At 52.2% G+C, this 71,423-nt stretch overlaps 1 pseudogene; it reads left to right on the top strand.

The window, feature by feature from the left end:
• Positions 1–12,734: 12,734 nt before the first annotated feature.
• LOC132083488 (Fc receptor-like protein 3) lies at positions 12,735–56,189 on the top strand (annotated as a pseudogene).
• Positions 56,190–71,423: the final 15,234 nt, after the last annotated feature.

The raw sequence follows: 71,423 nt of genomic DNA, 5'->3' as shown, positions 1-71,423 counted from the left end.
GACTTTGGAGACCCAGGGGCCCCCATCCACCCTTGGCAGTGCTGAACCACCACAAGGCACACAATTCTCCCCAGGCTCCCTGCAGTATCCCTGATGCCCCGCCAGTATCCCTGACCCACCCCACTTGCACCACCCTGAGCCCCTAGAGCCCCGAGCCTGGCATGGAGGGGGACCCCTGATAGAACCCAAAACATCCCTGCAGGACCCTCCAACAGCTCCCACGGCTCTGAGCAATGGTCACTGGGGGCTGAGCCCTGCCCAAGGGGCAGGGTGCTGTGGGTGCTGCCCTATGGCCCCTCCATCTCTGGGGTCCTTCCAACCTCTCTCCATGACCCCTGTCCCCCCATTGTCACCCACCCACACAGTGCCACATGTGCCAGGCCACAATGACAGCCATGGGCAGGAGCAGGAACAAAAGGGCCCCACTGACCACTGCGGCCACTGCAACAAACAGAGTGGGGCACATCAGGATCACCCATCACTCCAAGGGTCCTGCACTCCCTGGTGACCACATATTATCTCACCTGTGACACAGGGTATGTGTGCTGTCACCTCCAGGGCCAGCTCTCGGCTGAGTGCCTGGAACACGCTGTGTCCATTCAGCTGATTGGTGACCATGCACTGGTAGGGGCCCGAATCTCCCACATCGACAGCCCTGAGCTCCAGAAGGGGACATTGGGCCACCTCCTGCCCATTGTGCAGCCAGGTGAAGGTGACAGGGGCTGAGCCCACCTGCATCAAGCAGTGCAGGGTCACAGGGTCACCAGCACGCACTTGATATGACAGGGGACTGAGGGTGATGGTGGCATTTGCCACGGGCACTGTGGGTACACAGACAGGGCTGGCGCCTTGGCGAGGTGGATGGGGGTGCATGGGTGGGGTCACTCCCAGTCTAAGGGTCCTGCTCACAAAAGACACTGACATTCAGAGGGACACTCTCAGCCGTGCTGTCCCCGCACTGGCAGTGGCTGCTGCCATTGTCCCCAGTGTGGTGCAGCTCCAGGCAGGGCCAGTGCCAAGCTGCGCGCCTGAGCCCTCCCGGGTACCAGGAAATGGACAGGTGACCTGTCCCTGTGGCCACCGTGCAGCTCAGCACAAGGCTGCGCTGACAGAGACACCCACAAGGGCAGAACCCCTGAGGGAGGGGGTGACACCAGGGGACATTGAGGGACTTGGGGGAAGGTCAGGGAGGGGCAGGGAGATCCCGGTGAGGGAGAGGAGAGGAGGTGCAGAGCTGCGGGGGGGGGGGGGGGGGGGGGGGCTTGGATAGGTACCGCAAGGAAGGATGGGGGGTATAGTGAAGGGACTCATGGAGACTCATGGAGATGGGAGGACCCCGGTGCAGGTATGGAGACCCAGAGAGGGTATGGTGGGACTTGGGGACTGTGGGAAAACAGCAGAGAGAGGTGGGGTTGACTCAGAGATGGGTGAAGGGACCCAGTGAGGGATGGGGGGACGGGGGCAGTAATGGAGGTACCCAGGCAGGGCACCCGAGGATGCTGTGAGGGCTCCCCGTGCCCATCCCTGCACTCACTGCACACTGTGACACGGAGCCGGGTGCTGCTCTTCTGCACGGTCCCCCCCTTGGAGTGCACCTGGCAGCTGTAATTCCCTGAGTGGGAGACCCCCACAGTGGGCACCAGCAGCTGCGGGGACCCCTGCAGGCCCCCCACCACCTGCCCGTCCCAGTAAAACAGGTGCAGGAGGGGGGTTTGGGGCCGCAGGGGGCTGGGAGTGCTGAGGCAGCTGAGAGTCAGGGGGGCCCCATTGGTGGTCAAAGAGTGAACTTCCAGCACCGGCGCCGTAAAAAGCTCTGGAAAGGAGAGGGGAGGGAGATTTGTGAGCCTGAGTCACTAGGGAGGGGCTGTGGGGGGGTTAGAGTGACAGCTGTGGAGTGCTCACCATGCACTGTCACTGTCACTGATTCCAACTTCTCCCATCCTCGTGATACCGTGGATTTCACCCAGCCCCTGCAGCTGTAGCAGCCACTGTGCTGCAGCTGCAGAGGGGACAGGGACAGCTCGGTCCCATCGTGGAGCTCCTGCAGTTTCTTCTCCTCATGGTAGAAGGACACTGAGCTGACCGGGTTGTCCTGCGAGCGCCGGCAGTGCAGTGTCACCGTGTCCCCCTCCAGCAGCGCCTGTGCCGGCACCTGCAGCACCAATGGGGCTGCGGGACACGGGGGTCCTGTAACACCTGGTGGGTCCCCAGAGTAGGGGACAGGCTCTGGTCACACAGGAGGTGACTCATGGAGCGGAGCCCACCCAGAACCCCAGGTCACTGCTTCCTTCCCCTTCATCCCCTTCCCCTTCATCGTCTCTCTCCTGCAGCAGAAGGAAGAGGCCGTTTGTGCTGAGTGTCACATGGGAGGAGGGCTCTGCCCTGGGGGGAGGCAAATACAGGGGGCTCCTGTCCTGGAGGGATCCTGTCCCAGGGGGACACATGCTGGACAAGGGGCTTCTGTCCTGGGGGATGGCAGCTCTTGGTGTTTCCAAACTGCTCCATTCTTGCTCCTCCCCTGCTGGATCTGAGCCAACAAGAGCAGCTGGGAAATGGAGCCCTGGGCAGGAAGGAGCTCCCAAACTCCTGCTCCTTGAAGCCAGTGGCCATCCAAAGGTGGGGCCCAGCCATGGCCCAGCCCCACTGCACAGGGATGGCCATTGCCCAGCCCTGCTCTGGCCAGCCCCAAGGGGCAGCCAGCACCTGAGGGTCCCTCCCTGCCTCCTTGGCTTTGATTCTGGCAGCTTTAGAGCTGCTGCAGAGGTGAGAATTCTGTGGGGACAAAGGCCTGACTGTGGTTAGCCCAGCTCTGCAAGAAGCACAAAGCCCAAAGGGAGCCCAAGCAGTGGCTCTGTGAGGGCCTTTGATGGTTTTCAGAGCAGGGCTGACTGGAAACCCCCCTGCAGAGGCATTGAGGGGGAGCCAGTCCAGAAATGCAGCAATTGATCACTTTGTCCCTCTCACCAAGTATTGTAAATACATATTATATTACTGGATTTTCACAAATATTAAAATGGAACTTATCTATGTAATGTTAAAGTAACTTTGTTACAAAGATACACTTTTTATGTCTGTTGTTAATTAAGCTTTGTGAAATAGCTGAATAAGTATGCTTGTGTTAAAATGCCTGCTTGGATGGGATAACATCCAATGAACACAGGATGAGGACAGCTGCTACAGATATACCAACTATAAGCACTCACCACCTGTAGTCAGTGTGGACCCAGGCCCAGAAATGAAGATGATGATAAGAAAGGACTAAAAGCACAACCAAAAAATAATGCTCTAAAAAGGCAGATCCAAGGAGGAGCCATGCTAAACAATTATTGGAATGTAATTTAGTTTGGGGAAAAAGTTTTCGATGTATAAATGTATATGAATATGCAAGAGGCTGATTTAAGGTAAAAGATATTTAAGAGGTATCCCCAAAGAGAACAGTGTGCTCTTGGTTGCATGCCAAGATGCACCCACCCATAACAACCTTTGCCCTATGGTCCTTGTCCTCAATTGTCCTTTTTTAAATTTCCAAAATTTTCACAGGAGAGAGAACGTGTTTTACCCATACGCCCAAGATGAGAATTCTGTGGGTGGAAAAAGGCCTGCCTGTGGTTTGCTCAGCCCTGCAAGAAGCACAAAACGCAAAAGGAGCCCAAGCAGTGTCACTGAGAGGGCCTTTGGTGGTTTTCAGAGCAGGACTGACTGGAAACTCCCCCTAAAAAGGCAGCTGTGGGGGAACCAATCCAGAAATGCAGACACTGATCATTTTGTCCTTCTAGGCAAGGGACTGGGAGAGACCCGAAAATCCTGCAAAGACAACAACCATCTGTTCAACAATCTGACCAGGACCCTCCTCCTCCTTCCTGTCTCAAACCTGCAGCCCTTTAGAACATCCCAGAAAGTATTTTTGGGTTCTGGCTCAGTTGTGAGACAAGAGAGAAAAGGATGGAAATGTCAAGAAGGGGGTTAACCCCACAGCCGTGGTGGGGCTGTGGGCAGGGACCCTGTCTGGATCCCAGGGGTCCCCAAAGCTGCTCCATCCCTGCCCTCCTCACCTGCACAGGGCACAGGGAATAGACAGGGCTCTGCCCTGCCCCTGCCCCGCCCTTTCCAGGGTATCTCTCCACTTCCCAGACCTGTGAGGGCCTTACACTGACAACGCTCAGTCCCGACACATCGCGACAGTGGCTTCACACACGCTGCCACAGTCGATTCAGACACCCCGTTACCGTCCCGGCACTCGCAGCGCGATGGCAGCTGGGCTCCTTCTTGGTGCTCCAGGACCACCATTGTTGTCCCCCCTTTCCACAGACTCTACCGCAGGGTCTCTGCTCCCCCCTGTTCCGGGGTCTCCCCTCCGCTGTTTCGCTCCCTCCATGCTCGGGGCTCCCCAGTGGGGTCCCGGTTCCTCCATCCCAGCCCCTCCCACCCGCTGCCCCCGGCCCCTATGGCCGCCCCCCGAGAGCCCCGGGGCCGGCACCGGCAGAGGCTGCCGAGCCCCTGCAGGATGAGACGTTCCTGGGGCAGCGCCGGCTGAGCGGGGCCCGGCTCCCTCACGCCGTCCTTGCCCGCAGCACTCGGGCTCAGGCACAGCCGGGCTGCTCTTTCGGGATGTGCCGACAGCTCCTGGAGTGCTGCCCTTTGTCTGGAACGAGCCCAGGAGCACCCGAATCACCCCAGGACCTCCTGTGAGGCTGTGCCCGAGCCCTGAGGGGTTTGGGAGCCGATGGGTGTCACTGCTCTGTCCCAAAATGTCTGGGGAGCAGGAATGGCAAGTGGTGCCCCAACATGGGCCCTGCGGAATTCCCTGCGCCTCGGGCCCTACCTGAATGTCCAGGTGCTGTTCCCATGGACCTCCTGCTCCAGCCACTCCCGCCTCAGCTGCTGCTCCAGCTCGGCATTCCTGGCCGACCAGTGGGAAGCAGCGGCCACATGGCACAGGCACAGAATAATCCCCAGCACCAGCAAAAACCTTTGGGCAGCCTAAAAGCTCCTTGTGGGCAGAGCTGGCAGCATCTGACCCCCTAATTGTATCCAGTGCTGCCTTGTGTAGCCCAAAATCCCCAGGAGAGCCCAAAATCCCCCAGGAGCTGTGTGTTTGTGAACAGAGTTGCTTTAAGAGCACGGCTGAACTCTAGGACTCCAGCCTTAATTACAACACCTCCTTAAGGGTCTGCAGCACCCAGAGCAGAACAGGGGCATTGACCCAATCAGCTCCAGTTGTGCCCCATTTTGCTGTCCCAAGGCACTGCTTCCATCCCAGGCTGTCCCTGTGCTCCAGCTACTGCTGCAGAGCCCTCGAGGCTCTGGCTCTTCTCTCTTCTTCCTCCTCCTCGTTCCCCTGTGGCTTCCATCTTGGGACCAGGAGTGGACAGGAAGAGCAGGAACTCCAAACATGCTCTGCAGTCCCCTGAGCTCCTCAACATCCCAGAGGAATTCAACATTCCCAGAGCTGCTGTGCCCAGGCTGAAAGAGGAAAAGGGAGTGAAAGGCTGAGGGTTTGCAGGAATTCTGACATAAAGCCACCAGAGGTGCTGCTGTGGACTCGAGACCTGCCTGGGGATAGGCGCTGCCTTCGTTCCCTTCTGGATCATGGAGAGCGGTCATGGTGTTGTGCAGGGCACGTGTCTTGCCACGGGACACTGCTAAGCTGCCAGTGGGCACTGGGATCCAACCTGCTGCCTTGGCGGCTTCTGCCCGCTGCCGGTGGTGGTGCCGTGACCGATTGGTGCCCGTGAGTTTGCAAAAGGAGCGATTTCCCCTCCTCCCTCCCGGCTGAGGCCGCCATGGCCCCTGAGGGGATGGAGCTGGACCGGGGCGCCCCCTGCTGGCCGGGAGTGCTCCCTGCAGCGCCCCCTGCTGGCCACAGTTTTAACTGCACCAATGATGAACAAAGAGCACTGAGAAGAAGTCAATATTCTGCTTTTGTATTGTTTGTTCTGTTCTTTTTTATAAATTTCCTCATAAAGAATGTTTATTCCTTTTCCTACACTTTTGCATGGATGCCACATCATTTTTGAAATAAAAATGCTTTTAGAGATTGGTCTTCTTATTCCAGAAAGGTGTCCACTTTCCTTGGCAGATATTTCTCCCGTAGACCAAGATGCTTAAGAACTCCTGGGTTTCAGCATGGATAGGACAGATACTCCCAGAGGACACATGGTCAGGGACTTGCCCACTTCATGCTCTGCCTTTTAAGCCAGTTGGGTCACCAAAAGCGCTCTCCCCAGCTGGCATTTCTGGTTACCCAGCCACTCAGGAGCTGGCTTTAGAAGAGCATCACACTGTCTGTCCCCAGTGTACAATGGCTGAGAGACTGATGGACAGACGGGGTCCTGTCTCAGCAAAAGCAAGGCCTGACCCACCCCTACCACACACAGCTGTTTCAAAATGTCTCCAGATATCAAACTTTTCTTGTTGCTGACACCCCCACCCCATGCCATGGCCTGACCCTGACTGCCCTGGAAAAGGGGAAGGCTCTGGAATCCCCACAGGGCCTTTGTGACATCCTCGTGTGGGGAACACGGCGGAGGAGGGGTTTGGGACAGGGACACGAGAATCCAGAGCCTCCTGAAGGCCACTTTGGCCATCAGAGCAAGGAAGGTCCAAGGCCCTGTCCTCGACAAACAAACCCTGGAAACTCTCCCCAGAAGGTTTCCTCCTTCCTACCCTTGGGACCCTGAACCTTGTTGCTGTTGCTGTTGGTTTTATTCTCTCTTGTTGCTGTTTCAGGAAATTGTTCTTCTCTCAGCCCTTTGGGATCTTTGTGCCTTCACAGGGAGGGAGAGGGGCAGTTTTTAGTGGCAGCACACACACGAGTGGGTGCCCATGCATGGGGGACCCTCAGTGCCCCCCAGTTCCCCCCAGTGTCACAGCACATTCCTGTAGATCTCACCGGGTTCCCATGGTTGTCCCTGGGATCCCCACAGCTCCACGTAGGTCTCCTGGGGATCCTGGGGGACAGTGACATTGGCGGACCCTGTAAAAGACAGCAGTTTTAGGAACCAAGGTGGGTGTTGACACAAGTGGGTGACGTGTCACTGGCCCCCTCATCGCTGTACTCACACTGTGCCTGTTTGTTGCTCACAACGTGGGTGTACAGAACCTTCCCCTCTTCTAGGGGGGGGGGAGGGGGGCGTTGGATCTGGGGGAGCTCTGTGGGGATAAACACAATGTGTGGAAGGGGCTGGAGAGTTGTGGAGTGGGGTAATAGGGGACTCATGGCTTTAGAGCCCCACTCACCTTTCTTGTTGCTTCCTGGCAGCTGCAAAAAAAAGAGGGGAGGGGTGACTGTGAGGTCCCAGGGCCCTGATCCCTCTCAGGAACCCTGTACCCCCCTGGGACCCTCATTTTCTCTCAGGATCCCCAAGCATCCCTGAAGCCCCTCAGAACTCATGAACCTCCCCAGTGCTCCAGGGCGACTTAGCCTCAAAAACCCAAAGCCCAGCAAGAACAGAGACCCTCCAAAAGCTCCCAGGGCCCCTGAAAGAAACCCCAACATCCCTGCAGGACACTCCAGCATTTTCCCAAACCCTACAGGACCCCCAGGCAAGGTCGCAATTCTGGGGCTGTGGGTGCTGCCCTATTGCTCCCCAACTCTGAGGTCCTCTAAAGCTCCCTGGGACCCCCATCCCCCATTGTCACCCACCCACACTGTGCCACCACTGCCAGGCCACAACGACAGCCATGAACAGGAGCAGGAATAGAAGGGCCTCACCAACCCCTGTGGCCACTGCAAGAAACAGAGAGGGACACATCAGGGTCACCCATCACCCCAGGGGGCCTGCACTCCTTGGTGACCCTGTGGGACCCCACCTGTGACCCAGGTGAGCCTGGTGTCACCTCCAGGGCCAGCTCTGGGCTGAGTGCCCAGAACACGCAGTGCCCGTCCTGTCCCAGCTGGTTGGTGGCCATGCACTGGTAGGTGCCTGAATGTCCCACATCGATGTCCCTGAGCTCCAGCAGGGGACCCCGGGCCACTTCCTGTCCATTGTGCAGCCAGGTGAAGGTGACAGGGGCTGAGCCCACCTGCACTGAGCAGCGCAGGGTCACGGTGTCACCTGCACACACCTGGTGTGACAGGGGACCAGGGGTGATGGTGGCATTGGCCACAGGCATTGCAGGGACAGAGACAGGGCTGAGGCCACAGGGAGGGGCTGGCAGCCTCTGTGACGGGATAGGGATGGGAGGGGATGAGTATGATGGGGGATATTGGGGACAGAGTTAGGCCATGGATGTGTGAGGAGACAAGGGGAGGGGTGGAAGGACCCAAGAAAGGTGTCTTGGGGACATGGAGGTGCCCAGGCAAGGGACACGAGGGGGATGTGGGGGCTCCCTGTGCCCATGCCTGCACTCACTGCGCACCGTGACGCAGAGCTTGGCGCTGCTCTTCTGCACGGCCCCACCCTCAGAGCACACCTGGCAGCTGTAATTCCCTGAGTGGGAGACCCCCACGGGGGGCACCAGTACCTGCAGGGACCCCTGCGGACCCCCCACCACCTGCCTGTCCCGGTGGAACACGTGCAGGCTCAGGGGGACCCTCCAGCACCTGCACAGGGAGGAGCTCAGGGCAGGAGATTGAAGGCAGTGGGGACAGTGACCCCAAGTCCCTGGGGAGGGGCTGTGGGGGTGTTGGGGTGGAAGCTGTGGGGTTCTCACCATGCACTGTCACTGTCACCGGTGCAGACACCACCCACTCCCTGTCTTTCAGTCAGCCTCTGCAGCGGCAGCGCCCACTGTGGTGCAGCTGCAGAGGGAACAGGGTCAGCTCTGTCCCGTTTCAGAGCTCCACCAGCTGCTTCATCTCACAGTAGAAGGACACCCAGGTGACCAGGTTGTTCCACCCGTCCCAGCAGCGCAGTGTCACCCTGTCCCCCTCCCGCAGTGGCCGTGCTGGCACCTGCAGCACCAGCCAGTCTGGGGAACAAGTGGGTCCTGTCACATCAGGAGGGCTTGGAGGGTCCTGAAGGCACCACCCAATAGCGATCCTCCTAGTGGGTAACAGCCAGCACACTAAGGGTCCCCAGTTCCAATACAGGGGCCCCTCCACACTGGCATGCTTTGGCATGTCCCCATATGCAGGGGATGTGCTCTTGTCACACAGGAGGTGACCCATGGAGCGGAGCCCACCCAGAGCCCTTGGGGTTCCCGCAGGTGCCAGGCTGGGGACACTCAACCTCCCTTACCATCTAAGACTCTCACGGGGAGGCTGAGCCCACTGCCAGTTCTGTCACACGTGTAGGTGCCATTCTCAGTGACAGTGAAGAGGTCACATCCCTGCTGCCACCAGCGCTGCCCATCCTTGTACCAGGTGGTGGCACTGGCGGTCCTCGAGCTCTGGCAGGTCAGTGTCACCAGGTCCCACAGCACCGCCGGCATCCAGGGGGGCTCCACGACGACCCAGGTGGTCTGAGTGCCTGCAGGTGACAGAGGACACCAGCCTGCCAGGGCCAGCGTGGGACTGGGGACAGTGGGGTGGGGCCAGGGCATCCCCTGAGGACTCACTAGTGAAGCCGAGGGTCTGGGCTGGAAGGGAGAAGGGACAGGGCTCAGTGGGGGTGGCTCTATAGGTACAGCGGCATCCAGAGCTCGGGTTTTGGCATCATCCCCAGATTTCTCCTGTGGGGACACCAGAGTGGCACGGACCTCTCAGGAACTGGGGCTCCAAGGCAACCTCAGGCTGAGGCAGGACACAGGGACACCATGGACAGCATGGGAATGGCGATGCCAGGACCATCCCGTGCCAGCAGAGGTCACCCCCACCAGTCCCACGGTCTCTGTACCCAGGGCCCATCTGCATGGTGCTTTTCCCCCAGTTCCTGTCCTCGCCCCCCTGGCACCCTGTCCATGTCCCCACACCTTCACCAGTCCCATGATGCCTCCCCAAATCCCTGTCCCCCCTTTATTGTCCCCATGTTCCTTAACCCTCTCTCCTGTCCCCACAGCCTCCCCACGACCCTGGTCACCTCATGCATTGACTCTCCTGGCACTGGGGACTTCAGGGGACCCAACAGCCGCCCTGTGCTCCCTCCCGACCACTCTCTGCCTCACCAGGGCTCACCCCGGGGTGACAGTCCTGTTCCTGGGGCACTCACCCCACAGGAGCAGCACCACCTTCCTGGCCATCCCGGTGTCCCCAGCCATGTGCACTGGCTGTCACTCGCTGCTGTGGCCACCACTCCCCTGGCTGGCGGCTCTTTGGATGAAGGGGAAGGAAGCGAGGTCACGTCTGTCCCCATGTGTAGGTGGCACCTGGTGGGGGCAGGCTGGGGACAGGATGGGGGCAGGGTGGGGACCTTGTGAGACATGGGGGGGATTGTGGGACATGGTGGGGACATGGTGTTCCCAGAATTTGAGGCTGAGGTGGTGTAGGGAGCCAGGGATGGGTGTCCAGGGAAATGGGGTGCCCAGGGATGGCGTCCCATGGGAATGGGGGTGTCAAGGGTTAGGTAGACTCAGATCTGGGGATGAAGGTCCATGAACAACTTGGCCTCCAGGGATTTCTGATCATGGTGTGGTGGCAAAGGATGGGGGTGCTTTGGGTGAGGGGGGGCCCTGTGAGAATGGGGCCCTGGGGAAATCGAGGTCCCCAAGGGAGTGGGGGGTCCACGGCTCTGGAATTACCGGGATGGGATACCTTGGGAATGAAGGTTCTGAGAAATTGCAGTGAAAGGTAGGGAGTCCCAGGGAAGGGGGGACAGAAGGAAATAGGGTCCCATGGTTGGAGTCCCATGGGAATGGAAAAGCCAGGGATGGGCAGCGGCTGGGGGGCCCAGGGGTCACAGCTCCTTCCCTGGATGCCTCAGATTTTGGGGGGACCCAGGGCCCAGCACTGCCCGCCTGGGTTGCTCATTTCCTGGGTAGGCATCACATGGAGGTCCTGGGTAGCTCTGCTTCTGTGCCCTCCCCTGCCCTGGACTTTTTCCTCTCTTTATTTCTCTTTTTTCCTTATTTTCTTCAATTTTGTGCCATGTAGCCCCAATACCAGTTCCTGGCTCAGCAATCCTGGGGAGCACTTGAGCAGGGAAGGGGTTGGGGGCACCCAGGGGAGGAGGAAAATCGGGATTGGGGGGTGCAGGGAATGGTGGGGAGGCTGTGGGAGATGGAGGTGTTCAGCTTCGCCAAATCAACCATTTCACTTTCTTTTTCCTGGACAAGAAGGAAGAGGTTGTTTGTGCTGAGTGGCAAAGGTTGCAAAGGGGGGGGTTCAGTCCTGGAGTGGCACATCCAGGGGCTCCTGTCGTAGGGGTATCCCGTCCCAGGGGGTGACACATCCTGGCATGGGGGAGCCTGTCCCTGGGGGTGACATTTCTGGAAATGTCCCTGCACATTCCTGGCTGGGTGCCTGTCCCAGGGGTGGCACATCCTGAGGACCCCTGTCAGTGCAAGGCTGGGGCCCAGCCATGGCCTAGCCCCACTGCACAGGGATGGCCATTGCCCAGCCCTGCTCTGCCCAGCCCCAGGGGGCAGCCAGCACCTGAGGGTCCCCCCCGACCCCTTGGCTTTGATTCTGGCAGCTTTTGAGCTGCTGCAGAGGTGAGATTTCAGTGGGTGGAAAAAGGCCTGGCTGTGGTTTGTGCTCAGCCCTGCAAGAAGCACAAACCACAAAGGGAGCCCAAGCAGTGGCTCTGTGAGGGCCTTTGGTTTTCAGAGCAGGGCTGGCTGGAAACTGCCCCTGCAGGGGCAGCTGAGAGGGAACCAGTCCAGAAATGCAGCAATTGATCCTTTTTTTCTGTCCCCAAGAGACTGAGAGAGCCCAAGAACTACTGCAAAGACAGAAACGATTCGGCTCCCTTTGAGTGAAATTGTTGAAGGGGCGAAGCCCAACATCTCTATCCCCCACAGCCTCCTCACCCTTCCCTGCACCTTCTGCTCCCCATTTTTCCTCTTCCCTCAGTCTCCCCAATCCAGTCCCAGCTCAGGTGCTCCCAGGGATTGCTGAGCCAGAAACTGGAGGTGAGGGCACCTGGCAAAAAAGTGAGGAAAATAAGGAATAAAGAGAAATAAAAAGACGAAAATCCAGAGCAGGAGAGGGCACAGAAGCAGAGCTACGCAGGACCCTCATGTGATGCCTGCTAAGGAAATGAGCACCCCAAGTGGGGCAGCTCTGGGCCCTGGGTCACCCCAAAATCTGAGGCACCCAGGGAGGGAGCTGAGACCCCTGTTCCCATCCAGCCACTGCCCATCCCTGACACCCCCATTCCCCAGGGAACCTAACCATGGGGCCCCCATTCCTAATGTCCCCTCATCCCTGAGACCCCCATCTCAGTACTGCCATTCCCTAGGATCTCCATTGCCTAGCACCCCATTCTCAAGGAACCCTCTCCTGTTAATTCTATCCCCTGAAATCCCCCTTCCACCAGGACCTTGATTCTCCCAGAACCCCCATTCCCATGAGAACCCCTCATTCCCCCAGCATCCCCAGACCATGACCCCAAATCCCTGGAGCTGACGCTCCCCTTGGACTCCCAACCCTGAGTCCCCCCCACCCTTGGCACCCCCAGACCCATGACTCCACCTCCTCAGGAACCCCATTCCCCTGCATACGCATCCCTGGCTCCCCAAACCCACCGAGCCCTCCCTTCCTGTGAACCCCATGTCCCACTTTGTCCCACCTACTCTCATCTCCTTCCTGTGCCCAGCTTGTGGCCACCCTGCCCCCACCAAAGGCCACCTACACGTGGGGACGGATGTGACCTCGCTTCCTTCCCCTTCATCCAAAGAGCCGCCAGCCAGGGGAGCGGTGGCCACAGCAGCGAGTGACAGCCAGTGCACATGGCTGGGGACACCGGGATGGCCAGGAAGGTGGTGCTGCTCCTGTGGGGTGAGTGCCCCGGGCACGGGCCTGACACCCTGGGGATAGGGAGGGGAGGGGGCGCAGGGGGCTGCAGGATCCCCTGAGGTCCCCAATGCCAGCAGTGCCAGTCCATGTTACCCACAGTGGACCTGGGTGGGACTGGGGATGTAGGGTGGCTTTGAGGACAGGAAGAGGGGTCAGGAATTTGGGGATGGGGATGTGAGGACAGGAATGTAGGGACTGGCACCTTTGGGCTCAGGTAGCTCTGGGGAGAGTGACAAGGCAATTGGGTTACACGGACAGAAGGGGACAAGAATGGTGAGAATATGGCCATGGGGATGGGATCATGGGGATGGGATCATGAGCTCGTGGGGGTGACCTGGGCCAGCATGGGCTGTGTCCATGGTGTCCTCATGCCCAGGGTGTCCACAGAGTCCCCAAGTTCTCCCTCATTCCAGGGTGACCTTGTTGTCCCTGTTCCCAAGGTGTCTGTGCCACATAGATGTGGTGCACAGGTGGCTGTGACAGATCTGTCTCTGTGCCTCTCCAAATCTTTTGGGGACCACCCAGACACACTTTCTCAAAAGAACTGCTGTCCATATGGAGACAGTTTGTTGACAGCCACCACACCCCTTGCTCCTGTGCTGCTGTCCCTGCAGTGCCACCCCCACTGAGCCCTGTTCCTTCTCCCTTCCAGCCCAGACCCTCGGCCTTGCTGGTGAGTCCTCAGGGGATGCCATGACCCCACCCCGCTGTCCCCAGCCCCACACTGGCCCTGGCAGGCTGGTGTCCCCTGTCACCCACAGGTGCCCAGACCACCCAGCTCTTGGTGGAGCCCCCCTGGAGGCCGGCGGTGCTGTGGGACCAGGTGACACTGACCTGCCAGGGCTCGGGGACTGCTGGTGACACCACCTGGTACAAGGATGGGCAGCACTGGTGGCAGGAGGGACATGACCGCTTCAGTGTCACCGAGAGCGGCACCTACACATGTGACAGACCTGGCACGGGCCGCAGCCCCCCTGTGACAGTCTCAGATGGTGAGGGGGTATCTTTAATAATTCACGTGGCCCCTGACAAGTCTGGGTCGGCTCCACTCAGTGGGTGGCCTCACACCCCATGATTCTGAGGAAAAGAGCCTGTCCCCAGGACACCTGGACATCCCAGTGCATCCCAGTTCATCCCAGTGCACCCAGATGTCCCTGGTGCCAGGGGCACCCACCTCGGAGCAGTCTTGAGCCTCTCAGTGAGATGGGACCCTCCTGTCCCACAGATGATCTGGTGCTGCAGGTGCCAGCACAGCCACTGCTGGAGGGGGACACGGTGACGCTGCGCTGCCGGGGCTGGTTTAACAACACGGTCACCGAGGTGCGATTTTACCAGGACGAGAAGGATCTGAGGGGACCCGTCAATGTGACTGAACTATCCCTGTCCCCCCTGCAGCTGAACCACAGCGGCAGCTACAGCTGCAAGGGCTTGGTGAGGTCCTTTATATCTCAGTCAGCAGCAGTGACAGTGACAGTGACAGTGCATGGTGAGCACCCTCACATGTGGAACTCCAATCTCCTCACATCCCAAAACCCCTTCCCAGTGCACTCAGAGTCACAGTCCTCACCTCTCCTCTCCTTCCCTGAGCTCTTCTCAGTGCCGGGGCTGGAGGGTCCCCCCGAGCCCACCGTGGGGTCCCCCCTGAATCTCCGCTGCCTCAGCACCCTCAGCCCCCTGCAGCCCCAAGCCCCCCTCCTGCACGTGTTCTACCAGGACGGGCAGGTGGTGGGGGGTCCACAGGGGTCCCTGCAGCTGCTGGTGCCCACCGTGGGGGTCTCCCGCTCGGGGAATTACAGCTGCCAGGTGCACTCTGAGGGTAGGGCCGTGTGGAACAGCAGCGCCTGGGTCCACGTCACAGTGTGCAGTGAGTGCAGGGATGGGCACAGGGAGCACCCACAGCCTGCTTGGGTCCCCTGGTTGAGCATCTCCATGTCCCGCTGACACCTTTCTTGGGTACTTCCATCACTCCCCTTGTCCCTTCGCCCCTCCGTCTTGTGATCCCATCCCCAAAATCCCTCACCACACCCACACCCCTGTCTTTATACCCCCACACCGGCTGCCAGCCCCTCCCTATGGCTTCATCCCAGTCTCTGCCCTTGCAGTGCCCGTGGCCAATGCCACCATCACACCCGGTCCCCTGTCACACCAGGTGCGTGCAGGTGACAATGTGACCCTGCGCTGTTCAGTGCAGGTGGGCTCAGCCCCTGTCACCTTCACCTGGCTGCACAATGGGCAGGAGGTAGCCTGGGGTCCCCTCCTGGAGCTCAGGGACATCGATGTGGGACATTCGGGCACCTACCAGTGCATGGCCACCAACCAGCTGGGACAGGATGGGCACCGCGTGTTCTGGGCACTCAGCCCTGAGCTGGCCCTGGAGGTGACACCGTGGGACAAAGGAACACACAGGGACACAGGTGGGGTCCCACAGGGTCATCAAGGAGTGCAGGCCCCCTGGGGTGATGGGTGACCCTGATGTGTCCCCCTCTGTTTCTTGCAGTGGCTGCAGGGGTCGGTGGGGCCCTTCTGTTCCTGCTCCTGCTCGTGGGTGTCATTGTGGCCTGGCACCAGGGGCACCGTTTGTGTGGGTGACAATGGGGGTACAGGGGTCCCAGGGAGCTGTAGAGGTTCCTAGAGTCGGGTAGCAATAGGGCAGTACCCACAGCCCCAGAACTGTGTCCTTGTCTGGGTGTCCTGAAGGGTTTGGAGACGTGCTGGATTGTCCTGCAGGGATGTTGTGGGTTCTTTCAGGGGCCTTCTGAGTGTTTGGTGGTCTCTGTCCCTGCTGGGCTTTGGGTTCCTGAGGCTGAGTTTGTAAGAGGCACTCGGGAGGTTCATGAGTTCTGGGGGGCTTCAGAGCTTCATGAGTTCTTGGGGGTCCCGAGGGGTTTCAAGAATTCTGTGAGGGCTCAGGGCCCTGGGACCCCACAGCCATTCCTCCCCTCTTTCCTCTGCAGCCGCCAGGAAGCAGCAGGAAAGGTGAGTGGGAGGCTCAAGCCAAACTCTCCCTTTTCAGCCCAACTCCCAAAACCTCCCATCCCCTCCCCCACATCCCCTTTATTCCCTCAGGGCCCCCCCGGATCCACCGGCAACCCCAGAGGAGGGGGAGGTGCTGTACACCCACGTCGTGGTCACCAAGAGGGCAGGGGGTGAGTAGAGGGGGGACACACACAGAGGGACACGTCACCCACGAGTGTCACCCCACCCAGATCCCACAGCCCGTGTCTCTCGCAGCGTCCCCCCATGCCACCACCCTCCAGGATCCCCAGGTGACCTACGCGGAGCTGCGGGGACCCCAGGTGCCACCATGGGAACCCGATGACATCTACGGGAATGTGCTGTGACACTGGGGGGGAACTGGGGGCACTGGGGATCCCCACCCATGGGCACCCACTCGTGTGTGTGCTGCCACTAAAAACTGCCCCTCTGCCTCCCTGTAATGGCATGAAGATCTCAAAGGGCTGAGAGAAGAACAATTTCCTGAAACAGCAGCAAGAGAGAATAAAAGCAACAGCAACAGCAACAAGATTCAGAGTCTGAATTGTCACAGAAGGAACAATTTCCATGGAAAGCCACCAAAAAGGAACAAACCCTAGACATTTCCCTCAGCACGTTTCCTCCACCAGAGGAACCTGGCAGGGCCCTGGACCTTCCTTGCTCTGATGGCCAAAGCAGCCTTCAGGAGGCTCTGGATTCTCTTTTCCCCGGTCCCAAACCCCTCCTCAGCCGTGTTCCCCGCACAATGATGTCACAAAGGCCCTTTAGGGGTTCCAGAGCCTTCCCCTTTTCCAGGGCAGTCATGTTCAGGCCATGGCACAGGGTGGGATGTCAGAGACAGGACAAGTTTGATGTCTGGAGACATTTTGGAACAGCTGCGTGTGGCAGGGGTGGGTCAGGCCTTGCTTTTGGTGAGGTAGGGCCCCAGCTGTCCATCAGTCTGTCAGCCTGACGTTCTGCCAAAGCCAGCTCCTGAGTGGCCATGTGACCAGAAGTGCCACCTGGGGAGAGGGCCCTTGTTGGGCCAACTGGCTTAAAAGAAAGAGCATGAGCTGGCCAAGTCCCTGACCTTGTCTCCTCTTGGGGTGTCTGTCCCATCCACACTGGAACCCAGGAGTTGGCAACTCATTTAAATGAGAAATATCTGTCAAAGAAAGTGGGAACGTTGCTGGAAGAAAAGAAGACCTATGTCTAAATTGTTTTTTAATTTCAAAAATAAAGATGTTTCCAGACAAAAGTGTAGGAAAAGGAATAACAGCTCTTTACTAGGAAACTTAGAAAGCAGAACAGAACAAAGAACACAAACCCAGAACTTTCCCTCCTGCTCAGTGCTGTTGGTTTTTGTGGCAGTTATAACCGCGGCCAGCAGGGGGCGCTGCAGGGAGCACTCCCGGCCAGCAGGGGGCGCCCCGGTCCAGCTCCATCTCCTCAGGGGCCATGGCGGCCTCGGCCGGGAGGCAGGAGGGGAAATCGCTCCTTTTGCAAACTCACGGCCACCAATCGCTCCCGGCACCACCACCAGCAGCGGGCAGAAGCCGTCAAGGCAGCAGGTTGGATCCCAGTGCCCACTGGCAGTGTAGCAGTGTCCTGGGGCCGGGCACACGCCCTGTGCAACACCCGCAACTGCTCTCCATGATTCCGAATGGAAGGAAGGCAGTGGCTTAATCCAGACAGGTCTCAGGTCCACAGCAGCACCTCTGATGGCTTTACACCACAATTCCAGCAAACCCTCAGCTTTTCATTCCCTTTTCCTCCTTCAGCTCTGGCACAGCAGATCTGGGATTGTTAAATTGCCCAAGCGTGTTGAGGAAAACTGGTGCTCTGTGCTGACTCTGCCAGGACTCCTCCAGGGGCTCCAGAGCACGTTTGGAATTCCTGCTCTCCCTTGGACACCCCTGGTCAGGACACAAGCCTCAGGGGGAGGAGGAGGAAAGCAGAGCCACAGCCCTGAGGGCACTGCAGCAGCAGCTGGAGCACAGGGACAGCCCTGACTGGGAGTAGTGCCTTGGGAGGGAAAAATGGGGAAAAACTGGAGCTGTTTGGGGCTGTTTGGGCCAATGTCCCTGTGCTGCTCTGCGAGCTGCAGAACCTTAAGGAGGCGTTGTAATTAGGGCCGGGGTTGCTAAAGTTCAGCCGTGCACCTAAAGCATCCCTGTTCACAAACACAAGGCTCTGCTGCCTCTCCTGGGGATTTTGGACTACACAAGGCAGCACTGGACACAATTTGGGGGTCAGAGGCTGCCAGCTCTGCCCACAAGAAGCTTTTTTGGCTGCCCGGAAGGTTTTTGCTGGTGCTGGAGATTATTCTGTGCCTGTGCCATGTCGCCGCTGCTTCCTACTGGCCGGCCAGGAAGACCAAACTGGAGCAGCAGCTGAGGCGGGAGCGGCTGGAGCAGGGGGCCCATGGGAACAGCACCTGGACATTCAGGTGGAGCAGGAGTGCCGGGAATTCTGCAGGGTGTTTAGGAGAGGGCCACGGGGCTGGACCATGTTGGGGCACCGCTTGTCGTTCCTGCTCCACTCAGAATTTGGGACAGAGCAGTGACACCCATCGGCTCCCAAACCCCTCAGGGCTCGGGCACAGCCTCACAGGAGGTCCTGGGGTGATTCGGGTGCTCCTGGGCTCGTTCCAGACAAAGGGCAACACTCCAGGAGCTGTCGGCACATCCCGAAAGAGCAGCCCGGCTGTGCCTGAGCCCGAGTGCTGCGGGCAAGGACGGCGTGAGGGAGCCGGGCCCCGCTCAGCCGGCGCTGCCCCAGGAACGTCTCATCCTGCAGGGGCTCGGCAGCCTCTGCCGGTGCCGGCCCCGGGGCTCTCGGGGGGCGGCCATAGGGGCCGGGGGCAGCGGGTGGGAGGGGCTGGGATGGAGGAACCGGGACCCCACTGGGGAGCCCCGAGCATGGAGGGAGCGAAACAGCGGAGGGGAGACCCCGGGACAGGGGGGAGCAGAGACCCTGCGGTGGGGTCTGCAGAAAGGAGGGACCGCAATGGTGGTCCTGGAGCACTGGAAGGGGCCCAGCTGCCATCGCGCTGCGAGTGCTGGGACGGTCACGGGGTGTCCGAACCGACTGTGGCAGCGTGTCCAAAGCCACTGTTGTGATGTGTCGGGACCGAACGTTGCCAGGGTAAGGCCCCCACAGCTCTGGGAAGTGGAGGGGTACCCTGGAAGGGGTGCAGCAGGTGTGGAGCCGTCCTGTCTATTCCCTGTGCCCTGTGCAGGTGAGGAGGGCAGGGATGGAGCAGCTTTGGGGACACCTGGAATCCAGACAGGCTCACTCCCCATAGCCCCAGCACAGCCACAGGGCAGAGTCATTGCTCAGTATTTCCACACTTTTCCCTCTTGTCTGGCAGCCGAGCCAGAACCCAAACATTGTTTCCATGAGGTTCCAGAAGTTGCAGGTTTTGTTCCAGAAGTTGCAGGTATTGTTCCAGAAGGAGGACCCAGTCAGGTTTTTGAGCAGGAAGTGTTGTGACACTTGCAGTAGGGCAGGGGCTCTCTCGGTCCCTTTGAGACAGGGACTAAATTGCTGCATTTCCGGACTTATTCCCACACAGCTGCCCCTACAGGGAGGAGTTTCCAGCCAGCCCTGCTCTGAAAACCACCAAAGGCCCTCACAGAGCCACTGCTTGGGCTCCCCATGGGGTTTGTGCTTCTTGCAGGGCTGAGCAAACCACAGGCAGGCCTTTTTCCACCCACAGAATTCTCACCTCTGCAGCAGCTCTAAAGCTGCCAGAATCAAAGCCAAGGAGGTGAGGGGGACCCTCAGGTGCTGGCTGCCCCCTGGGGCTGGGCAGAGCAGGGCTGGGCAATGGCCATCCCTGTGCAGTGGGGCTGGGCCATGGCTGGGTCCCATCCTTGGATGGCCACTGGCTTCAAGGAGCAGGAGTTTGGGATCCCTTTCCTGCCTGGTTCTCCATTCCCAAACTGCACTTGTCGGGTCAGATCCTGCAGAGGATGAGCAAGAATGGAGAAGTCTGGAACAGAATTTCTCCCAAAACCCAAGAAATCCAAATCATCCCAAGCCCCAGGACAGAAATCCTATGGGGGGGATTATGGGGAACAGGAAAGGCAGGGATGTCAGGATCCGTCCTTGTGAACAGATGACCTGACGGTTCATAGAAGTGATCTCAGGGTGCAAAAACCAATATGGTACAAGGGGGTTTGCAGTGATACTCAAAACAAATGCAGTTTTATTGAAATAACCACATTAACAATGCGATAGACAGATTAAGGGAGAGAAAAAGATAGTGAAAGAGACAGGAGAGAGAAAAAAAGGGGGGATATAGCTACCAACGCATAGATGAGGTCCTTTCGTCTAGTCCAGTTGAGGGTCCGCCTGTTACGCTGGGGAGATCTCAAAGGCACAGCTGAATTGCACCCCAATTATACTCTTTTTTGTTGGGGGAAGGGAGAATAAATTTCGCAACTGAAACAAAGGCCGTGGGGGGGAAGAATAGAAAGGGGGGTACACAGAGTCCAAGCTAGGCACCAGGCAAGAACCATTGTGTTAGTGGTCCAGTGGTCACAATCTGCAGGCAAACATCTTGCTTTGGTCAGCTTGCCTCCCCCACACTCCTCCCCCTGGGTTGAGGGTTTCAGTCCCAGTTCTTGGAAGGAGCAGAGGGGCGTTTTAGGAGTTTCATGTCTCAGTCCTTGATGGAGAGGCTTCTTACATCTCAGTCTGTCTGTCACGGTGGTTGTAAAACAGGTGAAGGTCTTCTGTGAGAGACCATCTGAAACTCAGGAGAAGTCCAGCCAGGCCGAGAGCTGGGACAGCTTCCAGAACTGCTATTGTTGCAAACGGGGCATGGTGCCCCCTTCTTAGCACACAGCAAACACACCTGTGAAAACAACAGCTTAACACTGAGCTTTCAGGTCTCAGGGCCTTTGGCGTGTGACTTTTCTCCTTCAGAGCCAGATATTCTAGATGGGGGGGGTCTTCTCTTCAGTGGTCGCCCCAATGACGATTGTGAGGCAGATGAGGGAAAATTCAGACAGACTCTCACAAGGGGGTAGGCACAAATAGCTCCAGACTTCGGCAGTATCTCAGCCCTGTAGCAGCAATCTTGGGGCCAAGTCAGCCACTTTTCCAGGGGGAAAAAATCTGCAGTTTTGCATCCCAGTGCTGAGCAGGGGAGGGGAGGATGGTCCTTGGGGTTGTGGACCAAGTGGGACACATTCAGTGGGCTCATGAGTGTTTCATCTGGCTCCCAGTGCTGAGACCCTGACGGATGGGGTGGCTGCTGGGGGGTCTCAGGAAGTCTGTGCCCTCCCCAGCTGACACCCCCCCACTGTCACCACTGTGGGGGCTTCTCACACATGGAAAGGTTTGGAGGGCTGCGTGTTGCACCTAAAAATCTAAAAGGCGGATTGAGGGCTCCCAAACTGGGTGGGGCCCTTAAGGGTGTTTGTAGAGGGGGCAGGCCACATCCCAAGTTGCAGCACCCCAGAGGTCACTATGTCCCAGCGAGGAGTGGGGGTGGGCAGAGCCCCACCCCAGGAAAAGGGTTCACAGGATGTCCCACCCCTGGGACAGTGACACACCCTGCTAGAATGTGTCACTCCTGGGACAGGTTCCCCTGAGAACATGTCACCCCAGAACAGAACAACAACAAGAAAGGAACTTCCTGGATGTGCCCCCCCAGAACAGAAGCACCCTGCTCCTCTGACCCTAAGCACAAACGGCCTCTTCCTTCTGTTGCAGAAAAGATGAAGTGAAAGGATTGTGGGGGGCACAGCTGGGCACCTGCATCACCCACAGCAGAGAGCTGGAATCTTCTGGAACCTTCTGGAAGCCTCTTGTGGTGCACATCACCCCCAGCCACAAGCACCCCATGGGCCTGTGCTGGACCCTGGGTGTCCCCCAAATCTGAGGCACCCCGTGAAGGAGCTGTGACCCCCATGCCCACCTAGCCACTGCTCATCTCTGGCACCCCCATTCCACTGAGAACCCAACCATGGGACCCCAATTCTTTAGGGTCCTCCTCCCCTGGGAGCCCCATCCCATGACTGCCATTCCTCAGCGTCTCCATGGCCCAGGATCCACCTTCCCTTCATCCCATCCCATGGGTCCCCATTCCATTCCCCCAGGACCACAACTCCCACAGGCCCCACCCCAACTGTCACCCCCATCCCTAGGACCTAGATCCTGTGACTCAAAGTCCCTGGGAACGCCATTCCTGGGCCTGCCACCCATGGAGACCCCCATTCCTAGGCACCCCAATCTCCTCGGTCCCCCTCCTCAGGATCCCCATTCTCTGAACCCTCATTCCCTCAGGACATCCCTCCCAGGACCCCATTCCTGGGTTAACCCTTTCCCTGGTACACCCATCCTTTACTCCCTACATTCCCTGATTGCCCCAGTCCTGGGAACACCCTGTGCCCACCCTGCCCCCACAACGTGCCACCAACACATGGGGGTGAGATCTGACCTCGCTTCCTTCTCCCTTAGCCAAAGAGCCACCACCCAGGGGACAGGTGGCCCTGGCAGTGAATGACAGCCAGCCTGGATGGCTGGGGATACTGGGATGGCTGGGAAGGTGGTGCTGCTCCTGTGGATGAGTGCCCTGGGCATGGGCTTGATGCCCCAGAGATGGGCCCTGGTGAGGCAGAGACTGGTGGGGAGGGGGCACAGGGGGCTGCAGGGTCCCCTGAGGTCCCCAAGGCCAGCAGTACCAGTGCATGGGCATGGAGCCCAGTGTGACCAGAGTTGTGGAGTGGCTGTGGGGACAGGAACAGGGGACCGGAATATGGCAGCTGGTCTGTGGGAATGGGATGTAGGGAGAGGAATGGAGAGAAGGGGATGTGGTGACAAGGATATGGCCACAGGCACCTTGGAGCTGGGGCGCCTGTTGGGACAGGGACAGATGGACCTGCGCCATTCAGGTGGGCCATGTAGACTGCTACCATCAGAATGGAATCATTGATAGTGGAACCCTGGAAAAAGTTAAAGATAGAATCTAAAATGTTAGGCTTTGTTCTTTCCCAGATCAACTGCACCTGCGTAAGCAGTATGATAAATTATATAATTGTTAGATGTGATGATTGTTTAGTAATTAAATGTAATTATTATATATCCATAAGAAGAATAGTGAGAAACTATGTTGGAAATTCAGAGAGGAGCTAAATTTATGTATACAATAGAACAAAATAAGTTTAATAATTAACATGAAAGTTATGTAACGATAGAGTATAAAACATGATCATTTCGTATGTATGGTCGGAGTCATATTTGGGTTGAATATACCCCGATTCCCAGAGCTCTTAATAAAAAGCACAGCATATAATCCCCCGTGATTATGTGTTTTTGAACGCTAACATCATGGCCACAGGGCCATGGGCACATGGCCATGGGGACAGGTGTCATGAGGCTGGTGGGGATGACCCATGCTATCACCAGGTGTCTGTGGTGTCACCGCTGTTGGAATTCAGGACATTCCTCTGGCTGTCCTGGATGGCCAGGACTACAGCCAGGGGGCTCAGAGACCTTGGCACAGAGCCCCAGATGCTGGTGGTTTTGATTATGACCCATGGCAAAAGTTACCAACCTTATATGAAGATCTGCAAGTCACAAAAGTGTAAGTAGAATATTAATGAGTTGGTCACGGGTGGAAAAATAAATTTTTTAGGGTTTTTAGAATGGGGGTTCAGAAGGCAAGATGGAGGGATCTGGGTGTGTCCAGCCTTTCTCCTTCTTCTTCTTGGCCTCCATCTTCTGCTGTGATGGTGGCACTTTTAGATTGGTTTAGAGTAGAAGCTCACTGCATGACATAGGTGATAGGTATTGGAAAGTAATTGTAAATATTGTACATGTAGTTTTTAATATAAAAAGATAACACCACCCTGGGGGCAGGCAGAATGCCTCAGTCTGTCTTGCTCAGCAGATCTCAGCTGGACAGGAGAAAGAATTTTATAGATAAGGAACAATAAACAACTTTGAGACCGAGAACTGAAGAGCTCTGACTCCTTCTTTGAGCACTGGGCTGGGAAAAGAGACTTTCTAACATTTCTCAGGGTCACTCTGACCAGCTAAAGCCCCGAGAACCACTTCCTTCCTCCACCCAGAGTGGCCACACTGTCCCCATCCCCAGGGAAACCATTCCCAACAGATGTGGCTGTGGGCAGCTGGGGCACAGACATGTCCCCGGCCTCATCACACCTGTTGGGGACCATTCCTGAGCACTTTCTCATGAGAACCAGTGTCCCAAAGGGGACAGTTTGGGGACAGCAACCACACCTTGTCCCCCATGTGGTCCTCTTCCTGCAGTGCCACCCCCACCCAGCCCTGTCCCTTCTCCCTTCCAGCCCAGACCCTTGGCCTCGCTGGTGAGTACTCGGGAGATGCCATGGCCCCACCCCACTGTCCCTGGCCCTGCAATGGCCCTGGCAGGCTGGTGTCCCCTGTCACCCACAGGTGTCCAGACCACCCAGATCCTCATGCAGCCCCCCTGGAGGTTGGCGGTGCTGTGGGACAGGGTGACACTGACCTGCCAGGGCTTGGGGCCACCTGGTGGCACCACCTGGCACAGGAATGGGCAGCTCTCGTGGCCAGAAGGACACGAGCCCTGTCTCATCAGCTAGAGTGGCACCTACATGTGTGACACACCTGGCAGTGGGCTCAGCCCCTCCATGCACATTGTAAATGGTGAGAGCTCTTTGTGCCCATACCCTGACAACAGCAGGAACCCTGAGAGCTCTGGGTGAGCTCAGCTTCATGGCTCACACCCCTTGTGTGACCAGAGCCTATTCCCTGCACACAGGGACATCCCAGAGCATCACTGGAGCATCCCCTGCACACACCAGTGCATCCCAATGTGACAAGAGCACTCTATTGCAATGGGGGACCCCTGGTTCCTTCTGTTGCCATCGAGACCCTCCTGTCCCACAGCCACCCCAGTGCTGCAGGTGCCGGTGTTAGAAGAGACAGACGCTAACTGGCTCACAGAATTGACATGGCTCCTTGTTCACCTACTGAGAACTTTGTTTCTTTCTTATGACCAACGGGCAGTGAACGTGTCTCTTAACTAAATGTAAATATATTGAATAACTATAAAAGCAACATGTTGTTATAATAAATCTCTCTTTTACACCCTTCTGATGGAGTTGTGGTGTTTTGCGCCGTGTCGCACTCTATAGCGACATCTGCTGCCCGTCCGCTGTGATTGCAACTGGACTGTAAAAAACAGAAAGAACAAAGCAAGAAAAAAGTTGAAGGGTAAAAATGAGTGAAGGCAGCAAGGATGCTGCGGAGGTCCACACCTAATTCAGACATCTGATTCGAGGTGTGTGATTATATACAAAAAATAATGGGACATAATTTATCAAAGGAGGAAAAGACTGTTTCGTCCATGGGGAAAACTTTATTCAAGAGGAAAAATGTTCAAGCTTCTGATTATGCTCTTCTTAGCTGACTGATATGGTGTAAATCACAGGACTTTGGAGCTGATGCCGACAATGCCTTCAGTGTCAGGGCATGGAAAAAGGTTTGGAAGAGACTATGGGAAGTGATATCTAAGGGGGAGAAGACGGTTGTCGATTTGGCTATTTCCTGGAGACTGTTGTATGAGGCATTGAAGGAATGGAAAGCAGAACAAGATAGAGGGGAGGAACTGGAGGAGCAGGAATTGGAGCAAGAAACTGAAGTAGAGGAGGAGGATGAGGCTGAACCTGTTGATGAATCTCCCCCTAAGGAGGCTGCTGCAGCTGCTGTGGAGGGTTCCCCAGGGTTTGCTATGGTGACAATCAAATGGCAGGCTAAGAGTGTTTCTTGGTATTTATCTCCAAAAGACGACGTTAAACCTGTGTATAGTTCACCTGCTCAGCAGTTAGTTGAACTGAGTACTAAACCGAAGTATCTTACACTTGCACAGCAGTTAGCAAAAATGAAGCTACAGAAGAAGTGAAGTGAAAAACAGACTGGGTTATTGGCCCTTTTGTCTCTCCCTGGGCCATCTGCTCCCCCCTCCCCCTCCTGTGCATCAGCTGCTCCCTCCCCCTCCTCACTTTCCCCTGAGCCATCCACCCCTTCTCTGCCCTCCTTCAAGTTGTCTGCCTCTGCTCAATCCCCTGTTGATCCATCTTCTCCCCTCCTCCCTCCTGAACTGGTTGAACAAATGCAATCCTTAACATTGTGTCCTTCTTCATCTAGTGATAGTTCTGATGAAGAACTGCCAGTTATAAGTACACCTAAAAAGATGCAAGAATCTGTTAGACCTCGTAGCAGATTCAGGCCAGCTGTTTCTTGGACTCTGCCTCCCTGCAGGGGGGCTGTGACTCCTTGACACCCTTTGCAATTTTGGGAGATTGTGAGAATGAAAGCAGCTGAAGTGGGAGATTGGAATTTGTTAGAGAAAAAAGGTCCACCTAAAAGGATGGAGATGGCTGCTGCTGCTGCTTCTGGTGGGCTTGTGGCTTTTCCTCTTTTCAAAGCTGCTCCTAACTAAGGACAACAAGATAGTGATCAGGTTTTTGCATGGAGGGTTGTACAGGACTTTCAGTCAAAAGTAGATCAGTATGGTGTTAACTCTTCGCAGGTGATGCAAGTGATTCATGTTCTAAATGCTGATGTACTCGCATCTTATGATATTGTTCACCTTGCTAGGATTCTGTTTCAGCCAGTGCAGTATGGTGTGTTTCAATGTCTCAAGCTACCTGGAAGCACATGGTTGAAAAAGTAGCATTGGACAATATGCAGTTACCTCAGCAGGATCCACGTCACGCTGTGGGAGTTGATGTCGCAGACATTTCTCCACAGAAATCCTTCCTTTTGGATTTCTGTGTCTTCAGGAGGCCAGAGGCCTCTGAAGACAAGGTAAACAATTATTATCAGCTGCTGTGGAATGCAATAGGATTCACCTTGATTGGCTCATTTTCTATGTTTATAATTAAGAGCCAATCATCAGTTCAAGCCAGGGGACTGAGTCCTTGGCCACAACTTTGTTGTGGGTTCTTTTCTATCTCTTCTTAGCTTAGCTAGCTGCTCTGCAAAACCTCTCTATATATTCTATTTAGTATAACTATAATGTATTATATCATATATTAATAAATCAAGCCTTCTGATTCAAGAAACAAGATTCACCGTCTCTCTCTCATCAGCAGCGCCCACACAGGCGCTGTAATATCTGGTGACCCCTCGTGTAAGAATAAAAATTAATCTGATAAGACCAGAGGAGCAAAATTGCTGCACTGGGTAAAAATCCTGTATGTGTAGCATTTGAGGGTTGCTTTGAAGTGACCTCAGAAAGTGGATTCAAGCCAGGAGCTGAAGAACTGAAGATCCTGATTTGGACAGAGTTCACAGCCAAGGCTGACCACAAGAGAACCTTTCTTCTGGAAAACCATCAGGAAAGATGATGGAAAAGAGCAGCAGACCTGTGGAGCTGGCCAGAGCAAGCTGGACTCTTTCAAAAGGTACTGTTCACTTTTCTATCTCTGATGAACCAGCCCTTCGTAGCTTGTGGCTGTTTGTATGGCAGACACATGCCTTGCCAGAAGAGATTCAATTCTCCCCTTCAGAGGAAAAGCTCATAGCCCTCTGGAAATACTGGTGCAGAGAAGATGGTTGCTTTTTGTCAAAAACAGATATCTATGGGTTCTTTAGATGGGCAAAGCTTTTTGGGTTCTTTACTGAAGTTCTGTATGCTTTAGATGCTTTTGTCTGGGAGTGCATGGACTCCATTTTCCAGTTCGTCTGGAACAAGGGACGCGCGTTGCCTTCCATCTACCCAGCATTTATAAAGCTTTTCCCTGTCCTGAAACGCAGAGCAGCTTGTTTTCAATGGATTTCTAATTGTTATGGCCAAGCTCCATTTCCACCACCTTTGGCAGAAGATGTGGTGGGGGAGGACATTTTTCTTCCCAGCCCCCCCTGCTTCACAGCGGGGGGGGGCGAAACTTCGCGGCGCGAAGAAGTTTTTTTTACTCTTTCTCCGGAGCATGCTCAGATGGAGTCGTCTCCTTCCCCCCCTTCTCTCTCTCCGGGGGAATGGGAGCGGCCGCTCAAGCCAGCACCGGCCTCTCAGACTCCGCCTTCAGACATGGGGGCGGCACCGGTCTTTGAGGTTTCCTCCATGGCCCTGCTAGAGCTGTCACTCCAGGAGATCCCATCTCCGCCTCTCCAGGAGGTCCCGCCCGCGGTTTCACCGGCCTCCCTGCCCCCGCCAGAGCCTGTGTCGGAGAAGGCAGAAGAGGCAGCACTTCCAGCGATTGACCTGTTGCTAAGCAACAGCGACGCTCCGCCGTCTCTCCCAGCTCCTCTGCTGCCTGTTTGCACTGCGACGGCGACTGCGACTGCGCCTCCGCAGCGGACCCCAGAGTCAGCAGCAGAAAACGCCGTTGAACCCGCGGGACCCTCGGAGCAGCCCGCGGCGGATCCCACGCTCAGCGCGGTTCCCCCCCCCGGTTCCGGCTCCCTCCCCGATGCTTCCACCGGACGTCCCAGCAGTCGCTCCGGCGGGGGGTCTCTCCTTCCGTGGAGCGGGGGCTGCCCGCCAGCTCACTGTTGTGGCAGTCCAGCTGCCGGCTTTCAAGCTCGGTGGTTTGGGGGGTGGTGTTTCGGTTGCTGTCCCATGGAGGCTGCCATCTCTGCCGCCCCTCTTGTGCCCTAGCGGCGAGGGGGAGGGGGGTCCCGAAAGTTTTGCCTTTGGTCTCCAGCCCAGTGGGGGTGGTGCCGTGATGCTGTGGGAAACAAACATTCCCAGACCCGAGATGAAGATTCTCGGGGCAGCTTCTATTTCCCTGCTGCTGGCATGCCTCAGTGGTTTAGGCGAAAGGAAGCATCTCACTACCCATGCTGCCATTGTGCTAGCAGCAAGGTTCAGGCCTGCGGGAATGCAGAGCCTGCCTCATGAGTTTGGCCTGGGATGCTGGGCTCAGGAGGTTCCTGGGCCAGGGCCATCATTTGGCCTCCTTGTGTTTCTAGGGGTTCTGGTTTGTCCTACCGGTCCGGGTCCCCCTGTGTGAGCCAGTTTTGGGGTTCCTGGTCCAGTATGGGCCAGGGCCCCCAGGACCTTTCCTTCTCTGGCATTGCTCTGCTCGGTTGCTGCTCTTTTGCTTTTCGATCAAAAAAAAAAAAAAAAAAAAAAAAAAATTTAAAAATTAAATAAAAAAGATTGAAAATAGAGGGCAGCAGCTCTGAAGCGCTGAAAGCACTGAAGGGCCAGAAAAGGACATTCTAAAAATTGTTCAAATTGTTTCAAATTGTTTAAAATTGTGTTATGCTGTTTCAGGAAAAAAGGACTCTAAGGACTCTCAGATGTCCAAAAGAAACGACTTCAGCTGATGGACTGTTCCTGAAACTCAGCTGCATGGACTTGAATTCTCTTTGCATTGTTTTTGCAATTTTCTTATATTGTAGGATTGTTTTAGTGAATTGTTAGTATTCTATATTTTATAGGTGAAGGAATTTCCTGTTCATTCCACATCAGCGTTTTTCTTTTATTTTTATACAATTTAGAAAGGTGAGATGTCGCAGACATTTCTCCACAGAAATCCTTCCTTTTGGATTTCTGTGTCTTTGGGAGGCCAGAGGCCTCTGAAGACAAGGTAAACAATTATTATCAGCTGCTGTGGAATGTAATAGGATTCACCTTGATTGGCTCATTTTCTATGTTTATAATTAAGAGCCAATCATCAGTTCAAGCCAGGGGACTGAGTCCTTGGCCACAACTTTGTTGTGGGTTCTTTTCTATCTCTTCTTAGCTTAGCTAGCTGCTCTGCAAAACCTCTCTATATATTCTATTTAGTATAACTATAATGTATTATATCATATATTAATAAATCAAGCCTTCTGATTCAAGAAACAAGATTCACCGTCTCTCTCTCATCAGCAGCGCCCACACAGGTGCTGTAATAAGTTGATGCCTTGCTGGGCAATGGACCATTCTCTAACCTGGATTTGCAGGCAAGATGGGACCCCCTGGTTCTGGCACAGGCCCAGCAGCTGGGTATGAGTGCCTTACTTAAAACAATGGAGATGGCAGCTCCTAAACCAAGGTAGATTACCATCCAGCAAGGGGTGAAGGAACTTTTTCTGCAGTTTTTGGAGAGGGTTGCTGCAGCCCTTGAGAAGCAAGTAGAAGATGATAAGTTGAGGTAAGTTTTATGCAGACAGCTAGCATGGGAAAATGCAAACGATGATTGCAGGGGAATTATTGATTCTTTACCAGGATATCCCTTGCTGTCTGATCTTGTAGTTGCTTGCTCAAAGGTTTATTCGGTTGTGCAAAAAAAGGCTTCTTTGGCAAAAGTCATGAAGTCCTCACCCACATGTTCTGCTTGTGAAGAATCAGGGCATCTGAAGACCCAATGCCCTCAAACTGCTGGACAATATGCACACTCTAGTTGGTTTGGTTATCGCCCCAGAGAAAGTTCAAAGACAGATGCCTTGGAAATATTTGGGGTTGATAATCGCCAATAGACAAATTCTGTCTCAACCTGTAAAATTGGACATTGAAATTAAAACCTCTGCTGATGTGCAGAGATTGGTTGGTGCAATAGGTTGGCTTAGGCCATACTTGGGGATAACTAATCACCAACTACAACCTTTGTATGACCTACTATCAGGGATAACTTCCTCTACCGATGAGAGACATTTGACCACTGCAGCAAAAAAGGCTGTAGAAGTTGAATTGGCCTTGACATCTGGATTTGTTACAAAGATAGATGTTTCTGTTGGTGTGCAATTCTTTATTTTCAGAGATGATGAAATATCATGCAGATTGTTGTGTCAACAGAATGATAAAAGGGAAGAAAATTGCATATTTTGGAGTGGATATTTTTATCTTTCAGGTCCTGAAAAACAGCTCCAGGTCTGTATAAGCTTTTTGCAGACATCATTATCAAAGGTCGCAGATGCTACCATGACACCTTAGGCCGTGATCCTGTAACTATTGTCATACAAGTACAACAATGGTATTTTGAGTGGTGTTTTCAAAACAATCATGAGCTACAATCTACTTTATCTTCCTTTACAGGTCAAATAGTATATCATTTACCTTCTGTCATGGTTGGACTCTGACACAATGCTAGTGCCTCTATGAGAATACCTTCTCTCTGGTGTCTGCTGTGAGATGTGACCAGGAATAAGCAAAGCAGACTCTTGCTTAGAAATAAAGAAAACTTTATTAACTAAACTACAAGAAAAGAAGAAAAAAAAATACAAGGAAAATGAAAACCTTACAAAAGCATTTTCCTCCTTCCTCCCACCAAATTTCTCAATGCAATACATTATCCTAAATCACTAACTCTCAGTCTAGCACCACTCTTTAGAATACTCAATCTTCAGTTCATCAAGAGGAGAGGAGTCCTTCTTGCACTATAGGCTTCTCCTGGAAACATGTTGAAGCTTTGTGTGCTTCTATGTCACTCAGCACTGCTCGGAAAGTTCTTTGCTATCGTGACACCTTCCTTCTATGCTTAGTGCTTTCACTACTGCGCATGGACCAGAGCTGCTTCTAGAGTTGTCTTTCAAGGATGCCTTGTTTCACTCTAAAAAAGGCACAGTCTTTCCTTCAGGACATCTGTCTCCTCTAGTTTTTTCACCCGCTGGGGCTGAGGGGTACCCACACTGAACCCTCCTGGTTCTGAGGCACTGCCTCCCCCTAAATGAAGTCTCTATGTCACAGGAAAAAAAATGGTTCCGTCTATGGCTACACAAGAAAAGTCCAGCCAAAAGGCTACTCTATCATCTCTCCCCTCACTCAAGAGTCTTCTCTATTTTCTTCGTGGCTAATCCCTTCTTATCTCATCTCTTATCTCTCCTCTCATTCAGCTTCAGGAGGATCAGCATTTGCAAGGTTTCAATCATGCAAGAAAAGGGTTAAAAATTTCAGTCTCTGCTTGTCTTAGAGCTCTGGAACTCCCACCCTGCCCTGCCGGGCACCTTCTCGCTGCACTCCCCCCCCTTCACCTGCTGGGCTGGCCGCTATCAAATTCAGATGCCAGCTCTCCCTCTCTCTCTCCTGGGGAGGGCGGGTGGCTGCCTGATGTCTCTTGCTGCTCCTCCACCCTTCCATCCTCAAGGGCCTCCTCACCCCCCACATCTCTGTCCGGGCCCAGGCCTACCACATGGCTGCCCCTCCCCCGCCCAGCAGCAGCAGCTGGATGGGGGAGGGAGATCTGATTTCTTTCCCTCGAAGTCTCAAGAGAACTTCCCAGGGCCGCAGCTCTGGTTTTTAACTCCTGTGTGTTCTCAGAGGTGTGTCCAAACCTCACTGGCTACATCAGGTGCCAATATTAAAATCTGAGCACCCATTGGTTTGACTGCAGCATCCCAGAATTCCCATTTCCCAGTCAGACCAGCACACCTTCTCATCCTATTTTGAATTTCACCAAGAGGATTCCTCTTCAGGGGAAACAACTTTGCTCTTCTGTGCCAGGGGAAGCTGTGACAGTTTTTACAAATGGATCAGGAAGAACTGGAAAAGCTGCTGTAGCCTGGAAGAAAGATGACCACTAGGAATATGAAGTAGTGGTTCAACAAGGGTCTCCTCAATTAATTGAACTTTGTCCCATACTCTTAGCCTTTACCTTATTTCCTAGTTCCGTAAATATAGTTACTGATTCTGTTCATGATGCTAATTTAGTAATACAGTTGGACCAAGCTGTGTTGTATAATGTAAAGGAGAAACCATTATTTGTTATGTTGTTGAAATTGTGGACTGTTATTCATAATCAAAGGCATTCTTATTTTATTATGCATATTTGTAGCCATACATCGCTACCTAGATTCTTTGTTGAAGGTAACACCTATGTGGATTCGCTTGTGGCTGCCTCAGCAGTAAAAATGGTGCCTAATGTGTTATAGCAAGCTGTTCTATCTCACCATTTTTTTCATCAGGATGCTCAGGCACCATGGCAGCAATTTAAATTATAAAATAGTGAAGCAAAGTCAATTATTTCTTCTTGCCCTCATCGTCATACATCTCATGTTTCACAATATTACGGTACTAATCCTAGAGGCTTACTCCCTTTGCAAGAATGGCAAACGGATGTTACAAAAATGCCTGAATTTGGCTGTCAAAATATGTTCATGTTACAATTGACACCTTTTCTCATGCCATGGTTGCCTCAGCGTTGGCAGGTGAAACAGTTCGGGATGTTATTCATCATTTTTGCCACACCTTTTCCATCTTAGGCATTCCATCACATGTAAAGATGGATAACGGCCCGGCATATGTTTCAAAGAAATTCCAGGTGGTTTTTTGTGCCTGGGATGTTGATCATTCCGCTGGTGCTCCTCATGCCTCAACAGGCCAAGCAATTATTGTACGTGATCATGGTGTGTTGAAGTGCTAGGTACAAAAACAAAAATGGGGAATGCAAAGGGAATCACCTCAAGTGAGATTAGACAAAGCCATTTATGTCTTAAACTTTCTGTGTCCTTTACCTGACTTACATGTGTCTCCTATATTCTATCATTTTCTGTCTTTGAATTCAAAACAGCCAAGCTTTAAGAAAGGTATTAAGGTATGGGTAAAAGACTTAATCACAGAAAGGTGGACTGGCCCAGTGGAATTAGTAACATGGGGAAGAGGATATGCATGCATTTTAACAGAAAATGGACCTCGTTGTGTCTCTGTCCATTTCGTTAAACCTTATTTGGAACACAAAGAAAAGGACAGGATGGGTAATTCTACAGCAGAAGCAAAATGAGTAGGTAATTGCGTTGATTATTAGGTGGATGGAAGCATGGACCCTCAAGGAATGTATGGTAAAGATGGTAATTCAAGACAGAGTAAAGGGAGTTACAGGCTTACGCTGAAAATCAAAAATTTAAGGTAATGGATGTTACTTTTGCTTCTTTTCTTTGAATTCTCTTATAGAGAGGTTGGTAGTACTGAGAAATGTGTCTTGTACCATTTCCTTTTGCAGGGCACACACAGTTCCAAAAATAGGGGAATTTGATGTACCTTAGGGAGAAATGTTGCCTTTGCATAAGGGTTGAATTAGTAGCTGAAGTCCAGACTTCGAGCAACTAGGTTGGTTGTGAGAGCAGCAACCAATTGTAAAGTTAAGTGGATGCTACTTGGTTCTAAGTGGTGACTAGGCAGATGACTTGGTCTCTGATTCTGTGTGGAAGAAAGTTATTTGATTAGAGGTGAAGGTGTCATTCTGCTACAAATGTGTCATCTGAAAATTGTGAGGTCTGTAACAGTATTTGAAGATCTGTTTTTATGGACCTTGTTTGTATATGAATGTTAGGATTGTGAGAGTGTGTGTTGTGGAGTTGGAAGAAGTTGGTTATCTGTAAGTGAATCTGTAAGTGAATGAAGAATGGATCCTCTGTCTGCTTGGATTATTGCAAGGACCCTGCAAAAGTCCTTAGCAGTTGTGTTTCTGGGTCAAATACAAAAAGGGGGAATTGTAGGAAAGGCATTTTGTGCTGTTCTTGTGCGTCAGTAAAGGCTTCCTAAAGATAAGGAAAGCCCCGTATCTCTCCGGAGGAAGACACAGAGGCTGTCACCACAGAGACATGATGAAGGAGAGAAAGTTAAAAGATACGGACTCTAGCTGGCTCACAGAATGACATCGCTCCTTGTACACCTACTGAGAACTTTGTTTCTCTCTTACAACCAATGGGCACTGAATGTGTCTTTTAAGTAAATGTAAATATCTTGAAAAACTATAAAAAAAACTATAATAAATCTCTCTTTTACACCCTTCTGATGGAGTTGTGGTGTTTTCTGCTCTGTCGCGCTCTATAGCGACACTCCCACAGTGCCCTAAACCAACCCCTTCCTGAGGTCCCCCCTCTTCTTCTCCAAGTGTCCTCTCCCTGAATCCCCCATCCTTCCTCAGGGTTCCTTTCCATACCCCTCATGTCTGCGCCCCCTCGCCCTCACTGGGGTTCCCCTGCCTCTCCCTGACACCCCCCAGGTCCCTCACTGTCCCCTGCTTTCCCCCCTCCTGCAGAGCTCCCACACTCAGGGGTCCCCCAGTGGGCGCAGTACCCCAGGGGCACAGGTGGCACTCGAGGACCGCCTGGTGCTGAGCTGTGCGGTGGCTGTTGGGACAGGTCCTCTGTCCTCCTGGCCCCGGGAGGGCTCAGAGGCACTGCTAGGCACCGGCCCCCACCTGGAGCTGCGCCATGTTGGGGACAATGACAGTTGCCAGTACCAATGCCAGGACAGTGTGGCTGAGTGTCCTCCTGAATGTCACTGTCCTGGGTGAGCAGGACCCTCGGGTTGGGGGTGACTCCACCCACAGCACCCCTATTCCACCTTGCCCAGTGCCCACAGCCCTGTCTCTGTCCCCGCAGTGCCCGTGGCAAATGCCACCATTGCCCCTGGTCCCCTGGCACATCACGTGCATGCAGGTGATGCCGTGACCCTGCGCTGCTCAGTGCAGGTGGTCTCAGCACTTGTCACCTGGCTGCACAAGGGGCACGAGGTGGCTCGGGGTCCCCTCCTGGAGCTTGGGGACATCGATCTGAGACATTCAGGCACCTACCAGTGCATGGCCACCAACCTGCTGGGACAGGACGGGCACTACGCATTCAAGGCACTCACAACTTAGGTGGTCCTGGAGGTGACACCTGGCTCACCCTGGGTCACAGGTGGAGTCACGCAGGGTCGCCAGGATGTTCAGGACTCCCAGGGTCCAGGGTGTGTCCCCTCTGTCCCCAGCAGTGGTTGTGAATATTGGCAGGACCCCCCTGTTCCTGCTCCTGCTCGTGGCTGTCAGTAGGGGCTGTCACTGGTGGCACCACGGAGTGAGTGACAATGGAGGGGATGGGCGTCCTGGAGTGAGGAAAAGCCCTCAGAGTGGGGAAAGACACCTGGCAGCACCCAGGTCTCCTGAGCTCGGGGAACCTGAGCCCACAGTGACATTGGCTGGGTGTTCTAGAGGAATATATAGGGTCTTGATTCTGCTCCAGGGTCATCCAGAGTAGGCTTTGAGGAAAATTGGGATGGCACTGGGACGTCCTGGACGGTTTGGAGAGCTTCCGGAGGGCTGTACAGAGATGTGGGGGATCATTTTGGAGTCCTGGGAGTGTTCGGGGATCCCTGCCAGAGCGGTGCCTGGAGATGGCCTCAAGCCCTGTGCCGGGCAGGAAGCGCCACCCGTGTCCTCCTGGCCATGTGCTGCTGGTTGCATTGCTCAGGGCTCCCAGGTGCCTCTGGATGGGGCTGCTCTGGAGCTGCTGTGGGACTGCGGGGCTGCTGCCGGGAAGCTTGGCCAGGCTGGGGGAGACCCTGAGGGGCTGAGGCACTGCTAAGCCCTGAGTAATTGGTTGTCAGAGGCCATAAGCAGCCGCCTGGCAGCCGCCTTGATCCCGACAGCTGGCTGCTCTGGTGCTTCTAGGTCAGTGGCTAGTGGGAGGGACCCCCTGGAATCAGGCGTGGAACCCTGGTCCTGGCCTTTCAGGGCTGGGAGGCCAGCAGTTGTGGGGCTGGGCGTGTGCCCTCCCTGTGCTCCAGACTGCAGGCCCCTGCCCCTGAGCCTTAGGCATTGAGCTCCACTGCCTGATATCCAAGTCTTGTTCCTGTTGCTGTGGGGGAGGCCGAGCTCTGTGGCTTTAGGCCCCACGGAGCCAGAAGAGCAGCAGCTTTGAGCCCAAAGGGGCCACAGAAAGGCCCTCTTGGACCATGGACATTCCTGTCCTGCCCAGGCCAGGGACACATGAGAGTGCAGCGGGCACCTTCAGGGTGCCACGCTGGCTTTGCACTGGGCCACCTCGCTGTGCTGCGCACGGCTGGCTCTTTGCTTTGCCGCTCTCGGCCTTGTGTCGTCGTACTCCTTTGGCTGCCTGCAGCCCTATCAGGAGGGCAAACGGCCCCGTCTCCAACATCTCAAGGGGGAAATGGAACTCTCCCAGCTCTCAGCCCACGCTGTAAGCAGAGCAGAGCCTTTTCCCCAGCCCCGATGGCTTTCTGCCTGCTTCTGGCCCCTGGCCACCATGACCCTCTGCACTCGCTCTGAGTCACCTACAGCATGGCTGGTGCCTCTTGATTTGCTGACCCTGGGATGTGAGGCTCACTGAGGGAAAGGTGGCTGTCCCAATGCTGAGGGCACACGTGGCTCACTGAGCAGACTTGAGGCTTCCCCAGCAGCTTGCAGGTGCCTTATGTGTCATGTTACAGTGCTTGTGCTCCTGCCTCTTCCTGTCCCTCTTCTCACCCTCACCCAACCTGCACCCTCTGACCTACCTTCAAAAACCCCTGTTGCGTCAGACACGGTGTCAAGAGCCCTCCTTCGGCTGCCGGTCGAGCGCACATTACAACCTCCGGGCCTGAGAGCAGGGTGGGCTGGGGGAGCTGGTCTCTCAGACCATGAGGGAACGGCTCTCGACAGCACCTGCCCATGGACCTTCCCCGCACCAAATAAAATCATCTCCAAGCTTAGCTAGTAAGCTAGTAAGGTATAAACCATTAATTGCCTGGAAATCTGGCACTAGTCTCTAAGTTCCATTAGGTTTCTTTATTGCTGATGTAGCAGTATTAAATTTTGGCTGCCATTCTTCCAATAGTCCTGATGTCAGGGATTTAATTGATAGTTGGCTCTATTCCTTTCCTAGCTTCTGATCTTCAAGGGTATTGCTTTCTGACTACTGCCTTAACTCTTGTCTGTAGCTCAATTTTCATAGGGTCTGCTCGTTTTGATTTTCCTGGGCTGTCAGTATCCCATACTCTTGGGTATACCTGATTCAATACTTCCTCTAACTAGTTCTTCTTGTTTGTTGGTCTGGTGTCAGTTGTCAGTCCTACTGCTGAAACCACTCATTTGTGTTCAGGTACCTTCCATTGAAGTTTTCTTTTTCTAAACGGAACTGTTGCTTCCAAATTTTCAAGCAAATCCCTGCATAGGACAGATTTGGGTGAGTTTGGTAAATAAAGAAACTGATGTATTCCCATTTTCTTCTTGATTTTACATCAAAGTGGTTTCAGGAAGAATGCATTTTCACGCTGGCCAGTGGCTCCTAGTGCTTGAAGATAGTTTTCACTTTTGGGTATCAGTGCTTGATTCAAGAGTGAAAATGTGTCTCCACAATTAGTTAAAAATTCAACTTCTTTATTATTCTTTAGCTGTATTTTAACCGGTAACCTGCTAGGGTAAGAATTGCCAGTCTCGGTCATTTCTTATCATCTCGAGTGGCTGCAAGAGTTTTGTGTATATTGTCTGCTAACTCTGGGCACTGGCCTTTCTTCCAGTGTCCTGATTTCTTACAAGATGCACATTGATTTGGCCCCAGCTTGGTCTGTGGCTGCTTTGAACCTCCTCTGCCTCTGCTCTTTTTGTCCCTGCCTCTGCTTCATCCACGCCCACGTCCGGCCTCTCCCTGGTGCCGATCCAGAGCTGCCACCATGGCTGCAGGGAGCTCTTCTTTATTTTCTCTCTCTTGATTGTCATACACTTTCTATGCTTTTCTCATTCAGGCCTTTAAGTCTCTCTTGACAGGCTCTTTCAGCTTCTGAAATTTCTGCCTGACATCTGGGCTAGATTGCCCTGACATCAGGGAAACCCACTGCTGCTTTCCCACATCCGACCAGGGATGCAGGGCTGCGCATTTACATGCAGCTGCTCACAGCCTGTCCACAAAGTCAGTGGGTGACTTGTGCTGTCCCTGTGTAACGTTATCTATTACTGACCAAGTTATTGCTTTTGGAATGGCATTTTTTAATTCCAATGTGACTATGTCCTGGTATCTGGTTAACATTGCACAGCTGCCTGCATTGTTCGCGTCCCACAAAGGGCTTGCAGTAGGACACAGCTGGTCCATTGTACCTTGCAAGGCTCCACTAGCAATTTGTCCCTGCACACGTGCTCTGGCCACCTTGATCACCAACTCTTCTGCTGGTTTGGTTAGCTCTGTCAATATGAAATCACTATCACCTCAGTCTGGCTCTTGACTCTTGACTATGAACTCCAATCTTTTTGCTGCTTTGCTAGCGTTTTCTCTATCCATTTTAACTTTTTGCCACCAACTCTTGAGGTCACTAGTAGAAAAGCAGATGTTCACCCACATGGCGTCTCCTGGGGGACTCAAGACTTGCCTTAAGGGGGTGACTAAAGGCCAAGCTTTCTTGGTTTTATTCCTTGTGTTGGTTGTCACTGGGGGTCCCTGACATTGTCCCCTCACCTGGATTATTCATCTCATCCTCACGGCCATTTGGCTTTCATTCAGGGGCCGGAGTGGTTGCCTGAGGTGGAGTGTACCCGTGCTGGCCTGGGCTAACTCAGCTCTAAGTCTTGGACACCTAGAACACAATCTTCCTGGTGAATCTGAGCCAATTTCAAACATCTCTGCCTTATGCTGAGTGCTAAATGACATCTCTTTCTTTTCTGCCTCTTATCTCTTTCCAAAGTTAGGACTAAAGGTCCCATGGGGCCAAATCAAAGCCACATTCTTTCTGACACTTGGGTTTATTCTTCAGGGTAAAAACCATGTCTGCATATATCACTGGATCTCATTTTTCTCCTTGTCTTAAAAATAACATCAACTGTAACAATGGATCATAACGTTCCATTAGGGGGTCACTTTTCACCACTTTCTAATTGATACTAAGCCTACCATTGGGTAAGAGTATTTCATCAGATTACCTTACATGAAAAATTACCCTCTGGGACTCCTCCCAAATCTTTCTCATCTGCTAAATTACATTCTAGTGGACTCTTTTTAATACCATCTTTACTTCTTGTGTTATTCATTCTTCATGCTATCTACATTTCCAAACTTAGCCGGATGTATTAGTACTTCTTGTTTCCTTCTCTTTATCCCCTGTAGACTACACTTAACATACACAGGCTGTCTCTGAGTCACCCAGCACGGATATTCTTTTTTATAGTCTTAACAAGCAGTGTAAACAAAAGGATTCCACATTCCACACAATCTGCAAGGAACTGGGGTATGATCGGACATAAAACGAGTTTCTTAAAACACTGCCTAAAGTCATACTCAGGAGTATATACTCACGTAAAGCTAGAGGTCACAACCCTTGACTTTGGATGTAGTGTCTAAAAGCTTGGGTGACTGCTCCAAGTTGTTCAAACACTTCTCAAACTCAGACGGGATTGATGCTGTGCCCATTTCCCTGGGGTGTTGCGGTTCGTGTCTATTTATCAGTTATCGTAGAATGGTTTCTTTTCATGTACCCCGTATTTTCCCCAAGTTGGTTTACCCCTAGGTTTTTCCCTCCCTCAAAGCTGTCCCTCATGCCATTCCCCGCTCTATGTTCCAGCTCCTTCCCTGCCTCTCAAGATAATCCAGCTCTTTATTCCTGAACCTTCCCTGTCACTTTTGCCTTGGACCAATCCCTGACTGCACCACCCCTTTGGAATTCCCTATTGCTGGAAGCCCCTCTGGCCCATGTGACCTACCCTCTCCTCTCATCTGTCCTAATTAGTCCCAAGCAACTGATGGAATGCCCTCGCTCCTCCCCTGCAGATTCCTTCTTGCTCAATCCTTTGTATCCACCCCCCTGAGTTGTACCCCGATAAAATCTCATGCACAGAAGTGCTGGCGGCTCTATGCTGCTGAATCCTTCCCTTGGGATAAACCTTTGCCTGTGGAACCCCACAATCGAGGAGCCTCCTCCTTCTCTTTGGCTGCTCCGTGCTGCAGTGAGTAGATCCTGAACCACTGAGCAGGGGCTCAGCAGGTTCAGCCGCAGGCAGAACCCACGCCTTGGCCGTTCCCCACTCCTGGCGCAGCGCCGCAGTTTTCCCAAGAGCCAGCCCGGGCTCCGCTGGGCTGCGTCCATGGGGAACCCGTCCCAGTGCCTGACCGCGCTCTGGGTGAAAAACCTTTTCCTGATACGGAAATGAAATTTGCCCTGTCCCAGCTCCCTGCCCTTTTCTCCAGTCCTGTCACTGGTCCCAACAGTGACGAGAGCTGCAGCAGCCCCTCTGATTCCCCTCAGGAGGAGGTTGAAGACCACAATGATGCCCTTTACTCTCCTCCAGGCTGAACAAAGTGGCCTCAGCTGCATCTAGGGCTTCCCCTCCAGGCCACACTCCATCCTTGCAGTCCTCCTTTGCATTCTGGCTAATGGTTTCATAACTTTTGACATTGTGCTGCCCAAAACTGCGCCCGTCTGCTTCCAGCGCTTCTCTTGGCTGCTGCTTCAGGGTGTGGGCACCATCATCAGAGACACAGAAGAGCTTCTCCTCCCAGACTTGTCCTTATCCTCTGCACTTCCACGTATCTGCCTTGATGTTCACTGGGGAACTTGCCACTTTGTGGCCGCTTCTTGCTGTGCTCAGCAGGGACACAGTTTTGTTTGGACATGAGCTGCCAGAGCAAGACATGCAGCAACTGAAGCTGAGAATAGCAGAGGCTGGGCAGATTCTGTTTTCTCCAGAATGTGGGAAAGAGAGTGAGAAAAGCACAAGGAAATTTCAGACTGTTAACTTTGCATTCTAATTGCCCTGCGAAACTCAGCAATGGATGGTGCTCTGGTGCTACTGCCAATGCCTTCCATGAGAAAAATTCATTTCAGGAAGGAGGTCAGCCTTGGCTGTGAACTCTGTCCAAATCTTCAGTTCTTCAGCTCCTGGCCTGAATCCACTTTCTGTGGTCACTTCAAAGCAACCATCAAATGCTACACATAGAGGATTTTACCCAGTGCAGCAATTTTGCTCCTCTGGTCTTATTAAATTAATTTCTGCTCTCACACTTCGGGTCACCAGATATTGCCGCGCCTGAGTGGGCGCTGGCTGGTGAGAGAGATGGTGAATCTTGTTTCTTGAATCAGAAGGCTGAATTTATTAATATAAGATATAATACATTATAGTTATAATAGAAAGAATAAGGAGAGAGGTTTTGCAGAGCAGCTAGGCTAGCTAGGAAGAGATAGAAAAGAATCCACAACAAAGCTGTGGCCAAGGACTCAGTCCCCTGGCTTGCACTGGTGATTGGCCCTTAATTATAAACATAAAACATGAACCAATCACCAATCAAAATAGGTGCCCCTGTTGCATTCCCCAGCAGCTGATAATAATTGTTTACCTTGTCTTCGGAGGCATCTGGCCTCCCAAAGACACAGAAATCCGAAAGAAAGGATTTCTGTGGAGAAATGTCTGCGACAAGCAGAAAAATAATGTAAAAAGTAGAAAAGTAAGGACAAATAGAACAATGGTCTGTGTATTAACGTTTGGCTAGAATAACTCCCTAAGTTACAGAAAAGTTTATCTAGCGAGATATTAGGAAGTTTTAAGGTTAATAATGGAGCTATGTGCATTTTGCTTTAAGGCTTAAAAGCAGGTATTGTATTCAAAATAAGCAAGCATTGTTTTAACCAAAGGTACGTGTGTGCTTATAGTGCTTGGACTGAACTACTGTCAATGTGCTTTTGATTTGTGTGACTGGTCAAAAACTTTTAAGTAAATTGTAACATTAAGTTCTTGGTCAGCTGCCTGGGATGTGAGCTGCTGGCATCTTCCCACTGTCATAACCATGTAATGAGACTGATGCTGGAAAATAAAACAGCTCAAGGCAGTTCCTCAGCAATCCCGTCCCGTTGGTGATTTGTACACAGACCCCGGCCAGCGACAGAGCCCTGCTCGCTCTCTGGGCTGAATTACCCACATCAAACATGGACTTACAAAACAGAGCGGATGCTTGAGAAGATGATTCCCTTCAGTTTTGATAGAAAACAACAACAAAGGTCTTTGAAACTCAAACCAAAGATGTCTGTGCATGTGCCACTCTAGGCATACACACAGAAATGAGTCCAGCACAGGAGCCATCCCGGCCCATACAGGGGCAGGTGTGTGTGTGCTCCAGCTCGCGGCTCTTTGGGAGCAAGGGGCAGGTGTGTGTGTGCTCCAGCTCGGGGCCCTGCCGGGGCACTCCCCGGGCCCAGCACTGTCCCCGTGTCCCCGGGGAAGGGCCCCTGCGCTTTCCCCCCGTCCCCTCCTCAGCCGCGGCCTCCAGAGCAGCACAGCCCGAAGGTGCAGCCGGGGGTGGGGGGGGAAGGTGTGGTATGGGCCGCCCCCAGCGGCCCCGCGGCCGAGCGCTCACCTGGGATCTGCCCGCAGACACCTGCCCAGCGCTCAGGCGCGGCGGCATAAACCATTTAAAGCGGTTTTCCTTCTCCATGGCTCCGATATGAGGGCGGGCGGGGCTGCCCCAGCTCCCGGCGGCCGCTGAGGGCGGGCGCGAAGGGCGGGAAGCGGCAGCGGCCCCTCAGCGCGGGAGAGCTCTGAGGGGAAGGGGGGGGTCACGCCTGTGCAGGGAATAACTGGGAGAGCCCAGTCCTCCTGTGGCAAAAATGCATATTTTATGATTGGCTTTTCGCAAATATTAAAATGAATATTATATGTGTTTTGTCAGAAAGTTATGCTGTATTAATGTTATGAATAAGAAGCTTGACTAGGCTAATATTCAAGCAGCAATCAATTTATTATTTAATATGGTAAAGTATGAGCAATACAGCGCTGGGTACAGTGGGGGAAGTTTTCCCTCCAACTGCACACCGATAATTGAGGGTTACAGGTATTTATAGGGGTACTCATCAGCTTTTTCAGCAGTTTCTGTTTCTAATTTTTTTACTCATCAGCAATTTTTATTCTAAATTATTACATCATGATTCTATACACTATTGTGATCTTAGTTTTTCAGCATGTATCTCAAAAGGAGTATCTCTAGATGGTGATGGTTTAGTTTCTGAAAGAAGAAAGACTAATCTCATGTGGTGGGGTCTAGCTCTTCACATGTGTGTTCACCTTTTAATTGCAGAGACTATAAATCTCATAACAGTGATGTCTAGCTTCTTTTTGGTCGAAACTATAAACTCTTGATGTGATGTTCATCTTCTTTTCTCAAGCTGTTTTTCTCTGCTTCAATAAGGCATAAGATAAGCATATTTCTTTTATATATATTCTAAAGCTATAGTTTCAAGGATACAAGTAATATTCTAAAATTATACTTCAAAAGGTTATTATTGCAGAATTCTTTATGGATTAATGCAGGCAAAAAGCAACATTTTTAACACTTTAATTCTGATGCTCTTAAATCAACTAGGGTTAATTTGCAAACAATAGATAGGTTTAAAGGCCTTTTTCTATGCTTTATTCTCTTCAGTTATTATTCGAATTCACAGCTCTCTCATTGTCGGGGTCTACACATTTCGCATTCACAACTACACACATCACCTGTTTGTACTTGACACGAAACACAGCTTTGTATTTTACAATTCATTTTCTTAAGTAGTAGGTTAAATCTAGTTTTAGGGTATAACATAATGTTCAAATAGAAACCATGCTATGTGAGATACTTTTTTAAAGAAAGGACTTGCTGCGAGATAGCTGCCACAGGACACCTAAATCTTTCAGATAAAGAGAATTTATTGCTCTCTTATCAGAAGAAACGAACTTCTTCCTGCCTGCTCAGCCATGAAGATGCCGTCAGGATTCAGAGGAAGAAGCTGACACTGACCAGACAGAATCCTGTGTTTGAATGGAATTTATGCATCATGGATGAGGGGTATGAATATGCAACAGGTTATTGTTTTTAAGGGTTAATCCTCTGTTAACCCGTGTCTTTTTTTGGGCTTATTTTGCCCAGAAAAGGTACCCGGACATCCGTAACTCTGTTTCTATTGTATCATATTGTCTTAATCCAAATTACCCAAATTATTATTACTCTAATTATATTGCTATTTTTATAACCACTTTATTACTTTTAAATTTTTAAAAAACAAGTGATTGGTGTTTTTCACATCCTGTGACCCCCATCATGTTGTAAATGCTTCCCCCAGAAACATTGGTATATGGGATGTTTTGTGTCAGATACTGTGTGAAAAACGCCAATCACTTGTTTTTAAAATTTTCAAATTTTAATAGTAATTAAATTGTTATAAAAAGATTAATATAATTAGGATAATAAAAATTTGGACAATTAAGTTTTAGGACAATATGAGACAAGAAGAACAAAGAGTTATGGATGTCCAAGTACCTTTTTCTGGGCAAAATAAGCCCGAGAAAGGACACAGGTTAACAGAGGATTAACCCTTAAAAACAATAACCTGTTGCATATTCATACCCCTCATCCATGATGCATAAATTCCATTCAAACACAGGATTCTATCTGGTCAGTGTCAGCTTCTTCCTCTGAATCCTGACGGCGTCTTCATGGCTGAGCAGGCAAGAAGAAGTTCGTTTCTTCTGATAAGAGAGCAATAAATTCTCTTTATCTGAAAGATTTAGGTCTCCTGTGGCTGCTATCTCACTGTGAGTCCTCTCTTTAAAAAAGTATCTTACATAGCATAGTTTCTATTTTAACATTATGTTATAACCTAAAACTAGATTTAAAACACTACTTAAGAAAATTAGTACAACATAACTTTCTAACGCAACACATATAATATTCATTTTAATATTTGTTAAAAGCCAGTCATACAATATGCGTTTTTCACACAGGGAATGCAGGCCCTGGAGGCATCTCCTGAAGCTGGCACAGCCCCAGCAGATGGCATCGGTGAGGAGGGAGCTGCTGGGGGGCAGTTTGGAATAACTTTGCTGTCCTAGGGTGACGTTAGGACGCTTGTATCCCCAGCTGTCTGTTCTGTTCATGCTGGATATTATGTTCTGTGCTTTCAAGACTGGCTCTGAAGAGCGAAGTTTTGTTTTGGTTTTGCTCTCAGCCACTCCCCCATGGCTGGCAGGACACAGAGACAGGGCAGTACATGGTGCTGCTTTTGCTTTTTGCTTGGCTTTTTGCTTTGCTCTTGCTTCTGCTTTGCTCCTGCTTTGCTCTTGCTTTTGCTTCTGTTCATTAATTAGTTTAGCTAAGCAGTCCGAATTTTTCCCTGTACTATTTCTCCTTTCCTTTTTTTGGAACCACTCAAACCTGCTCTGGACTGGGACCTGGGAAACACCAAGAGTTTGCACCTTGTGGCTGCAGCAGCTACCCCAGCACTGGAGGGACTGATAACAGAGCGACCACCCCCAAGAGAGGCTTTCTGAATTTGTCATCTTTTTCAGACTGGTGAAAGAGTGATGTCACCTGGTATTGTTCATTTTGTGTGCTGGGGGTGCTGTGCCTGTTAAATAAACAGGTTCTTTCCACTTCTCTCCAGGGAATCCTTCCTGACCCGGTTGTGGGGAGGGGCAATGTGGGTTTGCTTTCTGGAGGGGCCCCTTTGGAGGTTTTCTCCCAAATTTGCCCTAAACCAGGACAAAATTTGGTGCCTAACGCGTGAGGCTTGAAAGAGAGTGGAAAAAACCCTGGTCTGAGTGCATTTTGGTTGCCATTACTCTGTGTTGGTATAAAGCAGTTAATGGCCATGTTTTTTTAATTCATAATGTCTCTTGGGGTGGAGGCTTGCATGCATTTCTGGTTCCTAGGTGCAGAGGATCATTAACGGGACATCACACCATGATCAATATGATCAAGTGAAGCCAATTTATTACAAAAAACAATCTATATTTATACTGTTCTCTACTGTTCAAACTTCAAGCTAATACATGATTGGTTAAGTCCTTTTAACACACAAATTTTGATATTTCATTTAATTTTAGTTAGTCTTTCTTCTTCATGTATGTCACTGCCCTTTTCTTGTCTGCCTTTGCATCCTGAACCGTCTGCTCCTGAATGTGTTCTCCTTCTTTTGTGTCCTTCAAGGGCATGGTGACCTTATTCAGTTTCTATGAAGGCTGCATTGTGCATATGTTGCATATGTCCATTGTCCTGCAAAAAACCCTCAACACTCCTCCCAATGCTTTCTGGTCATTCAAGTGCCCTTCAGCTGACTGGTTTCATGCTTTGAGCTTCAGGGAATTGCCCAATCTTTCTGAAGCTCAAATAAATATCATATTAGTCAACATCTTAATTGTTTGTATATCTCAGAGAATTACCTTTTCTTTTGTCTTTGTCTAAAACTGTTGCTGTACAGAAATCTCTGGGGGATGGTGGACATGTCAGACGCTGCTGGGACATCCCAGAGCACTTGGACCTTGGCTCTGCACAGGAGAGCTCTTCATCCCCTTTCTCTCTTTTCCTCCCTCTGGGCATGGAGGGAGCTCCTGACTTCAGCGTGTGACTCGTGTGTGCAAAGAGCAAATCTGGGCAGAATCGGGGCAGGGAGGGTTTGGGGAGACCTTGGGATCTGTGCTGGGCACAGAAGGTGTTTTCCATTGCTCTGAGGCTGTCTGCTGTGGAAAGTGAATTTAATATCCAGCAGAGGGATGACTTCTGCATTTGATGGAGCTGTGCCTTCCCTTGGCTTTGTTGGCTGACAATAAATGAACATCCCTCTGTGTCTTAGGCAGCTCCTCCTCAAGGAAAGCAGGTGGGCGTTGGAGCCAAGGAGCTGAAAGCTGCAGGTGCAGCCTGGGCTGGAGGGAGCTCAGATTTGCACAAGGCTGCTCTGAGTGCCAGGGCTTGGATGGGGGAAATGGTGGAGTGGGGGTAGGGACAGAGTCTGATTGATTGTCAGCCATGAAGGGTCTTGATTTTTATCTCTATTCAAACTGCATGAGGGGGTACTTGGATTCAGTGTCAATTGGAGATTGCACATATCAATTTATCAACAGGGAAAAAAACCTAAATGGGACCTAAGAAATCTTTTCTCACTGTTTTTTAAATAAAATATATTCCGTTTGAATGCATTTCTGAAATCTGCCCGATTAACCACAAAAGATTTGAAAACCTAAATCAAATTATTCCCAGAGGCTTGGCTTGTTAAGTTGTTCTGAATGTCAATGAGCCCTGGGACACTGAATTCCTGCACTGAAGAGCTGAAGGCTGAACAAGCCCCTGGAGCAGGAAAATTCAGCAGCAGCCTCCAAGGTGCTGAGGATGTCAGCAGCCCCCACTGAGGCCATCCCTGCCCAGAGACCGTGGGGGAATGGGCAGACAAGGAGAGCGTCCCTGGGGCTGGGGCAGCACAACTCAGAGGCAGCAGCGGCTCCAGCTGGGAAATGGAGTGTGGAATGTGGCTGGGAAAGCCCTGCCTGGGCTGGGCCAAGCAGGACACACAAGCCCTGACTGCCATGCCCCAAAAAACTCTCTCAAGGAGACATTTAAAAGGAATTACAATTGTTTGTGTCCTCTGAGTAGGATGTACTGGAGAAATACCAGCAAGAGATTTTCAGGGCCCCAAAACAACAAAACAGACTTTGCTGGTAACTTCACAAAACGAGAGAAATTTTAGCTACTGGTTTAAAACGACATTCAATCAACACAGAACACTTCTTAAAGCACTGACTTGACCCATTCAACTTCAACAAACTCTAAGCTATTTGAATTTTACATTACTCAAATTTACAAAAGGACAGAAATAGAAGGAAATGACAGAAAGAGGGAAAGGCAAAAAAATACAGAGGAGCACAAACAGAGGTACCAACTCCTGGATTCCAGTACATTTCAGATGGAAATTCCAAGAGGAGGTAGGGTCAAGATGTGTGCTTGCCTTGTGGTCAGCCTTCAATACCCCTTGGTCTCCCTGGGCCCTTCCCCCAGCTGGGCCTTGGGGTCATTTGGTCCCTCAGGAGCTGGGCTGGGGCTGCAGAGGTGGCTGTGGAGCATTGCCTGTGCTGTGCCAGGGACTGGCAGACACCGCTGGGCTGGGATAGAGGCTCTGGGGGGATTGGGGTTCCAGGGCTGGGCAGGGCTGGGGTTCCAGGGCTGGGCAAGGCTGGACCTGCCCCTTCCTCCCCCCCCGCCCCTGACAAAATGTTTTCAGCCAACAATCTCCTCCAGTCTGTCACAATGCACAATGTTGGAGGTGAAATCCCAATCTCGGCCATGGGCACCGGGACTAGAAGGACAGTTCTTTCCCAAAGTTAGGAAAGCACAGAGCCTTCCCCAAAGTTTTGGGGACAGATGAAAGGTGACCCTTGTGAAACCATTACCAGCCAGATTTGTCCTGACAATCTTCCTATTGGAACAATCTCTGGATATATGGGATTTTGGAGGTGAAATCCCAATTCTGGCCATGGGTGTCTGGAGGAGAAGGCCAGTTCTTTTCCATGAGAAGGAAAGCACAGAGCCCCAGTGTTTCAATAGCAGATGAGGAGACTCTCAATGTGCCAAGGTCAGCTGGACCAGTCAGGCACAATCGCCTGTTGATTACAAGAAGACCTGCAGTGTCACAATGGACCCTTGGTTCAATGAAGTCCAGTATTGTCACAGTGGTCCCTATGTTTCATAAGGCCCAGTGGTGTCACAATGGTCCCACCGAATCCATGAGGCTTTGCAGTGTCACAATGGTCTCCGTAGCTCTCCAGGCCCCACAATATCACGTGACTCCTCTGTTCCATGAGCCCTGAAATGTCACAATGGCCCTTTGGACCCTGGGGGTTTGTAGTGTCACAATGTTCTCCTTTGGGTCAACAGTGTCACAAGGGACCAATTATGACACGAGGCCCCACAGTGTCACAATGGTTGGTTCCATGCAGCCCTGCAGTGTCACAAAGGCCTCTTGGTTTCCCAAGGCCCCACAGTATCACAATGGTCCTCTTGGTTCTGTAAGGAACCCCAGGGTCACAATTGTCTCACTGGTTCCATGAGGCTCCACAGAGTCACGGTGGACCCTTGGTTTGATGGGGCCTGCCAGTGTCACAATGATCCCTACATTCATGGAGCCACACACTATCACTACAATTCCCTTGTTCCATGAGGCTCAGCAATGTCACAGTGCTCTCCATGATTCCATGAGGCCCCACAGTGTCACAATGGTCCCTTGGTCTCACAGAGTCCCACAGTGTCACAATGGTCCCTTGGTTCCATGGCCCTGTGCTGCTGCATTCCCCCCTCCCCTTCTCAGGCCGCCCTGCCAGCTGAGAAATGCTCCTTGGGGCTCGGCCTTGGCCAACAGCCCCTGGGCTCAGCTCCTCTGCAGTTCATCACAAACACTGTCTGCTCCAGGCACTGCTGCTGCCCAACCAGCTCCTGGTTCCTTTAGGAGCAGCCCTGGGAACGGTTTCTGTTCCCTCAGTGGCACAACATCCCTGTTCTCACACTGCCAAAGAAAGCTGTTGGTGCCACGGGCAGCCAGGATGAGCCATTGCTGGGACTGAAGCCCCTCTCTTGGGGCCCTGCACACAGCGCTCCAAAAGGAGCCCTTGGAGCTCTCCTGGGCCAGCGACTCCCTCTGAGTGGGGCCTCTCCCAGCCGGGAACTCTCCCGTTTGCTGCACTCGGGGATCCTGAACAACGATGGAGCCTGGGCCGATCCCCCCACTCCTCCAGGCTCAGCCCTTTCACCCGCTGGGGAGATGCCAAAGGATCCACAGGGGGCATTGCCTGCCCTCAGGGGAATTGCTCACAGGTGCCTTGCACTGACTCTTGGTGTCTGTGTTCACACAGGAGTGCCTGTGCTGGGGAAATGTGGCAGAAATGCTGCTCTCTGAGTGGCTTGAGTGCCTTGGATAGCTGAGTCAGTCAGGCCTGTAAGTAAGGTTAAGTCATGAGGTCTAAGCTAAGTCAAATGCTTCTAAGAGTTGTTCTTTTGCTACATTATGTTAAATATAACTTATAAGCTAAGTTGAATATTGTTAAGTTTTATTCCTCTGTTAAATTTCTAACATAGGTTTTAAGTTAGGTTAAATACTGTTAAGTGCTGTTCTTTTGCTAAATTGTGTAGTTGACTGTTTCAGTTAAAATTAAGGTATGAGATAAATCCTGTTAAGTTTGAGCCCTGTTAAGCTTTTAGGCCATATTCCTTTTATCCTTGCCCTCACTGTCCTTGTGTCTCACACACACACAGGGACTGTTCTCGGTTCATTTCTGGTTTGATTGCCTGGATTCTGTTTGGTTTTGTTGTTGCTTTGTTTCCTTGGTGTGCCTGAAGTGTCCCCTCAGGAGCAGAGTGACTCTTGCCAAGGAACTTTGTGCTGCTTGAAATAAACAGGGCCAGGAGACTTCTTCTCCTTTTAATGCCTTTACTATAAGTGATCAGCTCAGGATTGGGCGGCTCGGCGGGGCTGCAGTCCCCGTCGTCTCTCCCAGGGCGACTCAGAGGATGAGGACGACATGCGCAGCTTTGTCCACCCGGGGCAGAGCTGGGGGTCCGGTCCCCGTGGGAGCCTTTGGGGCATCAACACCCTCCGATGTTGGATTGGTCTCAGTCTCACTTCCTCCCAGACCCGGCCCGGGGGCTCTCGAACGCAGGGTGAGGAACAGCGAAGGTTTTCAGCATCTCTGCAGGCCCAGCATGTTAGCGTTCAAAAACACGTAATCACGGGGATTATATGCGGTGCTTTTTATTAAGAGCTCTGGGAATCGGGGTATATTCGACCCAAATCTGACTCCGACCATACATCCGAAATGATCATGTTTTATACTCTATCGTTACATAACTTTCATGTTAATTATTAAACTTATATTGTTCTATTGTATACATAAATTTAGCCCCTCTCTGAATTTCCAACATAGTTTCTCACTATTCTTCTTATGGTTATATAATAATTACATTTAATTACTAAACAACCATCATATCTAACAATTATATAATTTATCATACTGCTTACGCAGGTGCAGTTGATCTGGGAAAGCACAAAGCCTAACATTTTAGATTCTATCTTGAACTTTTTCCAGGGTTCCACTATCAAGCACTCCGCTCCTCATGTCCAGACATCACTCCAATCTCTCAACTCTTACATGGCTCGTTGTTTTTGGAGTTTTCTCAGCGCATTCAGAGCAGGGCTCCCACACAGCACGAAATAAACAGGGCCAGGAGACTTCTTCTCCTTTTTAATGCCTTTACTATAAGTGATCAGCTCAGGATTGGGCCTCTCGGCGGGGCTGCAGTCCCCGTCGTCTCTCCCAGGGCGACTCAGAGGATGAGGACGACATGCACAGCTTTGTCCACCCGGGGCAGAGCTGGGGGTCCGGTCCCCGTGGGAGCCTTTGGGGCATCAACACCCTCCAATGTTGGATTGGTCTCAGTCTCACTTCCTCCCAGACCCGGCCCGGGGGCTCTTGAACGCAGGGTGAGGAACAGCGAAGGTTTTCAGCATCTCTGCAGGCCCAGCACTCCGCTCCTCTCATCCAGGCATCACTCCAATCTCTCAACTCTGAGCTGGCTCGTTGTTTTTGGGGTTTTCTCAGCGCATTCGGAGCAGGGGTCCCACACAGCATGCTGGTCCTTGGAGTATTTTGCACATCCCTCCCCTCCAAAGTCTCTTCTCCTCGCTGTTCGGGAGGTCCCCACCCCTCACTGTCTCAGAGCGGGGCCATTACCTCGCCCCAGCCAGGGCTTTCACTGATACAGAAACAACCATTAACAACAGTGACCCGTAACTACCATAGCACAGGCAGAACCCCAGCAGCAACAGTGGGAACCTTTGTCTCACAGGAAAAATCAACAGAATTTTTGTTCATAACAGTCGCCCCTCTTTCTCTTTGATCGAGCTTAAATTTTAAGCTCGCATCAACTCACAATTTTTTGATTCGTGGGTTTCCTATTTAATTTCTTGAATTGACTGTAAATTTCTTGTGCACTTTGGTAATCACGGTTACTTAACTTTGTCGCTTTCCTTGGTTTCTTTAGGTTGGTCTGCACGGCAAATGCTGTTTTAGTGAAACAGATAAATAAGCACAGTAAAAACAGCAATCCTCCAAGTATACACAGTGAGGAAAACTACTCTTCCCCACACATCCTTTTTGAAAATCTCCAGGTTCTCCCACCAACTGAAATCAAGTGTTTTGGGTCCAAAAATGAGAAACTTGTAACAAAAAAAAAAAAAAAAACGGGGGGGGAATTTGGGTCCAAAAAGGGAAATTTGGGACTAAAAAGGGAAATTTGGGTTCAAAAATGGAGAATTTTGGGCCAAGAATAGAGAATTTGGGCTGAAAATGGGAGAATTGGGTCCAAAAAAGGGAAATTTGTACCAAAAAAGGAGAATTTGGGTCTAAAAGGGGAATTTGGGTGCTCAGGTGGGAAGATTGGGCTCCAAAAGGGAAATTTGGGCTGAAAAAAAGGGAAAATTTGGGCTCAAAAAGGAGAATTTGGGTCTAAAAGGGGAATTTGGGTGCTCAGGTGAGAAGTCTGGATCTAAAAAAGGGGAATTTTAGTCTAAAAAAGGGAAAAATTGGACCAAAGAAGGGGAATTTGGGGCCAAAAAGGGAAATTGGGGACTGAAAAAGGAGAATTTGTGTCAAGGAAGGGAAAGTTTGGGACTAAAAATGGGAATTTGGGTGCTCAGGTGGGAAGTTTGGGGTCAAAAATGGGAATTTGGGGGATTTTGGGTGTCCCAAGGGGGGAATTTGGGGGATTTTGGAGAATTTGGGGGATTTGGGGGAGTTTGAGGCATTTTGGGGAAGTTTGGGTTTCCTGAGAGGGGAATTTTGGGGGAATTTGGGGGGAATTCATGGGAATTTGGGTGTCCTGAGGAGGAAATCTGGAGGATTTTGGGGGGGATTTGGGGTGTCCTGAGGGATAATTTGGGGGATTTTGGGGAATTTGGGGGAATTTGGGAGGGTTTTGGGGGAATTTGAGGGACTTTGGGTGTCCTGAGGGGAATTTTGGGGGAGTTTGGATGTCTTGGGGGGGGAATTTGGGGAAGAATTTGGGGCATTTTGGGAGAATTTGGGGGATTTGGGGCATCCTGAGGGGGAATTTTGGGGGGAATTTGAGGGAATTTGGGTGTCCTAAGGGGTTTTTTAGTGGGATTCAGGTTGTCCTGAGGAGGGAATTTGGGAAATTTTGGGGAAATTGGGGGAATTTTAGGGAAATTTGGTGGAGTTTATTTATGGGAATTTGGGGGATTTTGGGGGGAATTTGGGCATCCTGAGGGGGAAATTTGGGGCATTTTTGGGGAGTTTGGGTGTTCTGAGGGAGAATTTGAGTGATTTTGGATGTTCTGAGGGGGAGTTTGGGGGGAATTTGGGGATTTTGAGGGATTTCAGGTGTCCTGGAGGGGGGGATTTGGGAGAATTTGGGGGTTCTGAGAGGGAATTTTGGGGGATTTGAGAGGAATTTGGGGGATTTTTGTTGTCCTGCTGGGGGAATTTGGGTTATTTTGGGGAATTTTGAGGATTTTGGGTTTCCTGAGGGGGAATTTTGGGGGAATTTGGGTGTCCTGAGAGGGGAATTTGGGGGAATTTTGAGGGATTTGGGGGATCTGGGGAGAAATTTCGAGGATTTTGAGGGAATTTGTGGAAGTTTGGGAGGAATTTGGGGTATTTGAGGTGTTCTGAGGGGGAATTTGAGGAATTTGGGAGAATTTTGGTGTTCTGAGAGGGAATTTTGGGGGATTTTGGAGGATTTGGGTGTCCTGAGGGGGGAATTTGGGGAGAATTTGGGGAAATTTGGAGGATTTTGGGTGTCCTGAGGGGGGATTTTGAGGGAATTTGGGAGAAGGAACTTGGAGGAAGTTGAGTGCCCTGAAGGGCAAATTTGGGGAATTTTGGGGCAATTTGAAGGATTTTGGAGGGAATTTGGGGGATTTTTGAGGCATTTCGGGGGTTTTGGGTGTCCAGAGGGAGGAATTTGAGGATTTTGGGGGAAATGGAGACATTTTGGGTGTGCTGAGCATGGATTTTCGAGGCAATTTGGGGGAAATCTGGGGAATTTTTGGTTTCCTGAGGGGGAATTTGAGAGATTTTGGGGGGAATTTATGGGAATTTGGGTGTCCTGAGGGGAAATTTGGGGATTTTGGGGGAATTTGGGATTTTGGGGTGTCCTGAGGGGGAATTTGGGGGATTTTTGGAGGAATTTAGGGGAGAATCTGGGGAATTTTGGAGGATTTTGGATATCCTGAGGGAGAAATTGAGGGAATTTAGAGAATTTGGGGGGGATTTGTGAGGAATTTGGGGAATCTTGTGGAGATTTTTTTTTGGATTTTGGGTGTCCTGAGAGGCGAATTTGAGGGGATTTGGGAGAATTCGAGTATTCTGAGAGGGAATTTTGGGGGAATTTGCGGCATTTTTGAGGATTTGGGTGGAATTTGGGTGTCCTGAGGGGGAATTTGGGGAATTTGAGAGGAAATTGGGGCATTTTTGTTCTCCTGAGGGGGAATTTGGGAAAATTTGAAGATTTTGGGTGGAATTGGGGGGATTTTAGGTGTCCGGAGGGGGAATTTCGAGGCATTTTTGGGGAATTTGGGTGTCCTGAGGGGGGAGTTTGGGAGATTTTGGGGAAATTGGGGGATTTGGGGCATTTTGGGGGATTTTAGGTGTCCTTAGAGGGGATTTTGGAGGAATTTGGGGAATTTTGGGGAGATTTTTGTGGATTTTCGGTGTCCTGAGGGGAAATTTGGGGATTTTTGGAGGAATTTGGGGGAGAATCTGGGGAATTTTGGAGGATTTTTGATGTCCTGAGGTGAAATTTGAGGAAATTTAGAGGATTTGGCGAATTTTGAGGGATTTGAGGGAATTTGGAAAATTTGGGGCATCCTGAGGGGGAATTTGGGGGCATTTTGGGGGAGTTTTGGTTTCCTGAGGGAGGAATTTGGGGAAATTTGGAGAATTTGGGGCATTTTGGGTGTCCTGAGAGGGGAATTTGGGGATTTTGGGGGAGTTTGGGTTTCCTGAGGGGGGATTTGAGGGATTTTGGGGAAATTTGGGGAATTTGAGAGGAATTTGGGAGATTTCTGTTGTCCTGAGGGGGAATTTGGGTTACTTTGGAGAATTTTGGGGGAATTTGGGAGTCCTGAGGGGATAATTGGGGAAATTTGGAGGATTTGGGGGGAATTTGGGGCATTTTAGGTGTCCTAAGGGGGAATTTGTGGATTTTGGGGAAATTTGGGGGATCCTGAGGGGGAAATTTGGGAGATTTTGGGGAAACTGGGGCATTTGGGGGAAATTTGGGGCATTTTGGGAGATTTTGGGGTGTCCTGAGGGGAAATTTGGGGATTTTGGGAGAATCTGGGGGATTTTGGGTGTCCTGAGGGGCAGTTTGAGAGATTTTGGGGAGAATTTGAGGGGGAATTAGGGGGATTGGGGGGGGGGGGGGACTCTGATGGGGGCATCTGGGCGATTTTGGGGGAATTTGGAGGATTTTTGCGGGGAATTTGGGGCATTTGGGGGGAATTTGGGGCATTTTGGGGATCCTGAGGGGGAATTTGGGGCATTTTGGGGGGAATTTGTGGGATTTTGAGTGTCCTGAGGTGGCAGTTTTGGGATTTTGGAGGAATTTTGGGGTGTCCTGAGGGGGAAATTTGGCGGGAAATTTCGGGTGTCCTGAGGAGAGGAATTTGGGGGGGGGGGGGGGAATTTTAAGGATTTTGGGGGGATTTTGGGGGAGTTTGCTTGTCCTGAGGGGGGATTTGGGATAATTTGTGGGATTTTGTGGGATTTTTTAGGATTCTGTGTAATTTTCCCCTCAGAAAGTGTCCCCGGCCGGGCTCCCCACACGCTCGGCCCACCCCGCCCGCTTCTCCCCCGGTGACAAATTCTCGCGGCACCGCCTGGCCCTGAAACGGAGATTCGGGGTCCTGCCCACCCAGCGGGGCCGGGCCCTGCTCTGAGGGACCCCAAAAACCCCCAAAAAAACCCCAAATACCCCCAAAAACCCCCGGTGGAGGAGATGGAGCTCAGTCACACGCGCTGAGCTGAACTCGATGGGAGGGAGGGGTTAAACAGGGGGAAATTGCGAATATTAAAGGATTTGGGAGCTCGGAGGTGTCTGAGTGTTGGTGGTCAAATAAATTTGGGGTTTTTTCGTTGTTTTGGGGGGTTTTTGGGGTGTGGGAGGGAATTAACGGCGATCTGTGGGGCGCGGGGTGTGATGGGAGTTGGAGGCGCGGATATAATGAGGATCTATGGGGCGCGGGGCATGATGGGAGTTGGAGGCGCGGATATAATGGCGATGTGGGCGCGGGTATAATGGAGCTCAACGGGGGGCGGGGGATGATGGGAGATGTAGGCGCGGGTATAATAGGGATCTGTAGGGCGTGAGGGATGATGGGAGTTGTATGCGCGGGTATGATAGAGCTCTAAAGGTCTCAGGGGATGATGGGAGTTGTATGCACGGATATAATAGGGATCTAGGGGGCGCGGGGGATGATGGGAGTTGGAAGTGCGGGTATAATGAGCTCTATGGAGCACGGGGCATGATGGGAGTTGGAGGCCTGTGTATAACGGGGCTCTATGGAGCACGGGGGATGATGGGAGATGTAGGCACGGGTATAATAGAGCTCTATGGAGGCCTGTGTATAATGGGGCTCAACGGGGCGCGAGGAATGATGGGAGTTGTATGCACGGGTATAATAGAGCTCTATAGGGCTCAGGGGATGATGGGAGATGTATGCACGGATACAATAGGGATTTATGGGGCGCGGAGGATGATGGGAAATGTAGGCGCTGCTTTATTAGAGCCTCGGTGCATCACAGGAGATGAAGGCTTTGTTTAATGAGGCCGCGGGGCATCATGGGGGATAGAGGCCCTGCTTTAATGGTGCTTAATGGAGCCGCGGGGCACGATGGGAGCTGTAGTCCCAGATGTGCCTGTGACGAGCGCTCGAGGATCCGGGAGGGCACCTGAGAGGACCCTGTGGCCTCGGGGCGCCCTTGGAGGGCACCTGGGGGCGCTCTGAGGGGTCTCCATGGGGCGCGGGACGTGTCGGTGTTGGCAGGGCCGGAACTCGGCCATGAGGGGGCTCTGTGGCCGCGGGGGATGACGGGAGATGCAGGCCCGGAAGCGGCGCTCGGAGGCCTCTGTGTGCCCTGGGGTGTTTGGGGGTCCCAGGAGGCGTTTGGGGGTCCCGGGTGAGCTCTGGGGGCAGCCGGGGGTCCCGCAGGGTCTGGGGGCGCCAATGGGGCACGGGAAGGCGATAACGGGCGCTGTGGGGAGCGCGGGGCATGACGGGAGCTGTAGGCCCGGCTCCGTTAGGGTCTATTGGGCCGCGGGGCATGATGGGAGCTGTAGGCTTGGCTCCATTAGTCGTCTATAGGGTTGCGGTGCATGATGGGATTTAGAGGCTAAAAGTTTCTAAAATGGCACCTCCTCCAGGCCTCGCCCTAAGGTCGTGTTCCCGGGCGCTGATTGGTCTCAGCAAGTGACAGGCGGGAGCGTCAGCCATTGGGAGGCGGCGGAGGCGGGAACAGCCCCTTTAACCCTCCAGTGCCTCCCAGTCCCTCCCAGTTCATCTCAGTCCATCCCAGTATCGCTCCCAGTACATCCCAGTTTGCCCCAGTGCCTCCCAGTATCTCCCAGTTCATCCCAGTCTGTCCCAGTACAGCCCCCGTGCCCTTCCAGGCCTTCCCAGTCCATTCTTTGATTACTCCCAGTACATCCCAGTTTTTCCCAGTTTGTCCCAGTTTGTCCCAGTATCTCCCAGTCCATCCCAGTCCCTCCCAGTATCACTTCCAGTATGTCCGAGTTTGCCCCAGTCCCCTCCCAGTATGTCCCAGTCCCTCCCAGTCCATCCCAGTATGCCCCAGTTTGTCCCAGTCCCTCCCCTGCCCCTCCTCAGCTCTGCCCCTGCCCCTTCTATGACCACGCCCCTTCTTTCCTTGGCCACGCCCTTTCTTCCATTGGCCCTGCCCCCTCCCAGTTCCCACCCCCATTTCCAGTTCCAGCAGCTGCTCTGGGAAGGTGCGTGGGGCCCCAGTTCATCCCAGTTCATCCCAGTAACTCCCAGTATCTCCCAGTTACTCCCCAATAACTCCCAGTAACCTCCCAGTAACTTCTCAGTAACTCCCAGTTCATCCCAGTAACCCGCCAGTAACTCCCAAAACTCCCAGTTACTCCCCAGTAACTCCCAGTAACTCCCAGTTCATCCCAGTAATTCCCAGTAACCCCCCCAGTGCTCCCCAGTCCATCCCAGTAACTCTCAGTCTATCCCAGTCCCCCCCAGTTTGTCCCAGTTTGTTCCAGTCCTGCCCTGCTCAGGAATCCCAGTGACTCCCCCGGCCCCAGTCCCCACCCAGTATAACCCAGTCCCTCCCAGTATAACCCAGTTCCCTCCCAGTCCCTCCCAGTTCATCCCAGTTCCCCTCCTGTCCCCCCCAGTTTGTCCCAATCCTTTCCCAGTTCCCCCCAGTCCCTCCCAGTCTGTCCCAGTTCCCTCCCAGTATCCCCCAGTTTGTTCCAGTCTGTCCCATTCCCTCCTCCCAGTATCCCTCAATTCCCTCCCAGTGCATCCCCAGTCCCTCCCAGTCCCTCCCAGTATAAACCAGTATCTGCCAGTCCCCTCCCAGTCCCTCCCAGTTTGTCATAATCTCCTCCCAGTATCCCTCAATCCCCTCCCAGTCCCTCCCAGTTTGTCCCTCCAGTCCCCCCTTCATCCATTCCCAGTTCCCCCCAGTCCCTCCCAGTATCCCTCCAGTCTGTCCCTGTTCCCTCCCAGTCCATCCCAATCCCCTCCCAGTTTATCCCAGTTCCCTCCTAGTCCCCTCCCAGTATCCCCCAGTCCCCTCCCAGTATAACCCAGTCCATCCCAAATCCCTCCCAGTTCCCTCCCAGTTTGTCCCAGTAACCCCAAAACCATCCCAGTCCCCTCCCAGTATGACCCAGTGCCTTCCCAGTCCACCCCAGTCCCTCCCAGTTCACCCCAGTTCCATCCCAGTTCCCTCCCAGTATGACCCAGTCCCTCCCAGTGCCCTCCCAGTATAAACCAGTCCCCTCCCAGTTTGTCCCAATGCCCTCCCAGTATAACCCAGTCACTCCCAGTCCCTCCCAGTTCCCCCCAGTCCCACCCAGTTCCCCCCAGTCCCTCCCAGTTTGTCCCAGTTTCTCTCCCAGTATCCCCCAGTTTGTCCCAATCTGTCCCATTCCCTCCTCCCAGTATCCCTCAATTCCTTCCCAGTCCCTCCCAGTATAAACCAGTATCCGCCAGTCTGTCCCAGTTCCCTCCCAGTCCCTCCCAGTCCACCCCAGTTGCTCCCAGTCCATCCCAGTCCCTCCCAGTTCCCTCAGAGGTCACAGAATGGAGCGAGAGCGGCTGCGGGCACTGGTGATACTGGGACAAACTGGGACAGACTGGGAGGGAACTGGGATGAACTGGGAGGGAACTGGGAAGGACTGGGAGGGAACTGAGGGAGGATTGGGAGGGACTGGGAGATACTGGTTTATACTGGGAGGGAACTGGGAGGGACTGGGGGAGACGGGGAAACTGGGAGGGACTGGGATTGAACTGGGGTTGAAGTGGGATGGACTGGGATGGAACTGGGTTATACTGGGAGGGAACTGGGATTGAACTGGGAGGAACTGGGAGGGACTGGGAGGGACTGGGGGGTACTGGTTTATACTGGGAGGGCACTGGGAGGGAATTTGGGGGTTACTGGGCGGAACTGGGACAAACTGGTCTGAGCTGGGATGGTTTTGGGGTTACTGGGATAAACTGGGATTAACTGGGAGGGACTGGGTTATACTGGGAAGGAACTGGGAGATACTGGGAGGGAATTGGGATGGACTGGTTTATACTGGGAGGGACTGGGACAAACTGGGGATACTGGTTTATACTGGGAGGGAGGGTCTGTACTGGTCCATACTGGTCCATACTGGTCCATACTGGTTTATACTGGTCCATACTGGTCCATACTGGTTTATACTGGTCCATACTGGTTTATACTGGTCCATACTGGTCCGTACTGGTCTCTGACCCCTCCCCCCCAGGTGCCTCCAGTCCGTTCCAGTACGGTGAGTGACAAACTGGGACAAACTGGGAGGGCCCCAAAGTGTCCCCAAATGTCCCCAAATGGCCCCAAATGTCCACAAAATGTCTCCAGATGGCCCCAAATGTCCCCAAAATGTCCCTAAAATGTCCCCAAATGTCCCCAAAATGTCTCCAAAATGTCGCCAAAATGTTCCCAAATGTCCCCAAATGTCCCCAAATGTCCCCAGCAAAGGCAATGAATAAAAATGGATGAAAAAATGGGATTTTGGTCACTGGGGGAGGGGACACGGGGACAGCGGTGGCACCGGGAGGGGACATCGGGGCCATCATGGCCTTGGGGACATCGGGGCATTGGTGGCCCTTGGGGACATCGGGTGAGGGTGGCCGTGGGGACAGGAGGTGAGGGTGGCCCCAGGTCCGGCTGTGTCCGCTCCCCGATGTCCCCGCGTCCCTCGGGTGACCGAGCCCAGGGGACGTCCCCCGGTCCCTGCAGCCGCACGAGGCCGCGGTGGCGGCAGCAACGTCCCCACGGTGTCCCCACGGTGTCCCCAGAATGTCCCCATCTCCACAACAACATGGTGGCCACCGTCCCCACGTCCCTCCAGATGCCACCACCATGTGTCCCCTGATGTCTCTGATGTCCCCAGAATGTCCCCATCTCCATGGTGATGTGGTGGCCAGCATCCCCACGTCCCTCCAGATGCCACCACCATGTGTCCCCTGATGTCCCCATCTCCATGGTGACGTGGTGGCCACCATGCCCACGTCCCTCCAGATGTCCCCAGGTGTCTCCTGATGTCCCCATCTCCACAAGATCATGGTGGCCACCATCCCCACGTCCTTCCAGATGCCACCATGTGTCCCCTGATGTCCCCTGATGTCCCCATCTCCACAACACCATGGTGGCCACCATGCCCACGTCCCTCCAGATGTGCCCAGGTGTCTCTTAATGTCCCCATCTCCAAAACATCATGGTGGCCACCACCCCCATGTCCCTCCAGATGCCACCACCACAGGCCCCTAGGTGCCGATGTCCTCGGTGACGTGGGCGTAGATCTGCGTGGCGCCCCTGAAGCTGGTGGTGGCCATGGAGCCCTCGCAGCGCATCACCTGGGCGTGAGGTGGGACCACGAGATGGTGGTGGGACCATGGAATGGATGATGGGTCATGGGGTGGGTGGTGGGACCATGGGGTGGATGGTGGGACCATGGGGTGGGTTCATTGGGTTGGGTTGGGTTGGAGCCCTCCCAGAGCATCACCTGGGCACCAGGGGGGTTATGAGATGGTGGTGGGGTCATGAGATGGTGGTGGGACCATGGGATCAGTGGTGGGGTCATGGGATCTGTGGTGAGACCAGGGAATGGGTGGTGGGACCATGGGATGGTGATGGGACCATAAGATGGTTGAGTTGGGTTGGATTGGGTTGGATGGGTTGGGTTGGAGTGCCCCCAGCGTATCTCCTGGACATGATGAGATCAGTGGTGGGACCATGGGATGGGTGGTGGGACCATGGGGTGGTGGTGGGACCATGGGGTCAGCAGTGGGCCCATGAGATGGGTGGTGGGACCATGGGGTGTTTGGGTTGGGTGGGGTTGGAGCCCTCCCAGCACCATCACCTACCTGCTCATGGGGTCGGGGGTCAGAGGTGGCTCACGTGACCCCAGTTGGCCCCCGTGGCCATGTGGTGACCATCATGACCATGGTGGCCCCGCATGGCCCTGGTGACCCCCCTTGACCACATGATCTTAATGGAACCCCATGACCCCATGACCTTGATGGAACTGCATAACCCCATGACCTCCATGTACCCCCATGACCCCATAACCCTGATGGAGCTCCATAACCACACGGCCTTGATGGAACTCCATAACCTCATGACCTTGATGGAACTCCATAACCCCATGACCCTGATGGAGCTCCATAACCACACGGCCTTGATGGAACTCCATGACTTCATGACCTTGATGGAACTCCACGACCATGGTGGAACCACAAAACCCCATGACCCCATAGCCATGATGGAACTCCATAACCACATGACCCTGATAGAACTTCATAACCACATGACCTTGATGGACCCCATAACCCCATGACCTTGATAGAACCCTATGACCCTGATGAAACCCCATTACCGCACAACCTTGATGGACTCCCATAACCACATAACCCAGATGGACCCCCATAACCCCATGACCTTGATGGAACCCCATGACCACATGACTTTGATGGACCTCCATAACCCCATAACCCTGATGGAACCCCATAACCACATGACCCTGATGGAACCCCATGACCCCATAACCATGATGGAACCCCATAACCATTATGTACCCCCATGACCCTGATGGAACCCCATAACCCCATAGCCTTGATGGACCTCCATAACCCCATAACCATGATGGACCCTCATAACCACATGGCCCCATGACCTTGATGGGCCTCCAAAACCTCATAACCATGATGGACCCCCATAACCACATGGCCCCATAACCCTGATGAAACCCCCTGGACCCATGACCCTGATGGAACCCCATAACCCCATGATCCATCCCATAACCATGATGGAACCCCATGACCCTGATAGACCTTCATAACCACATGACCGTGATGGAACTCCATAACCCCATAATCATGATGGACCTCCATTACCCCAATAAATCCCCATGACCTTGATGGACCTCCATAACCACATGACCCTGATGGAACCCCATGACCCCATAACCCTGATGGAACCCCATGGACCCATGACCCTGATAGACCCCCATAACTCCATGATCCCATAACCATGATGGACCTCCACAACCCCATGGCCTTGATGGAACCCCATAACCACGATGGATCCCCATAAGCCCATGATCCCATAACCCTGATGGAACCCCATAACCCATAACCATGATGGACCTCCATAACCACATGGCCTTGATGGAACCCCATAACCCCATGACTCCATGACCTTGATCGGCCCCCATAACCACATGACCCCATAACCCTGGTGGACCCCCATAACCACATGACCGTGATGGAACTCCATGACCACATGATCCTGCTGACCCACCATGACCTTGATGGATCCCCATGACCCTGATGGACTCCCATAACCCCATAGCCTTGATGGACCTCCATAACCCCATAACCTTATGGACCTCCATAACCACATGACCTTGATGGAGCCCCATAACATCATGACCCTGGTTACTCCCATGATCTTGATAGACCCCCATAACCCCATGGCCTTGAAGGAACCCCATAACCACATGTCCGCGTGCGGGATGTCCCCGTGCGGGATGTCCCCGTGCGGGATGGCCCTGTGCAGGATGTGTGGGATGTCCCCGTGCGGGAAGTCCCTGTGCGGGATGTCACCGTGTGGGATGTCCGTGTGCAGGATGTCCCCGTGCGGGATGTCCCCGTGCGGGATGTCCCCGTGCGGGATGTCCGTGTGCGGGATGTCCATGTGCAGGATGTCCCCGTGCGGGATGTCCCCGTGCGGGATGTCCGTGTGCGGGATGTCCCCGTGCGGGATGTCCCTGTGCGGGATGTCCCTGTGCGGGATGTCCCCGTGCGGGATGTCCCTGTGCGGGATGTCCCTGTGCGGGATGTCCCCGTGCGGGATGTCCCCGTGTGGGATGTCCCCGTGCGGGATGTCCCCGTGCGGGATGTCCCCGTGTGGGATGTCCCCGTGTGGGATGTCCCTGTGCGGGATGTCCCTGTGCGGGATGTCCCCGTGCGGGATGTCCACATGCGGCGCGAAGCCACCGGCGCCCCACAGGAACACCCGGGGCAGCTGGGCCACCACCAGGAGCAGCGCGTCACCCGCCAGGACGGGGTGGCAGGACAGCGGGGACGAGCCTGGGGAGAGGGGACACGAGTGAGGAGAACTTGGAGACCTTGGGGACCTTGGAGCTGTTGGAGATGTTGGGGTGATGGGGATCTTGGGGACCTTGGGGAGCTTGGGGACACTGGGGACCTTGGAGATGTTGGAGATGTTGGAGACCTTGGGAATCTTGAGGACGTTGGGGACTTTGGGAATATGGAGGTTGTTGGGCACATTGGAGATGTTGGGGACCTTTGGGACCTTGGGGACATTGGAGATGTTGGGGTGATGGGACATTAGAGACATTGGAAAACACTGGGGACATCGGAGATGTTGGGGCAATGGGGACCTTGGGGACCTTGGGGACATCGGAGATGTTGGAGACCTTTGGGACCTTGGGGACATCGGGGGCACTGGGGACATCAGGTGCACTGGGGTGATGGGGCCTTGGGGACCTTGGGGACATTGGAGACCTTGGGGACCTTGGAGATGTTGGGGTGATGGGGACCTTGGGGACATTGGAAAACCTTGGGGACCTTGGAGATGTTTGGACATTGGAGATGTTGGTGTGATGGGACATTGGGGACATTGGAGATGTTGGGGACCTTGGAGATGTTGGGGTGATGGGACACTGGGGACACTGGAGATGTTGGGGTGATGGCACATTGGGGACCTTGGGGACCTTGGGGACATTGGAGATGTTGGGGTGATGGGACCTTGGGGACATCTGAGGATCTTGGGGACCTTGGGGACATCTGAGGAGACCTCGGGGCCATCGTTCTCCCCGAGGCCACTTTGGTGTCCCTCAGCCCATCCTGGTGTCCCCAAGGCCGTTCCTGGGCTGGCATTGCCACCCTCGGTGTCCCCAAGGCCGTTCCTGGGCTGGCATTGTCACCCTCGGTGTCCTCGGGCTCCATCTTGATGTCCCTCACCCATTGTCACCATTTCCCACCCAATTTTCCCCATTTTTAACCAAATTTTCACCATTTTTACCCCATTTTTCACCATTTTTACCCCATTTTTCACCATTTTTACCCCATTTTCACCATTTTCCACCCATTTGCGTCATTTCCCACCCATTTTCACCATTTTTACCCCATTTTCACCATTTTAACCCATTTCCACCATTTTAACAAATTTTTCACCATTTTAACCCAATTTTCACCATTTCCCACCCATTTTCACCATTTTAACCCAATTTTCACCATTTTAACCAATTTTTCACCATTTTAACCCATTTTCACCATTTCCCACCCCAATTTTCACCCTTTTAAACCAAATTTTCACCATTTTAACCCATTTTTCACCATTTTCCCCCAATATTTTCACCACTTTCCACCCAGTTTTCCCCATTTTTTCACTATTTTTCCATTTTCACCATTTTTTCCCATTTTCCCCTCTTTTCCCCTCCCTTTTTCCCCCATTTTTTCCCCTAATTTTTTTTTCTCTCATTTCCCCCTATTTCTTCCCATTTCCCCAATTTTTCCATTTCCCCCCCGATTTTCCCTGGTTTCCCCCATTTTCCCCTGTTTCCCCCCAATTTCCCCAGTTCTCTGCAGTCCTTTCCGTTTTTTCACCATTTTTTCCAATTTCCTTCCATTTTCCCCCCATTTTTCCCTGGGTTTTCCCTCTTTTTTCCCCATTTTCCCCACGTTTTTTCCTCCCATTTTTTCCCCATTTTCCCCCTAATTTTCCCACATTTTACCCCCTTTTTTTTTCCTATTTTTCTCCATTTCCACCCCATTTTTCCCAATTTTTTTCCTGTTTTTTCCTCCTATTTTCCCCCCATTTTCCCCCCATTTTTTCCTATTTTCCCCCCACTTTTCCCACATCATTTTCCTGTTTTCTTTCCTATTTTTTTCCACATTTTCCCTGGTTTTTTCCTATTTTTCCCCTTTTTACCCATTTTTCCCTGTTTATTTTCCTATTTTTCCCCTTTTTACCCATTTTCCCCCCATTTTTCCTCACATTTCCCCCACATTTTTACTTTTATTTTTTTCATATTTTTTCCCATTTTCCCCCCATTTTCCCCTGTTTTTTCCTCCCATTTTCCCCCCATTTTCCCCTATTTTTTTCCTATTTTTCCCCACTTTTCCCACATTTTTTCCTGTTCTTTCCTCCCATTTTCCCCCCACTTTTCCCCCATTTTATCCCCATTTTCCCTGTTTTTTTCCTATTTCTTCCCCATTTTTTCCACATTTTCCCTGTTTTTTCCTCCAATTTTCCTCCCATTTTTTTTCCTATTTTTTCCCCACTTTCCCTGTTTTTTTTTTTTTCCTATTTTTTTCCCACATTTTTCCCCGGTTTTTTCCTATTTTTTTCCCCACTTTTCCCTGGGTTTTTTCATATTTTTTCCCCATTTCCCCCCATTTTTCCCCCATTTTTGCCCGCTTTTTTTCCTATTTTCCCTCCCATTTTCCCCTCCCATTTTCCCTGGATTTTTCCTATTTTTTCCCTGTTTTTCCCACATTTTTTCCTGTTTTTTCCTCCCATTTTTCCACATTTTTCCCTCTCTTTTTCCTATTTTTTCCCCATTTTTCCCCATTTTCCCACAGTTTTTATTATTTTCCCCATTTTCCCTGTTTTTTCCTATTTCTTCCCCATTTCCCCCCCATTTTTCCCTGTTTTTTCCTCCCATTTTCCCCCCATTTTTCCCACATTATTTTCCTGGTTTTTCCTCCCATTTTCCCCACATTTTTTCCTATTTTTTCCCATTTTTCCCACATTTTTTCCTATTTTTCCCCATTTCCACCCCATTTTTCCCACATTTTTTCCTGGTTTTCCTCCCACTTTCCCCCCATTTTTTCCTATTTTTTCCCAATTTTTCCCACATTTTTCCTCACTTTTCCCCCATATTTTTCCTTTTTATTTTTTCCTTTTTTCCCCCATTTTTCGCTGTTTTTTCCCTCCCATTTCCCCCCCATTTTTCCCCACATTTTTTTCCTATTTTTTTCCCCATTTTCCCCCCCATTTTCCCCGTTTTTTTTCCTATTTCTTCCCTTTTTCCCCACATTTTTTCTCCATTTTCCTCGTTTTTTTCCCCATTTTCCCCACATTTTTTCCTATTTTTTCCCACATCTTTTTCCTGTTTTCTTTCCTATTTTCCCCATTTTCCCTGGATTTTTCCTATTTTTCCCCATTTTCCCCACATTTTTCCCTGTTTTTTTTTCCTATTTTTTCCACATTTTCCCCACATTTTTCCTATTTTTTCCCACATTTTCCCCACATTTTTTCCTCACCTTTTCCCCACATTTTTCCTTTTTTTCCCCCATTTTCCCCCCATTTTCCCCTGTTTATTTTCCTATTTCTTCCCCATTTTCCTCCACATTTTTCCCCATTTTCCCCCGGTTTTTTCCTACTTTTTCCCCACTTTTCCCTGTTTTTTTTTCCTATTTTTTCCTCATTTTCCCCCATTTTCCCCCATTTTTTCCTGTTTATTCCTCCCATTTTCCCTCCACGTTTCCCTGGTTTTTTCCTATTTTTTCCCCATTTTCCCCACATTTTTTCCTGTTTTTTCCTCCCATTTTCCCCCCATTTTTCCCTGGTGTTTTTCCCCATTTTTCCCTGTTTTTTTCCTATTTTTCCCACATATTTCCCACATTTTTTTCCCTCACATTTCCCCGCCCTTTTTCCCCTGTTTTTTTCCTATTTTTTCCCCATTTTCCCTTTGTTTTACCCCATTTTTCCTCTTTTCCCCCCATTTTTTGTTTTTTTACCGATTTTTTGCCCCAATTTTAAAATTTTCTTCATTTTTCCCAACTTCCCCATTTTTCCCCCAGTTTCTCTCCCCACTGACCACGCTCTGAGCCAGAACCTCCCCCTGGTTTTCCTTTTGTTTTTCCCATTTTTTCCATTTTTTCGCCGATTTCCCCCCTTTTTTCCATTTTTTTCAATTCTTTCCCCATTTTTCCCAATTTCCCCGCAGCTCCGGGGACACAAAACGGGGACTAAAATGGGAAAATTTGGTTAAAAATGGGGGGGAAAGCGGGAAATTTGGTCCAAAATGGGAAAATTTGGTTAAAAATGGGAAAATTTGGTTAAAAATGGGAAAATTTGGCTAAAAATGGGGAAATTTGGGGAAATTTGGAAAAATTTGGGATTTTTGAGAGCCTGGAACAGCCACAGCTCTGGGGACACAAAATGGGGAAAAAACCCAGAAAATTTGGAGTTTTTCACATCAAAATTTGGTTAAAATTGGGAAAATTTGGGGAAATTTGGGGAAAATTTGGGATTTTTGGGAGGCTGGAACGGCTGCAGCTCTGGGGACACAAAATGGGGACAAAAATGGGAAAATTTGGAGTTTTTCACCCCAAAATTTGGTTAAAAATGGGAAAATTTGGGGAAATTTGGGATTTTTGAGAGACTGGAACGGCCGCAGCTCCTGGGACAGAAAATGGGGACAAAAATCAGAAAATTTGGTTTAAAATGGGGGAAAAACGGGAAATTTGGTGAAAAATGGGAAAATTTGGAGTTTTTCACCCCAAAATTTGGTTAAAAATGGGAAAATTTGGGGAAATTTGAGAAAATTTGGGATTTTTGGGAGGCTGGAACGGCTGCAGCTCTGGGGACACGAAATGGGGGAAAAATCAGAAAATTTGGTGGAAAATGGGGGAAAAACGGGAAATTTGGTGAAAAATGGGAAAATTTGGAGTTTTTCACACCAAAATTTGGTTAAGAATGGGAAAATTTGGGGAAATTTGGGATTTTTGGGAGGCTGGAATGGCTGCAGCTCTGGGGACACAAAATGGGGGAAAAATCAGAAAATTTGGTGGAAAATGGGGGAAAAACCTGAAAATTTGGTCAAAAATGGGAAAATTTGGGATTCCTGAGAGGCGGCCGCAGCTCTGGGGACACAAAATGGGGGAAAAAATGGGAAAATTTGGTTTAAAAAATGGGAAAATTTGGGGAAATTTGAGAAAAATTTGGGATTTTTGAGAGGCTGGAACGGCTGCAGCTCTGGGGACACAAAATGGGGGAAAAATCAGAAAATTTGGGGACACTCCCAGCCCCGCCCAGTCCTGTTTTCCCCTCTAAAATCCCCATTTTTAACCCCAAAATCCCCGGATTTTCCCGCCCAGTCCCTCCCAGTCCCTCCCAGTACAAACCAGTATAACCCAGTCCCATTTCCCCCTATAAAATCCCCATTTTTAACCCGAAAATCCCCAATTTTTGACCTAAAACCACCAAATTTTCATTTCCCAGTCCCTCCCAGTCCCTCCCAGTATAACCCAGTCCCATTTTCCCCTCTGAAATCCCCATTTTTAACCCTTCAATCCCCGGATGTTTTGCCCCCAGTCCCTCCCAGTTCCTCCCAGTACAAACCAGTATAACCCAGTCCTGTTTTCACCCCTTCAATCCCCATTTTTAACCCCAAAATCCCCGGATTTTTTCCCTTTGGTCCCTCCCAGTTTTTCCCAGTCCCTCCCAGTACAACCCAGTCCCGTTTTCCCCTCTGAACCCCCGATTTGTAACCCTTCAATCTCCATTATTAACCCTTCAATCCCCATTTTTTAACCCTTAAATACCCGGATTTTTCCCCCAGTCCCTCCCAGTTTGTCCCAGTTTGTCCCAGTTCATCCCAGTTTGTCCCAGTTTGTCCCAGTTCATCCCAGTTTGTCCCAGTTCATCCCAGTTCATCCCAGTTTGTCCCAGTTCATCCCAGTTCATCCCAGTTTGTCCCAGTTTGTCCCAGTCCGTCCCAGTTTGTCCCAGTTTGTCCCAGTCCCTCCCAGTCCCTCCCAGTCCGTCCCAGTCCCTCCCAGTCCGTCCCAGTTCATCCCAGTTTGTCCCAGTTCATCCCAGTTTGTCCCAGTTTGTCCCAGTTTGTCCCAGTTTGTCCCAGTTTGTCCCAGTCCCTCCCAGTCCATCCCAGTCCATCCCAGTTTGTCCCAGTCCATCCCAGTCCCTCCCAGTCCCTCCCAGTCCCCGCGCCTGCGCTCTGGAGCCGCGGGGGGCGGGGCCTCGCCAGGGCCACGCCCATCTGGGGGAGGGGCACCAAACGGGGCTGAAATGGCACCGAATGGCACCGAAGTGGCACCGAAGTGGCCAAAAGTGGCACTGAACGGGCGTCAAGTGGCACCGGGTGGCACCAAATGGCACCAGAGTGGCACCGAGTGGCACCAAAGTGACAAAAAGTGGCATTGAAGTGGCACCGAAGTGGCACCAGGGGCACCAAAGGGACGCCAGATGGCAGCCAGGTGGCACCAGGCGGCACCGAGTGGCACAAAGTGGCACTAAAGGGACATCGGGCGGCACCAAATGGCACCAGAGTGACAAAAATGGCACCAAATGGCGCCAGGTGGCACTAAAGGGCATTAGAGTGGCACTAGAGTGGCATCAAATGGCACCAAAGGGTCACCAAGGGGTGCCAGGTAGCACCAAAGTGGCACCAAAGTGGCACCAGGTGGCACCAAATGGCACCAAAGTGGCAAAAATGGCACCAGGTGGCACCAGGTGGCACTAAGGTGGCACCAAATGGACATCAAGTGCCGCCAGGTGGCACCAAATGGCACCAGAGTGGCACCGAGTGGTGCCAGGTGTCACCTAAGTGGCACCAAAGTGGCACCAGGCGGCATCAGAGTGGCATAAAGTGGCACCAAATGGCACCGAGTGGCATCAGAGTGGCACCACGTGGCACTGAGGTGACATCAAATGGCACCAAATGTCACCCAGGTGGCACCAAAGCGGCACCAGGTGGCACTGAATGGCACCAGAGTGGCATAAAAGTGACAAAAATGGCACCGAGTGGCACCAGAGTGGCACTAATTGGCATTAAATAGGCAAAGAGTGGCACCAAAGTGGCACCAAGGGGGAGCCAGGGGGTGCCAGGGGTGCCAGGTGTCCCTACGTGGCACCAGAGTGGCACCGAGTGGCACCAAATGGCACCACAGTGGCACTAAAGGGACATCAAGTGGCACCAAAGTGGCACGAGGTGGTGCCAGGCGGCATTAAATGGCATTAGAGTGGCACTAAAGTGACAAAAAGTGGCACCAAGTGCCACTGAATGGCACCAAAGTGACAGAAATGGCACCAAAGTGACACCAAATGGCACCAGGTGGTGCCCAGGGGGTGCCAGGTGGGACCAAAGTGGCACTAAAGTGACAAAAATGGCACCAAATGGCACCAAAGTGGCACCAGGTGTCCCTACATGGCACTAGAGTGGCACTGAGTGGCACCAAAGTGACACCAAGTGGCACTAAATGGCACCAGGTGGCACTAAAGGGACATCAAGTGGCACCAAAGTGGCACTAAATGACACTGGAATGGCACTAAGTGGCATCAAGTGGCACCAGGTGGCACTAAATGGCACCAAAGTGACACCAAAGTGGCAC

Source organism: Ammospiza nelsoni, chromosome 24 (assembly GCF_027579445.1).
Source record: "Ammospiza nelsoni isolate bAmmNel1 chromosome 24, bAmmNel1.pri, whole genome shotgun sequence".
Classification (NCBI taxonomy): Eukaryota; Metazoa; Chordata; class Aves; order Passeriformes; family Passerellidae; genus Ammospiza; species Ammospiza nelsoni.
Note: the sequence above shows the minus strand (reverse complement) of the source record. Positions and strands in the feature narration are given on the sequence as shown.